Below are 72,089 nucleotides of genomic sequence, written 5' to 3'. Positions count from 1 at the left end.
GCGCATGCTTTGTATGGAAATTTCCAAAATTTTTACACCTCCCATCAATACATTTGGTTGATTTTGCTGCCAAAGATAGCATTAAAAACTTTGGAAGCGATCCATCCAGAAAGTTCCAAAAAATAGAGTTTTGAATGAAAAATATTCTTTGATTCTTGCAGTACAATTCATGTGAACAAAGCACAAACCTAATTTGTATCTTAAAAAATATCGGATATTATAAAAGTGTTTTTTTTAAATTGAGTTTTTTAATTTTAGCTTTTTGACTACTTTTTTAAAGCTGTTTTTCTGTAGGATGCGAATAAATAATCTCAAAAAACTGCTTTGCATAGCCAGGACATCACATGTAATTATTAAAAGTTCTAGTAAGCCAACGCTGCTATTTTTAAATACTTTTCAATGGATTCAGATTTTTTACTCTAACTTTTTACTTTAGATAATTCTTTTCAATGGGTGCATGATTTTTTATTTTGAAATGGTTATAACTTCTTTCATGAAATGCTTAGCTTAGTCATGTTAGCAAAAATTGAAGCTTAACAATAGTGAAAAACCAAAAACCATAGACCAACTTCAGTTCAAGCTTTTTTGAGTTTCTGGGTGATTTGGCTGGTAAACGGTGGATAATGTGCAACACGAGACCCCATAGTGGTCATATCACCTCTTAATCACAACTCCTATCTCTACCTCCCCGCGGTGCCGGCTGGGGTGCGAGTAACCTAAGCGGAGATCGGGTACCCAACCCTGGTGGATGCTTTGGTCGCATGCAGACTGAGAAGGTGGCCGCACGCGTCTGTTCCCCAGGTCAGGGGCGGCGTGCAACAACAACCGAGCGTCTGTTCTCCAGGTCAGGGGCGGCTCAAACAGCCTTTGTCTTGCAGCAAGCGGCTGAATTTATGAAATGCGGCTCCCGCCAGCTAAGTCCAAGATGGCAGCCCCATCGCGGGTTAGGGACTTTAGGCTAACAACCTACTGCTCCCGATTTGAAATTGTTACGGAATCCGAAAGAAATGACCGACCTGGAACTTTGGCGACGACTCTTAGCATGAAAACACGGACACGAATTGGAACTTGGAATGTTTTAACCCTTGCCCAACAAGGCAAACTGGAACAACTTGCTAGAGAGGCTAGCCGCCTCAAGCTTGAAATTCTGGGACTGAGCGAAGTCCGTTGGCCTAACACTGGAGAACACAAGACACAGTCCGGGCAAGTCCTGCTTTACTCTGGCATACGAGGAGAACATGCTACTCGGGAACGAGGAGTTGGTTTCCTGTTAAGCCCGCAGGCCTACGCGGCCCTCATTAGATGGGAACCGATAAACGAAGGAATAATCGTAGCCAGATTTAGAACACGGGTAAGAAACCTTACAATGGTCCAGTGTTATGCGCCAACTGACGTTGCCGATTTGCAGGAGAAGAAGCAGTTTTACAGTCAACTGAACAGCGTGGTAGAGAGAATTCCGAAGGGTGACATTCAAATCCATTTGGGCGACTTCAACGCAAAGATTGGCTCCGACAATCAAGACCTTGAGCGCATCATGGGGCGCCATGGCCTAGGACAGATGAGCGAAAACGGAGAGCTGTTTGTAGAATTTTGTGGCAACAACAACATGGTGATCGGTGGATCGCTCTTCCCCCATCGACCAGCACATAAGGTCACTTGGGTATCCCGAGATGGCCGAACAGAAAATCAAATTGACCACATCTGCATCAGCCGAAAATGGAGCCGAGGAGAAAGTCGGGTCTCGATACGACGTCCGCCGGTTGGAGAATCCAGAGGTGAGAAGGGCATACGTTGAACAGCTAGAATTCCGAGCCTCGGAGCTGCCGACAGACAGGCGAAGAACAGTGGTGTGGAATCAAAAATGCCTTTATCACGACGAGCCATGGTACTCTCGGTAAAGTTTGTGGAAGAAGAAGTGAATGGATGTCGGATGAAACTTGGAGGATGGTCGATGATCGGAGAAAGGCGAAAGTCGGAATTGAGCAGGCATGTACCGGGTCAGCCAGAGCAGCCGCCCGCTTACGATATGCGGAGCTGGAAAAGGCAGTAAAACGAGCTTGTAGACGAGACATGAGAGCCTGGACAAACTCCCTAGCCAAAGAGGGAGAAAGAGCCGCCGCCAATGGAGATATCCGATTACTTTATGACATTTCTCGCCGCCTCAGTGGTGCAAAGACTGATGCAAGAATGCGTTGAAAGACCGAGCAGGTCAGTTATTGACCGATCGAACAGATCAGCTCAAACGATGGACTGAGCACTTCGAACAATTCTTCCGAGTCACGAATAGCGATGGCCAACAGAAACCGCAGCTTGAAGCGCCAACAGTAAGTCGCATAAATGGCGTCAACTCGGAAGCGCCCTCGCTGGCTGAAATAGAAGCGGCAATCAAGGACATGAAATCCAACAAAGTGCCTGGAATCGATTGCATTCCTGCTGAAATGCTCAAAGCCGACTCTGCCCTGTCAGCACAAATGTTGCATCGTATTTTCGCTGACGTCTGGGATGCTGCAACATTCCCGGCCGACTGAATGCAGGGTATCCTCGTAAAGGTCCCGAAGAAAGGAGACCTGACAGAGTGCGGTAACTGGAGAGGCATAACGTTGATCTGTACAACCCTCAAAGTACTCTGCATGGTGATCCTGAACAGGATCCAGGAGAAAATCGACGCTACACTCCGACGGCAACAAGCTAGATTCCGATCCGGACGGTCATGTGTGGACCACATCACAACGCTACGAATCATACTGGAACAAATCAACGAATTCCAGGACTCTCTTCTGCTGGTGTTCATTGATTTCGAAAAAGCATTCGACCGACTTAACCATGAAAACATCTGGGCGGCTCTAAGGCGACGAGGGGTCCCAGAGAAACTAGTCCATCTCATCGAAGCACAATACGAGGCATTTTCGTGCAAGGTCTTGCACGACGGTGTCTTATCCGAACCAATCCCGGTAACTGCTGGAGTGAGACAAGGATGTATTTTATCACCGCTACTTTTTCTAAACGTAATGGATGAGATTCTGACTGGATCGATCGACTGTGCACCGAACCGAGGATTGCCGTGGAATCCTTCAACAATGGAGCATCTGAACGACCTTGACTTGGCTGACGATATTGTTTTGCTCGCCCAAACGCAACCGGATATGCAGAGCAAACTCGGCAGCAGGTCTCAAAGTCAGCAGGTCTCAAAATCAATGTCGGAAAGACCAAGTCGATGGAGATCAACACAGGAAATCCTTCAAGTTTCGAGGTAGCTGGGCAACAAGTTGAGAAAGTGGAGTGCTTCCAGTATCTTGGTAGCCAGACAACGCCTGATGGTGGTACCAGAAAAGAAATCGAAACCCGGATCAGAAAGGCCCGATTTGCGTTTGCGAGTCTCCGAAACATCTGGCGGTCACGACAGATCTCTCTACGGACAAAAATCCGAATCTTCAACTCAAACGTCAAATCCGTATTACTGTACGGATGCGAAACTTGGTGCACATATGCGGTGACGACGCGAAAACTGCAAGTATTTGTAAACCGCTGCCTGCGGAATATCATCCGCGCTTGGTGCCCTGGCAACTGGATCTCGAATGAGGAACTACATCGGCGCGGGATCATTAAGTAAGTAAGTAAGGTGATTTGATGTGCAAAAATTTCTTCTTCCATACAAATTTCCATAAAAAATTGAAACGCGTTTCACTCATTCAGGAATCAACAAAATTATCTCAAACTTTACTCTAATGCTTGGTGACCCAAAAGGCATGGAAAAAATGTTTTGCCTCTTAAAATGCATAATAATGTAAACAAACATGAAGAAAACATATTTTTTTTGGTTTTATACATGACACTTTATCATCCATGTGGAATCCGTGTCTAAGGTTTAACAGTAAAAAGTATGAAAACCTTAAAAATCATTAACAAAAATTTAGCTTCAAAAATCAATAACTAACATTAGATCTGTGCTCTTGAGTTTGGCGCACTCACTTCGTGCAGAAGACGAGATACTCGTATTACAAAAAAGTTGTTCTTAGACAGCCTCTGTTTTGTTATCAAACAACGTAATCTTCATCAAATTTTACATTTTAAGCACTCGCAATAAACTTTTTTCTGCCCTCTCTGACAATTAAACAGTTGAAATTTTTACAACTTTGAGGCATACAGACATAAAAAATATTGAAGAAACCACCTCATGCTATCAAATTTATTTTAATTAAAAACGATTATTTATATTGATTAATATTATTACCTCATTAGCATTCCGAATTTTTCGGTTCATCCAGATTATTGAAAATTTTTACGAAATTCCAAATTTTCAACTTGTATAAGCGAAATATACTACGCATTCATTTTATTGAAATTGTAAGATAAGATTTGAACGTCGTGTACCATGATAAAAATAGTTCAAAACTAAGAATTGTAAATTACAAATTAAAATTTGACAGTTTTTCAAAATCGAATCAACATTGAGAATGAATGAAAATTTCAAATCTGAAAATCTTTTTGAAAACTTTATCACAGGCAAAATACTTGTTATCAATAACGAAATTAACCTTTTTAACCCTAAGCAGTTTTTTTTAATAGTTAAATAAAAACCTAGTCCTATGTAAAAAAAATGTAAGCCTTTGAGACTTCGAACACATTTAAAATTTCAGGTGTGGTGCGTGCAGCCAATAAATATTTGCCAAAAGCACACAAATTTTGAACGAAGAAATAGTAACTGACATATTTTTTTACTTTTGATTAAGAGTTAATCGCCGATGATTTATTTTTTATTATTTTTTGTTTTGAATCTTTAAAAGCATGCTTTGACTGATTTTTCAACCTAGAATGTACTGTTTCTTCAGCATTTGTCACGAATTTACGGTTTATGACCTTCCTTTTGTTTGACCGATATGATGCTCTTTAAATTTTCAATCACCTTTAAAATTTGATAATTTTCAGGTACGAAATGTACCAAAACAAAGTCATAAGGTTTGATTTGATTATAAATATTCGGCTTTTTAAATATGTTTCACTTTAATTTTATTTCACTTTAACATCATGCAAAGTATTGATTTAAGCTTTCTATGGATTTGAAACATTGCCAACGTATTAAAATTTATGTACCATGGTAGAAGAGGCAATGTATGATACTAATGTATGCGGGTTGACGATCCAGAAGAATCCATGTATTTAATGGCAATCAAAAACAGATTTAAAAGATAAATCCAAGAATTAGAAAAAAACTGTTATTGGTTCAAAGTTATTTTCGTAAAACTTATGTTCATTAATCATTCATAAATTTTGATTTTTATCATTAAAAAGAAACACATTAAATCTTTAATGTGGCTCTTTTGAACTCAGACATTTTGAAAAATTTGAGATTTTGGCTCTTCCGACTCAAAAGGTTGCCGACCACTGCCTTAGACAACTTTTACAACATCTAAAGACGGTCATTTCGAAAAAAATAATTTATTGGTGGTTCATAAAGTTTCTGTCATATGAGATATGGAAATTGTTTTCTAACTGTGAGATTGAGACCTATGTTGTTCTACTATATTGCAGAATCTAATGATTTATGAAACTTTGTCGAAGACATCGAACATCAAGCTCCTTAAATAAAAAATTTATGGCAAATTGTTTTCATAAGGTAAGGGTTATATATTAGGGTAGACTGAGCCGACTTGGGGTCATTTTTGAATTTCTCAAACCCTGGGGTCTAAAAAGCTTCGTTTTAGTTCAAAACTCATCCATGATTTTTTGCAGAATTTTTAACCCTCATCCGCACTAGGTTTCGTTACCCTTATCAGACTTAGGAGTGTCAATTTGACATTCCAAACTAAAATCGTTATACTTCTTTTTATATCTTACCGATTACAACGAAACTTATAACACTTTTTTCGTCAGCAAAATATGTTTAGAACGCTATATATAGCTAAAGCTACTAGTTTTCTCGTTATTCAGCATGAAAGAGAAAAAATCCGAAAAAACATGCTTCAAAACTGCTGTAGTTCGTATATTACACGTCCGAAAAATATTTGCCTTGTGCATATGGAAGCTGAAGTTGAAGTTTACATCATGAAACTAAGAATTTTTTTTTAAATTGTTTTTTAATTAAAGGGTCACAAAAAGTGAAAAAAGTGGTCTGAAAAATCTACTTTTCATTCGATTGCTAGTAAAAACTGTTTGAGCGGTGGTAGAGTTTTCAAAAAAAAATATGACTACAAAATTTATTTTAATTCTTATATTTTGTTGTCTTTAGATTTTTGATGTAACAAAAATGGAAATTACGGGAATTTTTCAAAGTTGACTACCTTGCGCGATTTTTTTACATTTTGAACGTTCATCTGTTTTTCTGGTCCATCGTCAGGTTGTACCCGGATTTTCAGTTACAATCTTCGACAAAGTTGTTCAGCGAAAAATTTTCTTGAGAGAATCAATAAGTTGGCACAAAAACTATAAGCAGGCTCGGTTCCACAGAAGAAAATAAAAATGATGTTGATTTTTCAGTACAAAATATTCAATTTTCCCATGCAAACCAAAAAGTTGAAATTTACTCATGTAAACGCTACTTAAAATTTCTGCAAAAAATCATGGATGAGTTTTTAACCTTCCAAAGCCGTTCGCAAAATTTCCGTACAAATCTATTTTAGATAAATTTGACCTGTAGCTTACGTACGTTCTCCTGGCCGCTAATATTGACCGATTTCGAAGTATTTTAATACATTGTATAGGTAATTTATTCTAGTTTCTCAATATCGAAAAAATAAGTCGAAATTTTTTGCGAGATGACCAGAAGCTGATTCCGAATGAAAAAAAAGTCCCGAAAAAGAGCTCTTCTTAGTTTATAATATTTGGAATTGTCAAGATAAATCTATCCATTGATCTATAAGTTTCTGGTAGTCCAAAGGAAGTTTTGGCCGCTATCCCAGAACTTCCAGTAGAAAAAAATCTTACTTCAAAAATGTCACCCAATTTTGGCTTTGCATTGCTGTATCTCGCTTACCAATAGACCGATTCTCTAAATTCAAATTTTAATTTTTTTCGTTAACTTTATTATTATTTTTGTAGAACATAGTCGGTTCCTCAAAAATCTCAATTGTTCAGTATATTGTAATGAAAATCACATCTTTTTTGTCATTTTTCATGTCCGTGGGTTTACGGGATTTTGTTAGCGTGATTTCTCTAAATTTGAACTCAAATTGGTCACTTTTTTATATACATAAAGATTCATTAGAATCTCCTCTTTCGATGGACATACTTTTTGTGTGGTGTTTTGAAAATTTGTAGCAACGTTTTTCGAATTTTCTGAAAGCTGTCAGATTTCAACCAGTTTGGCCCACATTTTCAGCAGGTTGGTGTACAAATCTCGCACCCCTCACGTAGCCGCGGGAGAAACAAATCCTTTAGCTCTCTTTTTGTCGCTCACCAAATCTACCACCCAACCCAGCAGCAGGAGGAACTGCCGTCTCGCCGCGTGGTTTGATGATTGGTTGTGCTGATGCTGATAACGAAATGAATGCTTTATTGTTGTAGGTATTGGGGATTTTTTTTTATTATCTGACAATTTGCGCCGGGGGTCTTCAGATTTTCCCCAAAATTGAAAATTTGGTTCATTTTTGCGACTTAAAAACACATGTATTTTTTCAGATTTCTAACATTTTTATTTTTTGAGTTAGCTTCGGTTAGATTTTTTTGTAAATAAAAAATAACCATTTTTCAAAGCAACATAACTCTGTTGTTTCTCAACGGAAATTATAAAATAGCACATCAAAATGCATTAAAATTTTATCAGCTTTCCAAATAGAATAGTTGAAAAAAATTAAATAATGACCTTCAACATGAAAAGTTGTAAATAAACTTTAAATGGCGTCTAAAAGTACCTGAGATTTTTGAGGAATCACCTATGTTCTACGAAAATAATAATAAAGTTAACGAAAAAAAATTAAAATTTGAATTTAGAGAATCGCTTCATTGGTAAGCGAGATACAGCAATGCAAAGCCGAAATTGGGTGACTTTTTTGAAGTAAGATTTTTTTCTACCGGAAGTTCCGGGATAGCGGCCAAAACTTCCTTTGGACCACCAGAAACTTATACATCAATGGATAGATTTATTCTTGACAATTCCAAATATTATAAAACCAGCGCAATATTTATAATCTGTCACAAGTTATAAGCATTCTAAAAAGAGCTCTTTTTCGGGACTTTTTTCATTCGGAATCAGCTACTGGTCATCTCGCAAAAAATTTCGACTTATTTTTTCGATATTGAGAAACTAGAATAAATTACCTATACAATGAATTAAAATTCATCGAAATCGGTACATATCTGCGGCCAGGGGAACCTACGCAAACTCTCGGGTCATATAGACCCGAACAGCCTAATTACGGATTTTTTTGAGGGAGCACTTCCGGTGGTCACAGGAAGTTGCCTGGTACTGCAGATAGTGTATTTCGTGATTCCCCAGGGAGGTTTTAAAAATCAAATTTTTGCGATTTTTTCTCGAAGAGTTATGATGTTTTGGAAGGTTAACCAAAACAATGCTTTTTAGACCCTAGGGTTTGAGAAATTTAAAAATGACCCCAAATCGACTTAGTCCAACATTAAGTGGTCCTACAAAAAACAGTTTTTACGTTATATCTTTTCAGGGTGATAAAAATCAAAAATATTTCCCAAGCAACATTTTTGATAATCAACATGCGCATCTTTTGTGGAATACTAATTACCAAAAATTGTTTCTTATTTTGAAGTTATTAGGTAATTTGTCTTCAAAATTTATTTAGTAATTATTCCCAGTTAAAATTTCATTTCTGGTTCACTGTGCAATGGGGTTGAAGTGCAAACTTGATCAGTTTCGAGCTCATTAAAACAAATTGTTAGTGTTCAGTTGAAGTGAAATTAAAACACTCTGAATTTTACCTTCACCTGTAGCTCTTAAATAAATACTTATAGAATTTAAAAATATTGAAAACTGAACAACATGGAAAACTTGTAGAGTATTTTCTCTAAATATGCTATTATGTAGTACACCTTGACTCATAGGGTCGCAATTGAAATATTATCCCCAAACACCCTCAAATTAAGAGAAACAGATGAACAAAATACAAGTTTGATTTTCATAGACAATCGACTGATTCTGTTGGTAGGAAAATTGTATCGTCGTGTGAAAACTTAATCAGTCGATATATGTTTGTATGTATGTATGCATATATATTTTATTATTCGACATCTTTTAACCACTGTGCGCGGCCACTACCAACAAGTCGCGACGACTTTGCATCGGGAGGTGGATTGGCGGAGCGGTAAACATAATTTGTGGAATCAAAATCGTAGAAGTATCATGCGGATGGGGTTCGCAGAGGTAGAGGAGAAGATGTTGGAGCCCTTCAAATCAAATTTGCTGTTTTTAGTCTCGTTGAACAGAGCCAAAAGAGTGAAAAAGTGTATGTCTAGAGGAAGACCATTCAAGATGATAAAGTTGAAACGTCTTATAAATTTTATTATGTTTATCACTTTTTTTTTTCGGGGGACCCTCTAATGGCGCACGACTACAGAGCTTGCACTCGCGTCATCGCAGGGCAGAAGAAAGCGAAAGCGAATTTCCGAGCCCTTTATGAACGATAAAATATGCCGGTTTTCGGTGCTGGTTTCCACTAGCTCTTTTTCATTTTTTGCTTTGGCCCTAGACGACATTAGCCAGGGCTCGAGCGACTCACGCATAAACATATTTAGTGATGCGCGCATGTGGCCGCCCGTTGATGATGCGTTGTTGTTAGTTTTTTTTCGGAACCGATACGCGACTGGTTGTTTTGATGTTGACTTTCTTCTTCCGAAATGGCAGCGGGCGGGTGGGCCAAAAAAAAATGCAGGCCTCATCATCAATAACTTCTGCGAACACTTTAAGGGCAGGTAAACTCTGAATGGAGTGCTGATGATAGCTTTTTTACTTTATAGTCAATTTTGTTTTACTAAGGTGAGTTTTCGGGGTTTGATACCCCCATGAAGATTTTTTCCGAATAAAATTCTCAGTTCAAGAAATAAATCTACAGTAGCACTGGAAAATTACTTGATCCCAAGTTATTTCAAAATAAGTGTTAACAAATATGTCAGAACATTGGCTCGCTTCCGGCGAAAGTAGTCCTACATCTCTTTAAACCTAACACATTTCATTTTTCGACACTATATTGAAACTATGAATTGTAAATTTTGAGTTAGAACTCCACCAAACTGATGTTTTGAAATCCAATAACCTATCTCGTCTTTAGAATGGGTTTTCTTCAAGAAATGTAACTAAATAAGATCAGAATTTTAAACTAACCATTTCAACTACAAGTTTCATACATCAAAACACTATTTTAACACATCAACAAGTTGAAAGCCATGTGATAAGCTTTTAAGAAGTGTATTCGAAAAAAAAAAATGCAAAACTTTGTATTGGAAATAACTTATGAACACATGGATAGAAATTGATTAAACTTTCAGCGAAGTTACCTGGTGACGTAATGTTTATATACCGTCAATTGGAGCAACATGCAACACTTTTCAACTTCAATGGCTTCTAAAATCGCTATGCTTACAGATAACCATACCACTTGTACATCAAAAGTTTTAAGGTTGATGGGACACCAAACTGACGAAGTCAGAAAAATTATTGGTTAGTTATTTTTAAATTTACAAAAACATGCGATTTTCACCCTACTTAGAAAAAGGGATGAGTTCCAAAAAACTCCGTCATACTAGGAAAAATTTCTTATGGCACCGAAAAATGTGAAAACTTCTACATCTAAATTGCTCGATTTTTAAATTTTTTATAAGAATCAACAACTTTAAAAAACTCTTTCACGATGTTAAAAACTGATGATGACATAATTTTTTTATCATTCAATGATAACTTTATTAAAGTATATTGAAATAAAAATTTAATGAGTGTTGTGGTTTACAAATGTAGTTTGTTTATTTTCAGCTTGTTTTTTTCAGCTTGTTTAGCTCCAGGATATACAGGAGGGACTTGTGAACGATAAAATTCTGGTTAGAAACCTTCCAGGTGACCGCTCAAGACACATGCAGTCCAAATATTGTGCGCAAGATTTGACCACAGTATTTTGTCTATTTAACCGGTAGGCAGCAATTCAACCTTGTTAAAACGAAGTCAGGCCAATTTATAAACCAGCTAGGCAAACCAGTCAGAAAAATATGACTATTAATCACTTCTTCTATTCATATTTTCGGATTGAGCTTGAAAAACTTCTCACATTCCTCTTAAATTTTAGCTCACTATTGGATTCTCTAGGACTTATTCAACGATTTACTATGTGAACTTTGGTCGAATAGTTGATTTCCCGCTATTTTTGGATCTTCCAAAATACATTTTGGCCACAATTTTATGTTGAAATTCTTGCCCTTCTTAATGCTCAACTTTACATTTAAAAGCGTTTTTATTCACATTTTTTGAGGTGCATGTAATTTATAAGCTTATTAAGATTTATTTGGATGGTAAGTGTTTTTACCATAAGGTTTTGTTTTTGAAATTACTTTTGAAAACAGGTTAAAATTATTAAGAAAATTTAGCACTTTTTTGAAAACACTGCTTAACATTACAAAAATTTGAAAAAAAGTTTATTTAGGCCGGAACAAATTTCAAATCCTTCTTTTATCACTCGTAGTTGGTACATCGCGAGGGGGTACAACAAAAAAAAATGCAAAAAATAAACAAATTGGAATAAATTATACGGAAGCTTGTATGCAACAAATTTACACAAAACCTATCATTTAAACTATATTTATTTCCCCCTTCAGCTTTTTTGGAAATTTCGAAGGGGGGAGGCAAAACAAGAAATTGATATTTGTTCCAGCCTTATTTGAAAATAAAAAAAATACCGAAGCCCGCTTATAAATGTGACTTCTGCGAAAAAAGTTATAAAAGTTTTCTTCTTTTCTCCATTCTGAAAAATTAGAACTTTGTTGAATTTTTCAAACATAATTTGAACCTAATTGCGTTTTAGAAATTCGTTATAGCAAAAACATTCACAAACACAATATAATATAAGCTACTAGCTGGTTTACCCGGCCTTGCTCGGGTTCACATAAAATATTAATCAAAATTGATTTGACTTTTCGAAACTTTGAAAGCTTTTCAATCATCATTTTAACAAATTTGATCATGTTTGGCCATGTAAGCTTTGCAGGTTTTGTTAGCCTTTTAAAAGTTTTGATAGGGATTTTAACAAAGTTTATCGTTTTCATATTATTGAAAAACAATCAGTTTTAAGGTTTGTTGAAACAATTTCCCTTGAATGCCTATTCATCGAATCACGAAAAACATTTTAAATAAGGAATTTTTGACTCAACATTTGAGGGAAATCCGGTCCAGCCGGGTTTCCCGGGCCTCGTTGCAAAAAGCCCAGATTTCATTCACACAGCAAAAATTATTTCCTGTAAAATTACGCAAATGTCCTGTAACAAAAAGGAGCAGGACATTTACCGTAATATTACAGGTCGACAAATAAATTACGTGACATTTAATTTTCAGTGTACATTTTTTTTACAGGACATTTGCTGTAATTATAAATGAATCTTCGTTAACTTTCAAGGAAAACAATTTAAAATTACAGGTTTTGTTAATTACAGGTTGATTTATTTTAAAGGTAGCAGTTTCAGTGACACGTAATTGTCAAAAAAAATTTCTGTGTAGAATAATTCACTTTATTTGTAAAATCTAATATATAAAGATGAGTTGGGCTATATAAGTTTGTATATATATATGCACCTTATACAAATCCACACCGCTTAACCGATCAGCTTGAAATTTTGTACAGTGATGTAATCGGACATGAGGAAGGTCGAGGTAATAGTTTTGGGCCCCTCCCGCCTGAAAAAAGAGACCTTCCCTTACAACATTCGTTTTTTTTTCACGAATCAAAAGTCATGGCACCCATTTGTCAACCGATTTTCGATTCCTTTGGCGGGATTGTTTTCACCATCACCATGGGCCAGGCATTAGAAACGACCATCCAAAGTTCACGTGTACTGGAAATCAAATCAAAGCTTGCTGAGCATAAAAAATTTGAAAGGAGAACTTTTGGCGGGTGTTTTTTCTTGCTACTATTCAAAGCACGTGGTAACGGCGCGAAGCATTTGATTGCAATAATGAGCCGTCATTAAGGATAAAAAAAACTACTCGCTGTTAGAAATATATTGATAAGAACAGTGGTTGAGAATCTACTAGAATATACAGTGTGTAAAGAAAGGATACATTAATTCATGTTCATTATGGATTGACTCCTTCAGTTATATAACTATTTGGACTGAAAGCTAATGTTCCAGCTTTTAGGATCCAACCACTTTCATATTTTTGGAACTCCTCATAGGGGGAAAATAATAAAACTGAGGGTTGTAAGTTCAAGGCTGCGATCTCAACACTTTGTTTGCCGTGTAGGAATTTAAATTAAAATAGGAAATAAACAACTAAATGTTCATTTTATGCAAAAAGTTAAAACCAAATCCAGCGCACGAGACTTTCAGTAATTTAATCTGAAGTTTGCAGTTTTGTACAAATCAATTTCATTTGTCAATTTTCAAACTATAAGTTATTATTGATCATCGATGTGTTCAATTCTATCATTCAATTATAAGAAAACTTAAAAAGCACATTGAAAACATACAGAGGAAGTCTTTTATAAGGTTTCAGCGGATATCTATTTAGAAATTTCTAAGTACAAAATAAAACTTAAAGAGGTATTCCATTCTATGAGGAGATCTTGAATAGAGGTCACTAACATTTGTTTACAAGCTTAATACATTGGGAGTTCACTAGATAACACATGGAAAAGATAAGAAAAGTTATCAAAAAAGGGTAAATCAATTCAAGCTCCCTTAAAAATGGTGGGTGTAAAATAAGGTTGCCAGAATTTATATTCAGGACGTATCGGGACCAGACAAATCCAACCAATTTTATCGAAAAACCTGTCCAAATCCAGTATTTAATTTCAATATGTTCGAACCGATATCCTGGCAATATCCGACAAACTTGGTCAAAACCGTGGAATTATTCAGTAACAATAACGAAAAATATACTTGAAATTTTTTTTTTCAACAAACCACATCAGCAGATTTCAAATTGTTTATAAATCTATTAAACACGATTCATGATTGTTTCTAAAACTTGCCATTTATAATTTTTTTTTAACGTAAAAATGAAAAATTATAATAATTATAAAAGCTTAGTTTATGTTACGTTTAAAAACGATGTGATTAAATCCGGGCAAAATCCGGGCTTTTTGCAACAAAATCCGGGAAACCGTGCAAGACCGGACTTACCTCAAATTTTGATTTAAATGGTCTAGCAAACCCGGATAAATCCGGGACACCTACCAACCTTAGATTGAAATGTTTTTCGTGATAGAATGGATAAGCATTCAAGAGAAATAATTTCAAAACAATATGAAAACGATAAACCAATTGAAACTTTAAGAAGACCAACAAAACTTACAAACCTCACATGGCCAAACATGGTCCAATTTGTTATCATGATAAACAAAAAGCCTTCAAGATTTCAAAAAGTCAAACGACTCATTTTGATTTATATTTTACGTGAACCCGAGCAAGGCCGGGTAAAATCAGCTAGTGTAGCATAAAATTAAAAAGAGTTTTTACAATTTTTCCATTTTAGCGTTCAAAAAGGACATTTTTTATGGCAAGTTTTATCCTGAATTGTTTTGAAAGTCTTAAATACATCCGCTGATGGGTTTGATGAAAAAAATATTTAAAGTGTTTTTCTCCTTGATTTTAACTGTATGATTCCGTGATTTTGATCAAATTTGCTCGGATATTGCCCGGATTTTGGGTTGAGCATTTTGAAATCAACTACACGCATTGTGCCAGAAACTTGTCCAGATTTTTTCGGTCCGGATACGTCCGGAAAAATTCTGACAACCCGTAGTTTTTTTGGGAACCTTGAATAGATTTTGTCTTTTTATATAATCTTCAAATGATAACAATGTATTTTTTATCTTGTCTATGTGTTATCTAATTAAAATCTTATATTTAAAGCATTTAAACATATGTTAACGACCTCTTTTGAAAATTATCCCACTTTTCAAGATTGATGATCTCTCGTATAGGAGTATATTCAAGTTTAATTTGTACTTATGATAAGTATCATTAGTTGTTTTAGATGTTAAAAGTTCCTTCAACATTTTTTTATGTTTAAGTTTCAACTTTTTTAAGTCGGGACCGAAATAACATATTTTAAGAAAATTTATTTGAGTTACATTATTTTTTTTATTCGTTGACACAACTATTGCATAAATTATCATGAAGAGTGATCAATGTAATAATCCTAAGAAATCATTCGTATGAATTTGCACTTCTAAAGGCTCTAGTTTAATCATAACTGATGGTAGAATTGAACATATTGATTAACAACAATAATTCAAATTTATGAAGTGACCGATGAAATTAAATTGTATGAAATAACAACTTCAGATTTATTTTCTAAAAAGTTTTATGCGTTGGATTTGATTTCAACATTTTCCAGATATGCACGTTTAATTGTCTAACCGGCTTTTTCAATAAATTCCTGCACGGCAAACATAGCATTGAGATCGCTCACTCACAACTTCACTCGCAACTCACAATCCTTAATTTAGTTTCTTTTCTTATGAGGAATTCCAAAAATATGAAAATGGTTGGTTCCTAAAAGCTGGAACATTTGTTTTTATTCCAAACAGTTATTCAACTGAAGAAGTCGATTCATAATGAAGATGAATCATTGAATCTATACTTTACACACTGCATATTTTTGTTGACTCTCAACGCACCCCAGCGGCGGTTGGGACCATTTTGAAAACCAATGTTCTAATCAATAAATTCCTAACAGGCGATTTGTTTTAATCCCAAAAGTAGACTTATTATTTCATCCAAGAACCACGTAATTGTGCCCTGTGCTACGAACAGTATACGAAAAAAGCCCGCCAAATATATCGCTATCAAATTTTTATTCATTAGCAGCCTTTGATTTGCTGTCCAGTACACGTGAATTCTGGTTAGCCGTTTCTAATGCCCGGCCCATGGTGGTGGTGAAAATAACCCCGCAAAAGGAATCGAAAATCGGTTGACAAAATGGGTGCCATGACTTCTGGTTCGTGTGAAAAAAAAACCGAAAGCTGTATGGGAGGGTCCCTTTTTTTAGGTGGGAGGGGCTCAAAACTGTTACTAAAACCTCACCATGGTTCAAACACATAACTGTACCAAGTTTCAGACTGATCGGTTGAGCGGTGTGTTTTTTTTTTTTTTTTTTTTTTTGTTTCGATTATAGTCGTTTTACCATCTTTATGGCATTCGCGACTTGGTTGAGCGGTGTGGATTTCTAAAAGGTGCATACAAACAAACAAACAAACAAACAAACAAACATATACATAGGTATAGTCCAACTCATCTTTATATATTAGACTAGCTGACCCGGTGTGCTTTGCTACACCTTTCAAAATCAAAAGATATTTTCAAAAATTACTAAAATTTTTATTGTTTTATTGGCATTATTTTAAATCAAATTATAACATAACCGCAACCGCTATAAAATGAGAGCTGCAGCAGGAGTTTCAAATTGCAACACAAAGATAACTTATATTAATATTCTGAATCTTGCTCTATAAATTTGTGTTAATGATCTGATAAATTTAATCTGTCTGAAGGGTCTTAAATTAATCGTACGCAAACAATCTAACTTATATAATATGGTTTTTTTCTTAATATGTTCTGGATTTGTGCTAAAAACTGATAAGAGAGCTCCCTCCCCTGTCCTTCCGTTCACCTCCTGCTGAATTTTTTCGTTCCCAAAAATCTTCTTATATCAAATATAGTTCCATTGGTTGATAAGCTTTACAACAAAACGTATATGGAGCCCCCTCCTTTCTTCCCCCTCTACTCTGTAAAGCGTAAGGGTCTATAACATTCGTAGAAACATGTCTCGTAGCCAAGTACCTTTTCATGCCATATTTGTTTCCAATTGTTGGCTTCGTTAGCATAAATTCAGACCTTATGCTAACCAAATTGTATTGGGCTCACCTTCCTCCAAATCGTTCTACCGCAAGATAGGAATTGTTTTACTTTACTTCACTACTTTAATACTTTTTGATGCCAAATTCGGTTTCATTTGCTCGATAAATTGTATGGAAGTCCCCCTTTCCCCCTTTATATCTTTCCGCTTAAATAAGGCAGGGCTTCAATTTGTAATAGAAACATTTCTCGTATCCAAATACCCTCACATGGCAAATATGGTTCGATTTGCTTGATCAACTCTCCAGTTATACTGAAAATTGTAAGGGAGACCACTTTTCCCCCTTTTCATCCATCTTTTTGAAGGAGTGAGGTATACCAAATATTCATAGAAGCATTTCTCGTACCCAAATATAGTTCCATGCCAAATTTGGTTCCATTCGCTGTTGTAGTCCTTGAGTTATGCAGTAAACATTGTATGAAACTTCCCTCCCTCTTTCCTTTATCCCCGCCGGAAGAAGGAAGGAGTCTCAAACAATCATTAGAACATGTCACGTTCCCAAATATCCGCCCATGCCTAATTTGGTTCCATTTGATTGATTAGTTTTTGAGTTATGTAAAAAATTAATTAAAGGGCCCCTCCACCTTTATATATCCCTACTGGAAAAAGGGAGGGTTCTCAAATAATCATAGAAATATTTTCCGTATCCAAATACCCTCCCATGCCAAGTTTGGTTCCATTTGCTTTATTAGTTTATGAGTTATGTTAAAAATAGGAAAGAGGCCTCTCCCACTTTCAACTGCAAAGAGGGAGGGGTCTCAAATAATCATTGAAATATTTTTCGTATCAAAATACCTTCCCATGCCAACTTTGGTTCCAAATAGCTTGATTAGTTTTCGAGTTATATGAGAAATTGTAAGGTAGCCCCCCACCCCCTTTCTATCCCCCACTGAGAGGAGGGAGGGGTGCCTAATATTCATTGAAATATAATCCGTTCCCAAATACCACCCCATGCCAAATTTGATACCATTTGCTTGATTGGTTCTCGAGTTATGCAAAAAATTGTCTTTTGTTTGGGAGGCCCCTCTTCCTGTTAGGGAGAGGGGTCCCAAACTATAATAGGAACACAGACAGACAGACAGATAGACAGACAGACAGACAGACAGACAGACAGACAGACAGACAGACAGACAGACAGACAGACAGACAGACAGACAGACAGACAGACAGACAGACAGACAGACAGACAGACAGACAGACAGACAGACAGACAGACAGACAGACAGACAGACAGACAGACAGACAGACAGACAGACAGACAGACAGACAGACAGACAGACAGACAGACAGACAGACAGACAGACAGACAGACAGACAGACAGACAGACAGACAGACAGACAGACAGACAGACAGACAGACAGACAGACAGACAGACAGACAGACAGACAGACAGACAGACAGACAGACAGACAGACAGACAGACAGACAGACAGACAGACAGACAGACAGACAGACAGACAGACAGACAGACAGACAGACAGACAGACAGACAGACAGACAGACAGACAGACAGACAGACAGACAGACAGACAGACAGACAGACAGACAGACAGACAGACAGACAGACAGACAGACAGACAGACAGACAGACAGACAGACAGACAGACAGACAGACAGACAGACAGACAGACAGACAGACAGACAGACAGACAGACAGACAGACAGACAGACAGACAGACAGACAGACAGACAGACAGACAGACAGACAGACAGACAGACAGACAGACAGACAGACAGACAGACAGACAGACAGACAGACAGACAGACAGACAGACAGACAGACAGACAGACAGACAGACAGACAGACAGACAGACAGACAGACAGACAGACAGACAGACAGACAGACAGACAGACAGACAGACAGACAGACAGACAGACAGACAGACAGACAGACAGACAGACAGACAGACAGACAGACAGACAGACAGACAGACAGACAGACAGACAGACAGACAGACAGACAGACAGACAGACAGACAGACAGACAGACAGACAGACAGACAGACAGACAGACAGACAGACAGACAGACAGACAGACAGACAGACAGACAGACAGACAGACAGACAGACAGACAGACAGACAGACAGACAGACAGACAGACAGACAGACAGACAGACAGACAGACAGACAGACAGACAGACAGACAGACAGACAGACAGACAGACAGACAGACAGACAGACAGACAGACAGACAGACAGACAGACAGACAGACAGACAGACAGACAGACAGACAGACAGACAGACAGACAGACAGACAGACAGACAGACAGACAGACAGACAGACAGACAGACAGACAGACAGACAGACAGACAGACAGACAGACAGACAGACAGACAGACAGACAGACAGACAGACAGACAGACAGACAGACAGACAGACAGACAGACAGACAGACAGACAGACAGACAGACAGACAGACAGACAGACAGACAGACAGACAGACAGACAGACAGACAGACAGACAGACAGACAGACAGACAGACAGACAGACAGACAGACAGACAGACAGACAGACAGACAGACAGACAGACAGACAGACAGACAGACAGACAGACAGACAGACAGACAGACAGACAGACAGACAGACAGACAGACAGACAGACAGACAGACAGACAGACAGACAGACAGACAGACAGACAGACAGACAGACAGACAGACAGACAGACAGACAGACAGACAGACAGACAGACAGACAGACAGACAGACAGACAGACAGACAGACAGACAGACAGACAGACAGACAGACAGACAGACAGACAGACAGACAGACAGACAGACAGACAGACAGACAGACAGACAGACAGACAGACAGACAGACAGACAGACAGACAGACAGACAGACAGACAGACAGACAGACAGACAGACAGACAGACAGACAGACAGACAGACAGACAGACAGACAGACAGACAGACAGACAGACAGACAGACAGACAGACAGACAGACAGACAGACAGACAGACAGACAGACAGACAGACAGACAGACAGACAGACAGACAGACAGACAGACAGACAGACAGACAGACAGAAATTCATTTTTATATATATAGATATATACGAGCTCCCATTTACAAAGACGATTAGATATAAATTTTAATAATTTCATGACATAAAAAACTTCATTTTTTGCCAGTTTCGATCATAACCGATTGAAAATCGATCTGCTACATGAAATTGCAAATCCCTCATATTGTGTCAAATACCCATTATGTTATTTTTGTATGGGAGCACCCCCTCTTCCAAGTTGGAATGCTCAGAAACTGGAAACCTTATCCGGCCCTGGAAACGATTATATATGCACCTAATTTCATGTTGTTCGATCCAATAGTTTCTGAGTCTATAGGGAACACACAGAATAATAGATAATATAATACTAGCTGACCCGGCTAACTTTGTTGAGCCTTTGAATTTCGCAAATGAAAAATGTACTTGTGGATAAGCAGAAAGAAGGTATATAGGGTAAAATACCTAGATTTCGACAGTTTTGGCTTGATTTGTCAGAAAAACCATGTAAATAAACTATTTGACTAAAGTTTTTCATTTCAATTGTGATTGGTTTTATGAATCAGATTTTTTTCTTCATTCTCTACCTTTTTCATTGATCAAAAGTTTCAAAACAACGTTTTTATTAGCCTTTTACTAAAACCTCTCGATGATCTAGTTTTCGACATTCAATTTTAGTTTTCGACACAAAAAGTTTTAGTTTTCGACAAGCATATTTCCACCTCCATTGTTAGCTCAGCAATATGAATATTTGCGTAATGGAATTGCTTGTCTACTTCACGGCGTTTTTTACACCATGGAAACAGTATAAACATACAGAAGAAGATGGGTGTCGAAAAATAGATTATTGGGAGAATTTTCAGCGCTAGTTTTCGACAGCTCAAAAAACAGTTGAAATTTCATTAAATGTTAGCAAAAATATTCAATAAATTACCGAAAAGATTGATCTCAGAACCTTAACCTTCCCATTGATTCCTTTTATTTTGCTTTTAATCAAATAAAAAAGGGGTTTTTCGTGATTCAAAATCATTCTTATTTGATAGTTGGAATTGAATTTCATAGGTGATTTAGAATGTTACTTTAAAATTATTTATTCACAACTATTCAATAACTTATTTAGAGGAATTTTTATATTTAAGGTATACTAAAGTGGGAGAGCAAAAATAGAAAAATATGAAGAGAGATAGCTTGAGTCACCAAACAGAAAGATAAGCCTTTCATTAAAATTTTGTCGAAAACTAGCTCCTGTCGAAATCTAGAGTATCTACCCTAATTATTTTTATTCATGAAACTGGATTGACACCGTAAAATGGGGTATTTGAGTGAGACTTTTGGACCATTTTCGAAATATTTCTGTCTGTTAAGTGGGCCTTGACAACATACATCATCTTGATCGTGGATCAGTGCGTTGTTCTTTGCTTCTCACGTATTTTATTGCAACTAAACCCATAAAGGTCAGGTTTCTTCCTATTTTTGTTTTTCGAATTCCACATATTAACTTTTTTCGTGTTAATGGTTGTGCCTAACTCCATGGCACTGTGGTCCAAAAGGGCTAAAAGTGGAACTTTTTTCGCGCCTCTGTCTTTTATCTTATCTCTTACGTGTCTTCAGAACATTTGCTTCTTCAAACATGCTTCATAACTTGAAAGCATCAAAAGTTAGTAAAAGTCTACTATAAAAAATTTTAAAATTCTAACTTTTTTATTTCAATAGATAGAGCTTTATGTTATACTACAAAGTTGTAGAATACGTAAAAATATGAAACTTTGTCGAATACATCAAAACTGTATCTCTTTTCAGAGCAGATTTATAAAGGTTTTTTTTTGAAAGTTATTTAAAATTTAGTTTTTAAACTTAACTACAGTTAGATGAGAATGTACATGAATAAGGTGTTCTGAACATTTGTTGGGGCATTCAAATCACACGTTTTGCACAAGACTTCAACATTCTACGACGTTTCCTAACCAACTTATTGCAACTTTAAGTTTTATTTTTACTCAACTTCACGAGCGTTTATTGCAAAAACGTGCAAGTGAATTTTCAAAACTAATAAACCACATTGAAGCTTGAACTGAGTGCAACAATTTGGTGTTGTTGTCATTTGTCTCCACGCGCTTATATTTGAACACAACAAGCATTTATGTGATGTGTTTTACGTGTTTCCATACAAGAAATATTTTCAACTGCCTTCTGCCTTCGTTTTGCGTAGCATCTGCGTAGCCTGGAAATCAATTTTTCCATTTTTTGTATGGAAACACGTAAAACATATTAAATATATACTTGTTGTGTTCAAATACGAGCGCGTGGAGACAAATGACAACAACTTTCAAAAGAAAACCTTTATAATTCTGCTCTGAAAAGAGATACAGTTTTGATGTTTTCGACAAAGTTCAATATTTTTACGTATTCTACAACTTTGTAGTATAACATAAAGCTCTATCTATTAAAATGAAAAAGTAAGAATTTTAAAATTTTTTATAGTAGACTTTTACTAACTTTTGATGCTTTCAAGTTATGAAGCATGTTAGAAGAAGCAAATGTTCTGAAGACACGTAAGAGATAAGATTAAAGACAGAGGCGCTACGAAAAAAGTTCCACTTTTAGCTCTTTCGGACCACTGTGATGGGCAACACAACAATCATTAAAGAAAATTGTTTTCCAGCGAAAGTTGAAAGCGAACATCTTCTGGAATAAACTTAAAAAATAATTTTCTTCCGTTTTAAATTATTTTCTTCATTTACAGAGTATCCTAGACACTGATATGTTCAACTTCTATTAACCCCAAGATGGATGCACAAAGAATGTTTTGTTGAAATGTATCGTCATTTTAAGCAATTTTAATCAATTGTGTTTCTTTTTTCGTCAAAACCATTTTTGAAGTGTTCTTCATCGTATATTAAATTTCCAGACATGGCATCACAGTGTTTCCACACTTCTCAGTCCACAGTTCACCACAGTGTTTGGTATGAAATTTCACGATTTTTTTATGCTGCAAATATATATATTTTTTAATTTTTTTTTGAGCAGTTTTAAATATTCTCTTCGGTTTTTTGTTATCTATTATGGATTTTATAATGTACTTATGATAAGATAATCTACTCTGTTTATTTTTATCACCTTTTTCATTTTAATTTCAACTTTATCATTGTTATCAAGAAATTAATGCACACACCGGAAAAAAATCAAACATAAAATATATACATCGAATTTTTATTCACAGAAACTTCAAATACCTATCTAACGTTTTTCTTATTTTCGAAATGGTTTTTTACATTGATGAAGTTTTCATGGAATCACAAAAATGATGTCATTCTTTTATCAAACTAACTCAATACATTCCTAAAGTAAAAAAAAAACCAGTGAATCAATGTATGATTGTCTAATACTAAATTAGGGCTAGTCCGAGTAAAACCGGGCAATCTGGCAAGCTTTGGGTAAATCAGGTTAAAAAATCTTAAAGTTGCTTTGACTCTGAAGCAAAATGACTATTTTCGGAAATATGTTCTTTGCCGGCTTATAATATGTAAAAAAAACAGTTTATCCTGCTAAACTCATTTTATCAAGTAATTGGATCAAAAGTCGAGAAAGCTTAATAATATTCATTTAAGTTTAAAAAAAAATCATAGAGATAGAAACAATACACAATCAAATTTTGTTTACACTAGAACCCTGCTCATCCGAGCTCCAGTAATCCTAGCTTCTGCGATCGATGTATATATAAGAATTTTGCTTATACCGCTATCAGTGAGCAAAACTTTAAAAAAAATCTAAATAAACTTTGTATTTTTACAGATGGCGGAATGATTTCAATTAATGGTTGTTTTAGTTTGAATCATTTATCTACGCATAGAAAATTGAATTAAATTTCTTAGAATTGTATTAGGAAAAACTAATAAAAAACTTAAATGGATCTGTGAACGAAAAAATGACCTTCCACAGCCCTTCAACAGTTCATCTGGTTGTTTACATTTCCCCGACCAGAGCGAAGACGGCCTTCTAAAGGAAGCATTTGACTCTGATAGTGCTTGCCCGTTTCCTTCTAGCTCTATGTAGATGATCGCATATTAAACATTCCCGGCAGCGCCAACGATCCCAACATCAGCTCCACACGCACTTTTTCCGCACACCAAATCTACGCTCTACGCCTGACGTCGTCCGCCGATCTCATTTTATGGTGCTGTTTCTTCTGCTGCCAAAATAAAGATATGCAACCACTGACCTACTGCTTAGTAAGAGATGGGAAATGGGAATCGGAATGGGATTGGGTTGGGGCACAACGATCCGGATCAGACAAGACGCGGTCCTCTCGACGAATGGCCGGATGCATCGCTAGGGAAAAAAGGGACCTAAATTCTAAATATAAAACCTATTTATGATCTGCTTTCTTCGCATATCCGTGTCTTCTCGTGTGTTTATGTATCTGTACCTCCCTATCTCTGTATGAATGTGGACATTAATGTCTCGAGCGAGAGTGAAGGGAAGATATGTGAAATGCACTTTTTTCCCACCGCAATCATCCTACTGGTCAGCGGGCGACAGAATCCAAATTACAGTCGAACCTCCTGGGTTCTCAGGTTGGCAGATGACAATACCTACTTTTACATTTGAATGTGGTGATATAACACGTAAAGGTAAAGGGAATCGGAGATAATGAGATGGGAGCCATTTGATCGCACTTTTGAATGAAATTTGAATAATTCGGTATTCAGCCATTCGGTTATTCGAGATTCTACTGCGCGTCCTATGGCCAGACGAAAATTCAACTAGGCAAACCATAACCTGATGAGATGGGCAGATGGTGCGTTTTGATGATTCGGATCGGAAACTTTCATCGGCTTTAATGCATCTGGGTGACGTGTTGCTGTCAGTGGCTGTTTTATGGATTTGAGTGTTGGAAAATTAAAGCGTCATCTACCTACTACTAGGAAGGTAGCGGCACAAATTTGCATATCATTCAACCGATCAACGAATCGGCCCAGAAGAATGTGGCGGGAGGAGGACGCTCCTTCGGAGAATTAAAATTTGGCACAAATTTGACAGCTAGGTATAGGTGATCAGCATAATGTTTGTTTTCATTTCAATTCTAATAGACTTTCTTTGATTAATCGTTGCATGGTGTTTTCATAAATGATAATAAACGGATAAAAATGATTTTTATTTATTACCTACCTACCTAAGGGTCCGGCGCCGATTGACCGACGCATAGGGCTGAGATAAAAGATCTCCACTGCTGGCGATCCGGAGCCAGCGTCTTCACTTGCTGCCAGCCAAGGTTCTCGTCAACTGTGCGGATTTCAGCGGCTAGACTTCGCCGCCACGTGCTTTTGGGCCTGCCACTTCTTCGATGCCCATCTGGATTCCAGTCAAGCGCATCTCTGCAAATCTCGTTTTCATCTTTTCGAAGCGTGTGCCCAATCCATCTCCACTTACGTTCCTGAATCTCGATTTCTAGCGCCTTTTGATGACACCGGCGATGAAGTTCAACGTTTGAGATCCAGTTGCCAGGCCACCAAGCGCGGATCATGTTCCGTAGGCAGCGATTCACAAAAACTTGCAGTTTTCGCGTCGTCACCGCATATGTGCACCAAGTTTCACACCCGTACAGCAATACGGATTTGACGTTTGAGTTGAAGATTCGGATCTTAGTTCGTAGAGAGATCTGATTTTATTGATTCGTGTGAAAAAACGAAGCATCTTTCTAATCGAATAGATCTGCTACAACAATCTTATGTTTGTACAAATCTGCTTGAATATGCATCATTATGCATGAACTAGCTAGAAAAGAGAAAACAAATTGATGCGATGTATACCAACATAAAAGCTGCATTCGACACTATCGACCATGGGATTTTGTTGGCTAAGCTTGATAAGCTTGGTATTCATAACAAAATGATTGTTTGGCTCGAATCCTTTTTAACTAACCTTTTAGCTATTAGAATCAAGCTCGGCGAAAGCGTACTCTTTCCGTTAAAGAATCGATCAGGAGACACATAAGGAAGCAACTTGGGGCCCCTTTTATTCGCTCTTTTCTTTAATGACCTGATTATCAGCTTAGAAGACGGAACCAAATTTGGATATGACGATAATCTTAAAATATTTTTTCCTGTTGTAGACAACGAAGATTGCGTTCGCTTGCAATCACTTTTGAATCACTTTGGCGAATGGTGCACACTGAACAAACTATCAGTTAGTGTGTCAAAATGTTCCGTCATCGCTTTTCATCGAAACAAAACACCGTCCTTCTACGAATATAAAATTGGCAACCATCTTTTAAACCATTATGGAAGTTGATGACCTTGTGACGAGTCATTCTTGATGCACAGCTCCCGTTAAACAGTCAACTTTTTTTTTTCTTTTTTTATATTTTTTTTTTCAATAAGGCAGGGAAATTTTAACAATTTTAAAGTTTAACAATATTTGTTTTCTTCACTTTTCATAATTATAGTTTTTTTTCAGTTTCTGGGTGGTGGTTAGCGGCATGTGGCGGTTGTTGAGGGTGGCGGCGGTGGTGATTGTGGCGGAGGTGGCTGGTGGAGAAAAAAAAACGGTTTGTGGCAATTAGTGACAGTAATCTTTCAAGTGAGGAACTTGACATTTTCTGAGCCTCCAGTGAGATTACTCTCTGTTTAGGAGGCTTTGGAGAATTGATGGATCTGTGGCTGGTTCAGCGATCACGTTGTTTTTATAACTTTACACTAGAAAGTTAATTAAATGAGTCCTCAGGTAGACTGTAACTTGTCGTTTGAAGCTGGCTCTATTTCTTATGAGTTTCAGGTGTTGTGGTAGACTGTTGTACTTCATTTTGCTAAAATACTCAGGAGATCTCTTTATATGCTCGGTGTTCGCCCTTATTTGTATTTGATTTTCTCTCGAACGTGTTGGAAACCTATGATCCGGATACAAAAGTTGTTTGTTGTGGTGGAACAGCGGATTGTGCAGCAGGTTGTGGATCTGTACGACACTCTGAAGTTCTTTTAGTGCGGCTATTAGGATATATTGACAGTTTTACACGAACACCACCTTAGCAGGAGGCCTCAGCCCTAACCTCAAACCATGGAAGAACAGAATCGATTTTTGAGAAGGGCGCACGATAAACGCGATTTTCTGGTACTAATATCGACAAATTCGTTCTGTGCAAAACCGATACACAGATGTTCATGTTTTGATAGTTTGGGTAATCAGGGATGCCAAGTGCATTGATATTTGGAAAATGAGTATATTTTTTTTCATTGCATTGTTATTGAAAAACCTTTTGATAAGTACTGAGAATTTGCAACATAACCGTAGATTTCTATTCGAATGTGGAATTAAACGCAACATTTATCTGAACGAAATAACTGTCTGTATCGCATACTTAAACGATGTAGCGAATTTTATGCATATGTTTTAAATAATCAGAGCATGTAGGCGATTATTTTCAAAGTCAACTTAGACGGGGCTTTCATTAATTTACTTTTTTTTGTAACAGTGAATGATTTCACATTCGTTTAGAAGTTAGAAACAACATTTTTTTTTAATCTACCAAGCACTACATGAAAATATCTTTCAGATGTTTAAATTCACCTTAAAAATTCATTAGAAAAAGATGGCTTACCTTCATCCATTTAGGGACTTCCTTTAATAAATTTAAACGTTTTGTTGTTGATAATTAAAAAATTTAATCAATTCAGAAATATTATAATTTGTTTAAAACAAACAAATACTGATTTTAATAACGCACCTGCATCACTGGTGAGTGGTGAGGCCGCCAGCAAATCAAAGTTTGAGGTTATGGCTGAGGCCAATTTTTCGCCAATACTATCGTCCGTATATACCTTTATAGGTAGAATAGACGGCGATGCATCTTGGAATAAGCTGAGCATGCCGAAAAGTCTGGATTATTTATAAATCGCCTTAAGGCATCTATTTTGCATAGCTTGTAGTAATCTTTTATTGATTTTTCTTGCGGCTCCCCAAATGGAAACTACCCAAGTAACCAAAAGTTCCATAGAATGGTCTCTTAGAAGCTTACTCAGCCCTGATTGAAGGCTTTATAGCGTTCTACTCAGCTGAAATTTTAAGTTCTTATTGATACTTTCAAGTTCCATAAACAAAGCTGAGTAGAAGGCTACTCAGCTTCAAATGAAACTTTGAAAAAAAAAATCTTGCAAAAATAAAGCGTTACTTTTTTACTTTGAATTCGGATCTGCTTTAATCTTTATTACTATTTATATTTGTTTCTATTTTCAACAATTTTAAACTTACTTGAAAAATTTTTCTGCATGGAGATTTGAACCTGAACCTGTGGAATGAAAGCTGAGCACGTTACCTTTGAACCATGGCTGTTTTCTGATTCAATTGTATTTAAAACATCTATTAGAAATAATTTACGAGTTATTCTTTTAAAAGTAGGCGCGATGAAAAATAGTAAACAATCAGCTTTAAAAAGTATAAACAGAAGTTGTGAAACGAGGATTGCCGTACGAAATAAATTATCCATGCCTCAATTTTGCTCACCATGAATAGATAATATCCGTGTAAGTCGTATCCACATTTAAATTTGAACGTATGTGCACGCACTGAATTCTTTTTTGTAACATATGTATCTCATTGTATAATGTTTATTTGCAGTTCAGAAAAGGAATATACCTAAATATGTGGGCCGTGAACAAGCCGCTGCAATTTTTGTTACAAAACAATCCAATTTAAAAAAAACTGCAGAAATAGATTCTACATGAGGAAGTTGTAATTTGTTTCTAGTTTTTTTTATATTTTCCTAAATTAAAACACATTTCATGTACATTTTAGATTGGCTGAAACCAAAGAAAACTAAATTGAAGAAAATTATCAATTTTTACGGCAAATCCTCGCATTGAACGTTGGAATAATGATGAGCTCAATCGACCCACATTTCCTAAGTGTCCATCAATGAACTTCCCGTCGAAATAATCTGCCTTTGATGTTTGTTGGAATTTACTAGGTGCTTAATGTGTCGTTAATGTTGCTGTGAGAGTTACTTTCATTGAAAAGGGAAACAAGAAGAATTGGAATTGTTTGTAAAAACTATGAAATGTAGTCTGATAGTGAATATTCATATGTAATTAACCTAATAATATACAATCGCTGATAAATATGCATTTCCCAAATAATTTTTACTTTATTTATGTATCTTCCTCCACCCATTTTTGTCCAATTCACCATCGAAGTAGGGATAATGCAACTTTTTTGGGAAAACTTATGAGCATGATAGATCGAACTGTTACCAATTAAGAATGTTCCAAAACTAAAGAGTTTGTGTTTGACAACTCTGGTTCAAGGAAAGCTGGTGCCGAAATTTGACTTTTAATTAGTAAAATATTCTCATAATATTATTTTTTTTTCTCATTCCATTTTGTTCCAATAGCCGGCGACGGTAATAAAGCAAACCATTCTTTCTTATTTTTTGTAAATAATCCATTTTTGTTCACAAATTGAGAATGCTTTCGAATTTTTTTTTAAGAGAATGTAAACAAACCATTTGAAAATTTTGACACAACTCAATTCGCATTGAAGTTCCATAGAAGTTCCGCATAGAACCAAAAAGTTCGTAAGAATTCCGCAAGGAACCAAAAAGTTCGTAAGAAGTTCCGCATGGAATCAAATAGTTCGCAAGAAGTTCGTAACGAAGCACGATAAGCCGAGTTGATATCCGAACTTTTTAAGGTACTTAGAACGCACAAATATGTTATATGCTACTTGTTTAGACTTTTTATGTTCGTTCAGAAGTCCAAACGAAGCACTCAAGGAAAACGGTTTTTATTTCTCTCGAGTACCTTTTACTCAGCGAAATGTGAACTTAAAACGTACAAGATTAAGTAGCTATGTGACTTTTGGTTACTTGGGTATGTATTGCAATTTAGATTGCACAAATGCATGATACAGGCAAATAAGATTTTTGGTAGAAACGAATCTCGATATTTTCCACATTATGCTGTGTATAGCACTAAGTTCCTTCCGTAATCGTTCTATATGGACATCCCATTTGATAAGCTCGTCAAAGATCAGCCCGAGGTACTTGAAACTTTTGACCTTTCAATCACCGTTTGGCCAATTTGGAGCTGGCTATGACAGTCGATTGGCCGATTCGTTGATTTGAAGATGATGTATTTAGTTTTTTAAGGCTCAGAGACAATAGGTTGGCGTCGATGTATCCTTGTAGAGTAACGAGATCCTCTGACATCTGAGATATTATTCTGCTAACATCTGTGTTCATACGACAATGAAGTATCGTCAGCAAAAAGTCTAGGTTTACCAATCAACTGAAGTTTGTTTAAGTCGATTACGTACAGGATGAAGAGAAGGGGCCCCAAATTGCTGCCTTGAGGAACTCCAACTGGTAGGTTTCCCAAATCACTTGTCGTGCGGTTGATTTGCACAAACTGTCTCCTATTCGTGAGATAGCTTGCAAAGAGAGAATTCGCTATACTCCTGATTCCATGCTCATCCAGTTTCTTGAGCAGTATCGAATGATCGATCATATCGAACGCCTTCTTCAAATCAAGGAACAACACCCCCATGAATTTTCAATGATCATGGGGGTGCGGTTAGTGTGCTTGAGCAATCCCGGAACCCGTACTGATACACCCAAAATTCAGCCTCTGTGCCAATGGCGTGTAATCAATTACATAGCATCATTGGCACAAGAAGATAACGCGACCGGTGCTGATTCGATTTGCATCCACCGGCATTGACCTCCTAGAGCAATCGAATTACGTATGCCTGAAAGAAACAAATAAAAACGTTTTCACGTCTCTCCCTATCACACCACAAGACGAAGAAGGATGGAAAAAAATACCGGCCAACACCAGACAGCCAGCGAACCGAGCACTGTGCGTGTGAATGTAGCAAAAGCAACAAAAAAACATTGCTTCAATTCAATCCACCGGCTAAGCTGTGCGTATGTATATAGCAGAAGCAACAAAAAAAAACATTTCTTCCACCGGCCAAGCTGCCCGGCTTTGGCAGCTGTGTATATGTAGCGTGTGTATGTAATAGCAGGCAGTAAGCAAAGCACCGTTCTCATTCAATGGATTTCCCGTTTCCTTCACTACCGTTCCCTTTGCCGTTTCCATCGCTTGACAAAAGGATGCCTTGAAAGGAGGCCAAACGCCGGGAATCCTCCGTTGTGCTTTTTTTGTGATTGATCGGTGGCAGAAATTGTATGACAAATATCCCTCGTCCTGCATGAAGCTCAAATAGCACACTGGTTAAGGTGTCGAACTGGCAAGACGATATAGTTGGTGATTAGAGTTTGATTCTCCCTTTGGTGCCGTATTTTTTTTTTAATTTTCTTGATTCTGGGATGAATTATCCAATAGGAAGGAAATGCCATAAAATGTTGTACTTGTTTCGCTTGAATGTAGTGGTCATGCATCATTTTGGTTGGGAGCCGAGTCCTTATGCCAGTTACCAAACATTACGTCTTCGGCACAGTGCACATTTCATGGCATTATTGGCACAGAGATTTGCTAAATAGGCATTGGATTTTTGCAACCTCTTCTATGGGTGTAGCTATACAACAAATGATGCTGTTTCAGGTATTGCGTAACACGAGCTGCTTGAAGTTGTTCCAAGATCTTGCTTAAAGCTGATAAAACCGATATTGGACGGTAGTTACTACAGTTCGTCTTTTTCCCCGCTTTAAAAATCGGAACAACACGTGCAGTTTTCAAAAAATCTGAAAATTCCCCGGTCCGAACACATTCCTTGAACAGGTCTTTCATTAACGGCGCTAGGATAGTGTGATGAGCTTTGACAAACTGCGTGGTGATTCCATCTGGTCCCAGACTTTTTGAGGAATCAAGTTTGTTTATGAGGACAATAAGTTCTTGTTCGGTTGCTGGTCGTAAGTAGATACTGCTGTGGTGGTTGACTGCTGAAGTGTGATTTGTGTGAGCATTTCTACAACCCCAAGCCGCTAGTACAGTTCCAATATTACAGAAAAATTTATTGAACGCATTAGATATGAGTTAAGATTCTGATGTAATAACTCCATTCAATTCTAGTTTAACTGCTGCGCTTTGTGACTCATTTCGCCCAATCAGATCGTTCAAATGTTTCCACATCGTTTTTTGGTTTGATTTGTTGAACATTTTGTGGAAATACTCTTGCTTTTTTTGAGCCGTGCACCAGAAGGTCCTTCAAGCCTTCGTTAGCAGGTAATTTTCTACATCGGGTAAGAGAACAGTCTTTAATTTGCATCAGTTTCCATACATCGAACGATATCCATGGGCAGTATCCTCTAACTTTTGCTTTAAAAGATACTGTACTCGAGTACCTATTTTTCAGAACATTATATAACTCTATCGCTTTGTTAAGTTTTTCTGAGGGATTGAGCGCATGTAATTCATCAAATTTAACTCGGAAAGTGGCATTCAGTTTTTCGTGCTGGGTGATTACATTTTCCAGTTTTCGATGCATTAGAGTTTTTTTACAAATTTATCGTTGCAAGAATCAAACTATGATCACTTATTTCAAGTGAATGTGTTTCATTCAAAATTTGCTCGACAATAGAATCCGAGAAAACAACATGGTGTAGTATGTTGCTACTGGCTGGACGAGTTATGTGCGTGTTGGTCACACAACAACCGTAACATTTCAAAAGTTCTACATACCGCTGAACAACGGGGCAAGTTGTATGATTTATTGGGATATTGATATCTCCAAGCATTAGGAACCTTGAGGTGGGCTTCAGGGATGCAAGCACAGAGTCGAGTTTGTCGAACAATAGCGTGGATATCGATAGGCGAACCTCCAGGTGAAAACCTTCAAAATGCGTATTTTCAACTTCCGAAACTACAAGTGATTCTAACAAGAACAGCGAGACCTCCACTACTAGAATCAGGACGGCAGGAAACGAAACTACGATATTCATTTATACAGGCGAAGTGTTTTCTATCTTCTTTCAACCAGGCTTCTCCTAACACTAAGATATCAAAAGATGCTGGAAATTTTTCAAGGAACATCCTAATGAAATCCAATTTGTTCGGATCATTAAGGCCTCTGATATTTAGTTGTAGTACTCTTAAAAAATGTTGATTATTTTTATTTCGGCTATTATTATTCAAAGAATCCATTGAATCATGCAATATATTTCGATTTTTATTATCCATTATTGTCTTCTTCAGTCATCAATAAAGCGAATCGTCAACTCGGCTTCATCACCAAAGTTGCGTGTGAATTTACAGATCCTTTATGCCTGAAATCCCTGTACTGTGCGCTCGTCCGATCAATAATTGAACATGCTTCAATTGTTTGGGTCCCTTACCAGCTAAGTTGGATTTTGAGGATTCAGCGCGTGCAAAAGCGATTTGTCAGAGTCGCCTTAAGATACACAGCAAAAATTATTTCCTGTAAAATTACGCAAATGTCCTGTAACAAAAAGGAGCAGAACATTTACCGTAATTTTACAGGTCGAAAAAACAAATTACGTGACATTTAATTTTCAGTGTACAACTTTTTTACAGGACATTTGCTGTATTAATAAATGAATCTTCGTTAACTTTCAAGGTAAACAATTTAAAATCATAGGTTTTGTTAATTACAGGTTGATTTATTTTAAAGGTTGCAGTTTCAGTGACACGTAATAGTCAAAAAAAAATCGGTGTACCTTCCCTGACGCCACACCGAAGATCTACTTGCTTATCCTGAGCGATGTCAGCTTTTAGCTTAGTTTAGCTTAGTTGACTACTTATATCCACCTTAAATCATTGAACTTGAAGTGCTTAGATATGATCATTCATTTTAAAATTCATATTACATATTTGATTAGACTTTGTTAAACTTACGCACTTCAAACTCCATGATCGCTGGCGTGGCTAAGCAGAACAAGTTCTACTTCGCCAATGGTTGCTACTCCGTGATTGATCGAGGCCATCAGCTTTGCGCAAGAACCAAAAGAATGGTGCTTGGGACTAGCAGTACATTCATAATGCACAAAACTCATGCTCTTCCTTTGAAAACCATCAACAACGGCGCCGGCCACGTCGTAGTAGTCAATGAGGAATGAAGGAAGGATTGTTAGTAGGATAAGTTAATATCACCAACTATAGAATCCGTCTATACGTCTGTGAATCTGTATTCAAATATCCATGGAAAGGGGTTTGTTAGTAGGGAAAAGGTTATAGTTCAGGATCCATTTTGGTTAATGAAGCGATCGAGTTTTCCTACACCTCCCATGCTCCTACATTTTTCTTAAGGAAACTCCTATTTCTTACTTTGAGGCAGTGAAAAAAAGTTTAAAAGTAAAGTAAAAAAATGTATGAATTTTCTTTAAACGAAGTTGTTTTCCTTATTCATGTTCCGGGTACACTAATGTGTTTTCAAAAACGATCCTTTAGATTGAAGATACTCCTATCAAACTTCGAAGAATATTTAAAAGAAAATGTTTAAATTATTAAAGTTTTGTTTATGGATAAAGTGATTTTCCTTTTTGTTCCTTTTTTTTAATTTGTAATGTAGGTTGTGAAATCTGAATATGATCGTTTTTGGAAACTCATCAGTGCAAATCAACTCTTCGTCTCAGTTTTATTTCGCGATCTCATGGAGAAAAATCTACCAAAAAAGTTAGCCATTCATAGTAAAAAAATTAAAAAACAACCAAAAATTACAAAAAGGGACAAGAATGTCAAAAACGCACAAAAAAGTAAAATCAAAACCACAAATTTGATCAAAATATAAAAAAATTATAACATGCCGAAAACTACAAAATGATCAACAGTACAAAAAATTAAGAAATGGACACAACAAATTTTTTTGATCAAGTAGGTTTAGAAATGACTTAGAAATTTAAAAAAATTAAGGAAGACTTAAATCACAATACAGTTGTAGCTAAGCTGTTAAAATAAGGTCCTTTGATATTCGTCACTCAAGTTCCCTAACGAGATCATTTTAGTCCCTAAGTATTCCACAAGTCAAATGGAGTTTTTTTTGCCAATGCCATCATTCAAACCGAAACCTGAGCGATGTCAGCTTTTGGGTCTAGAAACTCTTGGATGCCGCCAAAAGACTCAGCAGGCAGCATTTATCTCAAATATTTTCAACGGAGAAGTGCAATCGTTAAATTTGATGGAACGATAAACTTCACCGCCCCATCAAGGACCCTTCGATCTAACTCGCTACTCTTCAATCAAAATAATCGAACTTCGTATGGGTTCAATAAGCCACTAAGCGTGATGGTGCGATTGTTCCAGGATGCTGAACACATACACCAGAGAATCTAGTAGTCGCTTTATTCGTCCAATAAGTCAGTCCAGATTATTTAATATTGTTTAACCGTGTTTTTACTATTCGTTTAAACTTCTATGTTCGATGAATTAATAGTTAATAATAATAAATAATACTAATAATAATAATGTAGAGAAGCATCGAATATTCGGTCGGGCGAATATCAGCCAAAATTAAGTGCGGTCTGGAAGTCTGGCTTATCGAAAAAAAATTCTTTCAAGGCAGGTCATATCACCTCTTATTCACAACTCCTTTCTCAACATCTCCACGGTGCCGTCTGGGATGCGAGTGACCTAAGCGGAGAACGGGTACCCGACCCCGGTGGATGCTTTGGTCGCACGCAGACGGAGAAGGTGGCCGCTCGCGTCTGTGTCCCAGGTCAGGGACGGCGTGCAACAACAACCTAGTGTCTGTTCTCCAGGTCAGGGGCGGCTCAAACAGCGTCTGTCTCGCAGCTAGCGGCTGAATTTTTGAAATGCCACTCCCGCCTGTCAAGTCCAAGATGGCAGCCCCATCGCGGGATAGGGACCTTAGGCAAACAACCTACTGCTCCCGATTTATTAAATTGTTACGGAAACTGACAAAAGAAAATAACCGTATTGGACCTTTCCCAACGACTTTTAGCATGAAACCATGGTCTAGAATTGGAACTTGGAATGTTTTGACCCCTGTCCAGCCAAGTACGGTGGCTCAACTTGCTGGAGAAGCTAGTCGCCTTAAGCTAGAGATATTGGGACTGAGCGAAGTTTGTTGGCCTAACAGGCGAGTACTGCTTTACTCTGGCATACGAGGAGAACACGCTACTCGGAAACGAGGAGTTGGATGTCTGTTGAGCCCGCAGGCCCATGCGGCCTTCATAAGGTGGAAACCGATAAACGAAAGAATGATCGTAGCTAGATTTAGAACACGGGTAATGGTCCAATGTTATGCGCCAACTGACGTTGCCGATTTGCAGGAGAAAGAGCAGTTTTACAGTCAATTTAACAGCGTAATAGGAAAAATTTCGAAGAGTGACTGGCGACTTCAACGCAATGATTGGCTCCGATGATCAGGACTTTGAGCGTATCATGGAGTGCCATGGTCTGTAACAAATGAGCGAAAAAGGAGAGCTGTTTGTAGATTTTTGTGGCAACAACAACATGGTGATCGGTGGATCGCTCTTCCCCCATCGACCAGCACATAAGGTCACTTGGGGACCCCGAGATGGCCGAACAGAGAATCAAATTGACCACATCTGCATCAGCCGAAAAGGAACCTTCTTGATGTCCGTAACAAACGAAGCGGAGACATTGCATCTGACTATCACCTCGTCCTTGGCGAGATACGACTGAGAGTTGTGAGTTTCTTACGGCGCAAGGAGAAAGTCTGGTGTCGATACGACGTCCGCCGGTTGGAGAATCGAGAAGTGAAACGGCATACGTTGAACTGCTAGAATTCAGAGCCTTGGAATTTCCGACAGACGCAACAGTCGAAGAACAGTGGTGTGGAATCAAGAATGCCTTTATCACGACGAGCCATAGTACTCTCGGTTAAGATTGTGGAAGAAGAAGTGAATGGATGTCGGATGAAACTTGGAGGATGGTCGATGATCGGAGAAAGGCGAAATTCGGAATTGAGCAGGCATGTACCGGGTCAGCCAGAGCAGCCGCCTGATTACGATATGCGGAGCTGGAAAAGGCAGTTAAACGAACTTGTAGACGAGACAAGAGAGCCTGGACAAACTCCTTAGCCAAAGAGGGAGAAAGAGCCATTGGAGATATCCGATTTCTTTATGACATTTCTCGCCGCCTTAGTGGAGTGCAAGGAATGATTCAAGAATGCCGTGGAAGACCGAGCAGGTCAGCTGTTGACAGATCGAACAGATCAGCTCAAGCGTTGGGCTGAGCATTTTGAACAACTCTTCCGAGTCACAAATAGCGATGGCCAACAAAACCCGAAGCTCGAAGAGCCAACAGTAAGTCGCATAAATGGCGTCAACTCGGAAGCGCCCTCGCTGGCTGAAATGGAAGCGGCAATCAAAAACATGAAATCCAACAAAGCACCTGGGATCGATTGCATCCCTGCTGAAATTCTGAAAGCCGACCCTGCCCAGTCAGCACAAATGTTGCATCGTCTTTTCACTGACATCTGGGATACTGCAACATTCCCGGCCGACTGGATGCAGAGTATCCTCGTAAAAGTCCCGAAGAAAGGAGACCTGACAGAGTGCGGTAACAGGCGAGGCATAACGTTGATCTGTACAACCCTCAAAGTACTCTACAAAGTAATCCTGAACAGAATCCAGGATAAAAACGACGCTACACCCGACCCGACGGAAACAAGCTGGATTCCGATCCAGACGATCATGTGTGGACCACATCACAACGCTACGAATCGTACTGGAACAAATCAACGAATTGCAGTACTTTCTTTTGCTGGTGTTCGTTGATTTCGAAATAGCATTCGAATGACTGAACCACGAAAACATCTGGGCGGCTCTAAGGCGATGGGCAGTTCCAGAGAGACTAGTCCAACTCAACGAAGCACAGTGGAGGCATTTTCGTGCAAGGTTCTGCACGATGGTGTCTTGTCTGATCCAATCCCGGTAACTGCTGGAGTGAGACAAGGATGTATCTTATCACCGCTACCTTTTCTCATCGTAATGGATGAGATTCTGACTGGATCGAACGACTGTAGCCCAAACTGAGGATTGCCGTGGAACCTGATTGCTCGCCCAAAGACAACAATACATGCAGAGCAAATTCGACGACCTCACCGAGAGCTCCAAGGCAGCAGGTCTCAAAATCAATGTCGGAAAGACCAAGTCGATGCAAATCAACACAGTAAATCCTTCCAATTTTGTGGCAGCTGGACAACAGGTTGAAAAAGTGGAGTGCTTTCAGTATCTTGGTACCAAGAAAGACATCGAAAAACGGATCAGAAAAGCCCGCTTTGCATTTGCGAGTCTCCGAAACAGCTGGCGCTCACGCCAGACCTCTCTACGAATTGGAATCCGAATCTTCAACTCAACCGTCAAATCCGTATTGTTGTACGGGTGCGAAACTTGATGCAAATATGCAGTGCGGTGACTAGGCGAAAACTGCAAGTTTTTGTGAGTCGCTACCTGCGGCCTTGGTGGCCAGGCAACTGGATCTCAAACGTGGAACTACATCGCCGGTGTCATCAAATGGCGCTAGAAATCGAGATTCGGGAACGTAAGTGGAGATAGATTGGGCACACGCTGCGAAGAGATGAAAACGAGATTTGCAGAGAGGTGCTTGACTGGAATCCAGATGGGCATCGAAGAAGAGTCAGGCTAGAACAGCGGTCGGGGAACCGGGGTAAATAACCCCAAATGGGGTAAATGTGAAATTCTTGTGAGTGAAAAGTGTATATTTTCATTTTCCCCCTGAGGCATTCAGAGAGCTCGCTTAGTGTTTACGGATATGTTTTTTTTGCTCTTCGTCATGTGGTAATATCAACTTAAATAAAAATGTTTTGGGGTAATGATTCAAAAGGTTCCCCGACCCCTGAGCTAGAAGCTCGTGGCGGCGTAGTCTAGCCGCAGAAATTCGCACAGCTGACGAGAACCTTGGCTGGCAGCAAGTGAATACGCTGTTTCCGGATCGCCAGCAGTGAAGATCTTTTATCTCAGCTCTATGCGTCGGTCAATCGGCGCCGGACCCTGGTGGTAATTTCCATGTTAATCTCTAAAAGAAGTAATCTTGAGGCTACGGAACGGATACGAAGTTTCCTGCAAACATCAGGAGAAAATCGTTTCGATCATACTAGTGAGTAGTGAGTTTGACAGTTGTTTTCTTGAGCAGTTTTTCTGACCTAAAATTGTCCTGTAATGTTCAGCTGTTGAAAATGCTGGACGAAATTGTCCCGATCACACTTTAAATGCATTTCAGGATGTTTGTTTTTTTTGTACTTTTAGGTAGCTTTCTAAAACAACAGTGCATCTTATGTTACACCGGTTTAAGGAACTATTTTTGATAACTACGACGAAAAACCCCAAATAGTTTAATGGGTTTGAATTTCAATCTCTTCAGGTCCTATACATTTCTTTTGAATGATTTGTGTACAATGGGCTGTTCTCTCAAGTACCTTAGGTGTTTATCTCTGCCACGTTTTAACCCAACAATTTGGTAGCTTGTTTCGTACAATTAATAAACGAGCACAATAAAACAGCCCCTTCTTCCCGAAAAGAGTGCATCCCAATAATGCGCAACGTCATCGTTCTTGGCAGCGGTTTTGATAAGATTTTTCTTCTTGTAAAATAAATTTTCCGACGACGGGCTGACTGTACGCTTAGATTGTTTGGCAGCAAAACGGCGGGCCGGTGTTCTTCTGATCAACATCCTAACGTATTTTTAGGTCCCAAGTTCAGAATGCAAAAGAAGGATCGTTCATGAACTTTGTCAAGTTAGAAAAAAAATCTCCTTTGGTGAGGGTTTTTTATGTCTAACTGGGACGCTCTGAAAGCGGTTTTTGTATCGAATTGGCACCGAACCAAACAAGACTTTCGAAGAAAGGATCGGAAATAATGGATGGTCCCATTAAGCTGCTGCCCAGTAGGAACGGTAGAAACCTAGTAAAAATACAGAGAGAAATTTATCACAGTACAAGCCTTCCATGTTTGAGATAGGCTTCTGCTTAGGAACCGTATATGAGTGAATCCTGATATACACTGATGATTATCTTTCGGTATCCATGGGCCATAGATACTAAATGACTATCGTCTGTGTACATCAGGATTCACTGAAATACGATTCCTTATAATAGGTCTATATTAAACATGGTAGGTTTGTATTGTGATAAATTGACTTTGACTCTTGACTTAAACAATGTTGATTGATTTATTGAAGTTGTTATATAAAAATTGAATTTTGATCCATATATTTGAAATATTATTATAGATTTCTATTGGTAGATATTCCCATCAATGTCTAACCATGAAATCCATCGTAGATGAGTTTTTTTTCCTTTTTAAACTAAGCTCACACGCTTCACTTGGCGATTAGATGTGTCTTTCGATGATAATCGCAACGGATACACGCCAAACAAAACTACCGCTGTAAAATGTTTATGTTTGAATGCTTGAAAGAGCAGCAGCGAGACATAAGAGGCGAATCGAAAAAAAAAACATCAAAAATCTATGTGACAATACGCATTCATACACAGATATAACTCTCGGTGTCGCATTTTCGAATGACCGTGCGTCCACTTTCATCAGATGCTAATTTGAATACATACTAGGAAGAGGCAGCGAAATGTGCGTTCGAGTCGTAACTTTCACTTTAACTCACGAAAAAAAAAAAAACTATCGGTTATTTTTTTGACAATGGATGACATTCAAATTATTCCGATGTGGGCATACGCACTTTTTCGTTTGGAAGCATTGTTTTTTTAAACTCCTCATCATTTAAATGCCATACGCATGCTCACATGCCCTTATGTTTCATGCTGGTTTATCAAACTTTGCAAAAACAAATATAAATTTCTGTTAAATGAGAAATTTTAAAATGAAAATCACTTATGAAACTTATCTTACAAAAATTAAATTATAATAAATATTTTGAAGGTAAGGTAAGTCTCGAGCAAGCCCTATAAAAATCCAGAGGATAATGAAATTCTCTTTACCATAAATCATAAACAGCACCAGCATAGCAATGATTTTAAGCATTTATTATATCTAAAATGCTAAAACTATGAGCTTAAACGATTATTCCAATACACATAGACATAATCTCATGCAGAAGCTCAGTTTCCCTTTACAGTTTGTTGTTCAGCTCAAAAATGATCCAAAATCGACTAAAAAAGTCTAAAGCCGATATCTAAAACAAATGATTTCGATCTCCGAAAAAAAGGAAACCACTGAACTATTCTTCATACCTAAAAATAAGCCAGACCATAAAAAAACTCATAAAACAGATACCGTGAGTCTTATCCACGAATTTGCATCACACTGGGAAAGTAATACCTACATTTCTAGTGTCAAGAACCTCCATATAAAATTGCAGAAATGAAACATTTACATTTCAACCTACGCAATCTATTTGCATTAATATCGACAGTTTATACCGAATTTCAATAAACACAAAACTACGCCAATATTTTTCTATTGCAATGCATTATTCAGAAGGTGGAACTTTCGATTTCATATTGTTCGCACTTTCCTTCTGAGTCACATTATAATTTCTGCGACGAGGTTTATCGAAAGAATCAAAGTCCAATGGATGGGTGCGCACTTTTGAGTTCTACTTCCAACTAAAATGCATATCACTATGCGGATGACAAATTGTGAAAAGGGCTTAGGATTTATTTTGGTATGTTTAAAAGGTCATTAATTGGTGATATCAAGACAAAGAAAAAAAATGTCTGAAGCATTGCTTTGAAAATTGGAACGATCAGTTTTACATCTGTTATATAGGTACTAGCAGACCCGGTAAACTTCGTCTTACCATGTTGAACTTAGCAATATATTTTGATTTGTTAATCGTCTTGCAAACTCGTTCACCAGTTTTGCATACGTTTCGAGCTACTGTGGCATTCGCTCTCATCATTGTACACTAAATTCAGCAAGCAAAGTTTATTAACAATGAATTTGACAGTATCTATATTGTTTATTCAGATAGTAAACAGTCAATTCGTTATTTTTCTGTTTTAAAGTGCCGAATTCTTTTTAAAAGTTTTTTTTTCCTTTTTGATAAAAATCACCCAAGCATAAGCATAAGAAAAACAATTTAAATTAAGAGAGACATGAAATAAGTAAGAACAAATTCAACATTTTGGCTACAATATTTGACCTGAGAATGTGCTTAAGCAAGGAGCTGGATAGTTTAGCTGATTTTTTCATTGATATTTTGTCACCAAGTCTAGTAAAAGTATAAAACTGTATGGGTTTACTCTAGGGCTCAAAATTATGGCAAGTGTTCTTCCAACTGTTTGACTGTTTTTATTGACAATTTATCATCTGGTTAATATTGGCTTATTGATTATATTTTTTATATTGTGAAATCTTTATACCGCCACTGCCACACTAGCATTCTACTAAAATACTCGTTCTTACAAAAACAAAAAAAAAACCCGTAAATTTCTTGGGGAATAATTTTTTAAATTTTTTCGCCTACTTGCAGGTTTCAATAATATGGGAGCCATTTCTCTCTTAAGTTTTTTCTATACATTTGAATTGTGTTTAAATCATCTCGTTTTGTTTTAATTTCTAGACGTTCTAGAAATGATGGGAAATACTTTTTATGTTCTATTATTATTTCTTGTTATGTTTAAGTTTCGATTTATTGAGGGTGCTTACTGTAGGAAACACAAAAAAATAAGAAAGAAATGCATAGTAAAAGATTGAAAAATTAGAACGAAAATCAAGGAATATTTATACATGAAAGAAATCGAGGAATTAATTTACAGCAATCCAAATTAATTTGAATTATGATTCAGGAAAAGAATGTACTGCATGTACCGTTTGGATTGAGAACGAGTTTTTTTTTTACAAGATGGAAATTTTACTTCAAACCATAACAGCCGGGTGTTTGCTGCCGTGAGATGGTTCGTCCCACTAAAAACACCTTGGGCTTCGTGTGCCAGATGTGCCCCTTGGTTTCACCCTATGATACTACATCAAGGGGTAGGCTGTGCTCATGCTCTTATACATCTCACCCTTTTCCTCTTTCTCAATTTTTTCTCAATTTCTCCTTGATCATCGTTCTGCTTTATCCTTTTTCTCCTTTTTCCTCCTTCTCCTCTATCGCCAACTTCAGACTGGTACGGAAGACCCCGAAACGTGTACCGGTTAGGTAACGCTTTCATAATAACTCACGCCCGTCACAGCATCCACTATCCCGGGGACCTCGAAACGTGTGCCGGTTAGGTAACGCTTTCAAAGTAACTCGCGCCCGTCACAGCAACCACTTCCGCAGGATTTCTAACCACCAAGGCATGGCCGATTGAGAAACTACCAAGCTAGAATCCCGACACGACCACCCCGAATGGTATCTCCGCTTCCTTTTGCTGCAGGAAAGATCGTAGCTGAGTACGTGAGACCTTTTAAGTCCCACCACACGTATGAGTCCAGATTAGGGTTATACCGCGCCCTAAGATCGCGTTGCTTTTGAATTGAAGTGTCATACGAGGCCCAAGACCTTCCATTAGCTTGTCAAATTTGGTTGACTATCTCGCTCTCTCCGTTCATCATCTTTCCTGATTCTTATCAGATCGCGCATGATTTGCGAGATTTCGTCGACGATAGCACGCCACGACTGTTCGTCGCGACACATTTCACTCACTATGTTTTCAGCGTTCAAATTTTGAAGTTGTTGACGCCTTGAATTGAACCTGGGGCAGACAAAGATAGCATGTTCTGCCGATTCCTCCGTCTCTACGCATTCCGGGCAATAAGGCGAGCTAATAAGCTTAAACCGATGAAGGTATTGCTTAAAGCACCCATGACCCGAAAGGAACTGCGTCAGGTAGAAGTTGACCTCTCCATACTTCCGATTTACCCAGTCTGAAAGTCGCGGGATTAGCCTATGCGTCCATCTTGCGTTGTTCGATGCGTCCCAATGCTCCTGCCACTTGAGCATTGACGCTGCTCGTTGAATTTTACGCACTCCTCTAACAGTTCTTGCTTTGTAACATTCCATATCCTCCGCCAGAGTTATGTCGATGGGAATCATGCCCGCGATGACAAAAGCTGCATCTGCTGATATGGTCCTGTACGCACAGGAAACTCGCATGGCTATCAACCGATCAACTCGATGTCGTGGGAACCCGCGTCGTACGGGGTAAGTGGCCACTGCGTCGGGCCATGCTGCGGGAAAAGATGTGCAACGATCTTTTTCAGTTTTTCATGATACTTTTCAGTCGGCGACCTTGGGCCACCGAATCTCGCCAGTGCAACTTTATAGGCTTGGCCCCATGGGTTATCATCAACGCTGGCATAACGCTCTGTAGCAGTTCTCTTTGCTTGCTTTAATCGCTCGCTTAAGTGCCACCCTGGCTGCTCGGTAAACGGCACCTCTCGTTTCTCTGTCGGCTTCATTTCTCGCCCGTTGAGCTCGTCGTCTAGCTTTTAGACAGCTAGTACGAAGCTCAGCTATTTCTGAAGTCCACCAGTAAGCCGGTCGTCGATACCACTTCGGTGTATTTCTTCTGGGCATGGTCATGTCGCACACCGCTACCATCATTTTCGTCAGCTGCTCAGCATTATGGACCTGGGATGAGTCCTGCATGTATACAGCTTCGGTGCACACTTTCTTGTCGAAAACTTTAGTCTTCCATCTCCGCTCGTGCACTGGCAGTTGCCTTACTGCCACCGGATTTCGGTTTCCTACGCTATAGCGTATCGCCTGGTGATCGCTGTGTTTATAATCGTCACACACTCTCCAATTCATATCAGTTTTTAATGATGGACTCGCAAAGGTGATATCGATCGCTGACGTTCTGTCTGGTATTCCATGCTTGCGATAGGTGCTGACGGATCCAGTGTTGCACAGCTCAACTTCCAGTCTTGCGAAGGACTCTAGTAGACTGTGGCCCCTAGAGTTGTTGCACCTACTACCCCAGTTTACCGCCCAGGCGTTGAAGTCTCCTCCTATTACAACAGGGGCCTTTCCTGTCAGTTCGTGAGTGAGTTCATCCAACATTGTGTTGAACTCCACGATCGTCCATCTTGGTGGAGCGTAGCAGCTACAAAAAAAGATGCCGTTAATTTTGGCAATTACGAATCCGTCCCGAGAATCTACCACTATCTCCTGGATAGGAAATCGTCCCGTGGCGTAGACAGTAGCTGAGCCAGACCTGTCCGCTGCCCAATTACCGTTTCCAGACGGGATTCTGTATGGTTCTGATAAAAGCCCCAAATCACACTTCTTTTCGCCTACCGTTTGCTCCAGCAGAAGCTGTGCAATCTCGCTATGGTTGAGGTTTAGCTGGGTTATTTCCAGTTTTACTGGCTTGCCTTTGCCTTTATATATACCGGACAGTCCAAGCCACCAGTTTCATGGACATTTCCATCCTCCTGCTTGCATAGCATACATTTCGGCTGTTTTTTGCATTCTCGAGAGAAGTGTCCCTCTTCACCGCATCTTCGACAGCATCGTGACCGGTCGGGTCCATTGCAGCTTCGGGATAGATGACCAAAATCCCAGCAGTTGAAGGAGCGTTGCATCTGCTTCGGTATCCTGGGTGCGGTTCTAAAATGCCCTATTGACCACCCTACTCTTACACTTCCTACCGTCAGTAGCGTGTTGGCCGCTGTTGGTGAGAGGCGAATCGTTGCAATCTGCATTCCACCGTACGCCTTTCTTATTTTTATAGCTACCGATTCGTTGCTCATGCCAGGTATGCTGGAGAGAGCTTTCTCGAGCTCCTCTGCAGTGGTGAACTCATCAAGGTCCTTACACACAATGGACGCGATCTGTGATAGCGCTCGGACAGTCGCTTCATCGCCTAGGGTGTTTTCGACAAGCTCCTTGAAGTCGGCTCTTTTTACCGCCGGGTCTTTTTTTTTAGCTCGAAGAGCAGTTCGCCTTTTTGGGTGCGTCTTGTTTTGGTGACGCTCTCACCAAGAGCAGATAACTTTGGCTCTGCGCGTAACTTCCGGAACAAGTCCGCATACGTTGTGCCTTCTTTCGCTTCCACGATAAGCGCATCACCCCTGGACATCACCCGTTGAGGTTTGGGTTTTGGGGGTGGTTCTGGTTTCATAACGACCTTTCTTTTTACGTTCTCCTTCCTATTGCGAACCATTCGCCAGCCTCCAGCACTGCTTTCACCGTCGGCATCCTCATAATCCGTGCCCCTCCTTTTTTGGAGGAATCGTTCACGACGGGGGAGTCGCGATCTCTTTTTGCGGTTTTTCTTGGCTTGGACTCCTTCGAAAGTCCTTGAGAAGCAACAAATTTTGCTTCCTCCAGGTCCTTCTCTGCAGCCTCGGCCTTCCGCACCAACTCCGTTCGTTCCTTGACGGCACTCTGCAGGAGCACCATCAATTTCGGCACCCAGGTCTTGATGTGCGTGTGCACGTTGTTGGTGCTTCGCACAAACTCCTGCATCTTGTCGACCATGTCGGCTGCCTCCAAAAGGCCACATTTTTTTATGCCCCTTGGTGCACCTCTTCCTGCGATTGGGACCTGCTCCTCTTGCTGGGAACTGCTGAGGTTTTCAGTGGACCCATCAGCGATCGGGCTTCTTCCCGCTTCCTTGGCAACCTCCCTGCCAATCTCCTTGCCTAGCTCCTTTACTACTTTGCTCAGTAGAGGAGACCTAAGGAGTCCTCTCTTGGCAAAGACCTCCGTCTGAGTTCTTCTGCTTTCTCCTCTTTCGTCCGAGCTAACATCAGTTGTCTCGACGTTCTTTCTGTTTTTAGTGTTGTTGTTTATGTTCATGTTTAGTCCCACGAGTAGCTAGGGAATTGAGAATGAGTATGAATATAAAGAAGTAAAAAGCTAACAATTATTCATGTCGTTACTTGCTGACCCCAAGTAACACACAAAAATCGGAACGGTTTTATAATTTTTATAAGTTATTTTATAAAGGTTTTGTAATATCTGATTTGATATAAAACGAATTTATTTTAAATATTTTCAAAACAAGCCGTCTAACTAGACAGCTTATAGTGTATTTTGAAACTAACTGATAAAACAGTAATAAACTCGGTAATTTTTAGCACCTTTTAAAACTTTAAAGAACTTTCCATTCGTTCAGACTAGGAGAGGGCTCAAAACTACTTCAAATAAATCGATTGAAGTTTATAAAAGCCCTTTCAAGAAATTATTCAGTGTTTTTGTTATTATATGGGCGGTGCAAGTCGTTTTGGTTTTTTAAAAGCAGATGAATTGATTTTTGTTCAGTAGACATCAGGTCTTCATTACAAAATGTCTTCCAAATGGTCAAAAATTAAATGTAGTGGATATTTTAAGAGAAATGTTCGACAAAACTATCTCCGAATAATACAGGGGCGTGTTGAAAAATCTCATTCTTCACAGGAGACAATCAAACATATTTTAGAAGATGTAAATATTCCTGATGTTCCTGTAGCAACCTCCGATGCAGTTATTTCCGAATCTCAAGCGTTCAAAGTTCGACACAACAAACGGCAAACAACGAATATTTACCGCCTACATTATCCGATTGCGAAAAAGTTGAAATTTTCACGGACAAACTAAGAACATGGGCAATAACATGCAATTTAAGTCATCAGGCGGTTAAGGATTTATTGTTGATTTTAAATACAACGTTGAATATTCGAGTTCCTAGGGATCCAAGAACTTTACTGAAAACGAGCAGAAATGTTGTTCTGGATAGAATGGGAGATGGTCAATACTGACATTATGGCTTCCAGAAATGTATTGAAGATATTTCTCAAATTATCGAAAATTCCATGACAATTTCCGTAAACTTCAACATCGACGGACTTCCGATTTACCGAAACTCTTCGGAAAATTTTTGGCCTATACTATTCAAAATTAAGGAGTTCCTTCAACTTAAACCTATGGTAATGGCTATATATTCCGGAAAACGAAAACCTCCCAGCATAAGTATTTTCCTTCAAAAGTTCACGAAAGAAATGGATTCGGTTACCAAGAATGGTTTCATGATAAATGGCCACGATATTAAAGTTAAAATTCTAGGCTTCATTTGCGACTCTCCAGCTCGGGCGTTTATCAAAGGTTTGCTTGAAAGAATACGGTAGCATATGCCTCTTCATTAATATTTTTTTTATTTTTTTTATTTTGTTTCCCTCAAATAAACGCATCCAAACGCACCGATGATGGCTTTCGCGCGAATCGATACGGCACACATCACAGAGTGCATTCACCGTTATTGAAACTACCATTAGATATGATAGCTGATTTACGTGTCGCAGATTCCCTACATTTGATCGACTTAGGAATAATGAAAAAATTCTTGATAGGAAGGCGAGATGGGAAATTGGCAGCTACCGAGCAAAGTGGTCTGGTCAAAACATATCGGATATTTCGAAATTATTATTAGAATACAAGTTACCAAATGAGATGCACAGGGCTATAAGGGGAATAGATTGTGTTGGATTCTGAAAAGGTATTTCGCTTTTTAAATTGTTTCAATTTTCAAAGAATTTATTTAAATTTTCCATTAAAAAATCATCAACCTTATTTATTTCCCTCCAACGGTATTTTATGAAAAATCGAAGGGGGGAGTGACAAAAGACGTATTGAATTATATAACCCATTACAAGCACACCTGAACTCAAGCTCCGATTTTTATTTTTTGTTATTTCGAAATTATGCCCACTATTTAAAATTTTGTTCTTCAAGCATCTATCTTCTATCTTCTAATAAAACATTTTCAGTTACCATTTTGAGAATTGAGTATGTGTCTTCAAATTTAACCTTCGTGAACCCACATAACTTTTTTGGCTGTATTTTTAAATTAACTGAATCGATATTCATAAATTATAAAATTTTGGAATCTTCTACATGTTCACTATCTATTTGTGGAGAAAAAAAAGAAATTTAAGATTTGTTGTTAGTGTCTGAAAATTGAGCCAAAGTGATCAAAAAAGATGGCGTATTTGAACAAACATCGTGGCCATCCCGCTTGAAATAATGAAATTTTACTATGTCAGCCTAAATTTGGCTGGTCTAAAGATTCATATTAAGGAAAAAAAAGCTTTTTGGTTACCAATGACATATGTCATGAATGGAAATATAAGAAAAATTTAAAGATCAATATTATCTTCTTAAAACCATTATTTTTTGACTGAATATTTAATTATCTTAATTTTTTAAACTTTGCGGATAAATAATTAAACCTGTAAAACTATGGAAACCAATGGAAACAAAAAAAAAAAAATTTTTTTTCGGTGATATTTTTATCACAATAAGAACCACAAAAACATACAACGAGAGTATTAAATGTATTATTTCAGAATAGTTGTACTCATGGTAGCAAAAAGCGTAAAGTTAAAGTCGACATACTTCAAAGCTGGTCCTCAATATGCTGATAATCAAAAATTTAATTTATATCGGTCACCCTATCAGTCTATTCATTACCAATTCACAACTTTCGGTTGGAATTGAAAGTTATTGAACAGAATCGGAATTTTTTTCATCAAAAATAAAAAGATCCTCATCATAAAATATAGTTTGAAAATCATTGAAAAACATTGTTTAATAAACTATACTAGAGATGTACCGAATAGTGGTATTCGGCGAACGGCCGAATCCCGAATAGTGACATTTTCAACAATTCGGCCAATCGAACATTCGGCCGAATATTCTGTTGAGATTTTAACAGAAATTCAAGAGCGACAATTTCATTTTTCTTCAACTTCTTCCATCTTAATACTCCTTATGTTTTTGATTCGATAGTATCAGATCTTCTCAAAGTAGAGATCTCTTTGATTTTCAAAATATGACCAATAGTTAAAAGGACATCAGATGAATTGTCGCTTCTAGGACGTTTATCACCAAAGAAATTGGATTCCAGATTCCAAAAATAGCTTATTTTATATTGAATCAGATGAATGTCGAATTTTACCAAGATGTCTTCAAAATAGTTGCCAAAAAACGATTATATTTAACATTAAGAATACCATATTTTCTACCAAACGAATCCACACGGCTGGGTCTGGACAATTGTTCGAAAAATTTGTTAAAAAAAGAGCATATCTTAACAAAATCCAGGCTTTATTCTCAAAAATACAGGAGGAAAAAGAAAGTAAATTACTTAAAATTTATTGTTTTCATCGAATCAACGCAGCAGTGTTAAAAGCTTATCAAAGAATTGAAGAAAAATTTAAGTTTATTTTTAAATTTACTCTAACCAATCGATTTTGAACGCAAAATCTAAAAAATTCAGAGAGAAATTTGAGTATTTGTTTGACTTAGCAAATTATCTGATTAAACCCTGGTGAAATCCTCAAAATTTCAAATAATATCTGGCTATCCTGGCAGATTTGACTTTTCTTGAATTCTTTATGGGATTTATGGACAAGCTTGGATATATGAAAAAAAATCTGGAATAAACGATAATCAAAGTATAAAGCTATCTACAGTGAAATATACACGGTTACACCTATGATCTTTTACTAAAACCATAAGTTTTTGATGATCTTATGGCTTTTTTAACATAACTTCTGGATATGTTATAAATTATCCATAATTAGTTGAAAAATTTTACAAGTATGTTGATGTAAAAAATTTGAAAAATAAGTATTCGGCCTATTCGGCCGAATACTTTGCTCAACTATTCGATGAGCCGAATATTCGGCTTAACGTTTTTTGGCGGTATTCGGCGCCGAATATTCGGTTAATCTTTAAACTATACAAATAACCAGCTGTGGTCTGTAAAATCAAGCATTTATATTATTTTCATATAAGCTCTTAATCTATCTTTATTTATATTAATAAAAAAAATTTCAAAGCAACTTCAACAAAATGAGTTATTTTTTAAGCTTAACACCCATTTATAGGAACTTTTTGGCTGTAAAGTTGTTTTCTGAAGAGCATAAAAATCAAAATTCAAAACTTTAAATAGCATCTCAAAGCAGACACTTGGATGTTCAGAGGGGTGCAAGTGCCAAAATGACTTTTTCGAGAAAACGAGCCTCAAATTTTTTTTTTCTAAATCAAAATTATCGAATCACTTTTTCTAGTCAATATACGACGGAGTGTGTCTCAAGAGGTCTAAAATGAATAATTCTGAAAGAAAAACCAAAGTTTGTGTGATATTTATATTGAAACGGTGAACTAACTTTCTTGATATTTTTCACTTGCACCATTCTGATTGTTTTTTGTTGACACATTTAATTTTCTGCGTTTTCGGGCTACAAATTTCCATGCAACTCATGATGAAAACTGCTGTAATGTTGATAAAATACAATAACAAACAAACAAAAAAAATATAAAGTACTCAAAAAGGTTAAATACTCAAAAAGGTTAAACATGATGAAAATATCATAAAATATGAAAAAACGGATGAAAGACTAAAACTACCAAAAAATAAGTAAAAATTATATAGAATGACAAAAATACAAAACATGACAAGAAAAACCAAACATTATTTTTAAAACCAAAAAATGTGCTAAATGCATAAAAAAAACTATATAAAAAAATAAAAAATGACTTAAAATGGTAAGAAATGGTAAAAAAAATTGCTAATAATAATGTTAGTGATGATAATTATAGTTCTTTATTTGTAGGAAGTGATAAAGAGGATGAAAAAAAAACTCGTTCGATTTTGGCAACACAAAATTTTCGGGCGGGTTGCTAAAATCAAAAGGGGTCTGTTTTATCAAAAACATAATATTGGAGATTTGTCATTAACTCCTTTCTAAGATAAGTTAACCACCATTTTTTTCATAATCCACAATAAGTAGCAGTTTGGTAGAAGCAAATAATTTATCAGAAGGAGTAGAAGCGTTTCTCAATGCAGTGGAAAAGTGATTCAAATATATGATTTTTTCGAATTGGTTTGTGAGTGTTGAGGCATTCCTCATTCTGGTAAGCGATTGTGATGAGTGATATAGGATTTCATAAAAGTTTCCGAAAAAAAAATCTGAGTTCTTCCTTTACCCCATAGTTATTCCTATATTTTACTAAAAAAAACCTGTGCATGTTTTTTTTATACTATTCTCTCAAATTTCTTCGAAAAATCATCGAACATCGTTAAATTGAGTCATTTTACATTAACAATGTTTATTAGTTTTCATCAATCAGCATTCAAAATCCTTTTTCGGGAGTTTCTTTATTTTATTTGTACTTTGAAATCTGATTTTTTTTTAAATTATTAGAAGAAATTTGCTTAAAAATTTGTGAAATTAAAGTTTTTGCAGAAATTTTGGCAACCTTGCAAAGCAACTTAATGTTTTGAAACAGGACTTTAAGTCAAAGCATATTTTAACTGATAGAAAAATAACCAGGGCATCGAAGACAAATTTAGTTTTTTTTAGGAAGCGGGTCAAACGATTTTATTATTCTTGACAATTCCTTGGAAAATATCCGTTTTTAAGAAAAAATGCCTAGTAAATAGTGTCCATAAACGGAAAACCGACTGGATTCGAAAAAGTTGAAATTTATTTAACAAATTAAATTTTTCAACAATAATCAATTCCAAATGATATTTGTCGACTTACGTGAGAAAACGGAATTTTTTGAAATAATTACTTTAATTTTTCGGGTTAATTTTTTTACCACATATAAATTTGTCCAAGCTTTAAAAAAATGCATATATTTCTAAGTTTTACTATTAAAATTTTGTTTATCATAAAACTCTTCAGAATTTTAAAAAGTGTTTTTTTTTAAGTACGGCCCGATGAAAGGTATGAATTTTAAATGGTTCAAATGGTTGCTTACCCCTGGTCTAGAGCGATCTAATTTTTATCATTTTTCTAGCACCAAGAATTGAACTGGCCGAAAATTTCTAATAATTTCGTCTAAAAAAATACATTTTGTTGAAGAATTCCAATCCTTTACATTGTTTTTTTTTTTGCAACGAGGAGATTACCAGCCTTGAGATTCCAAACGTAAAACAAGAAGCAGGAACTTCAAGTCCACTAATCCCACTATAAAAAATCTCTAGAAATAAGATTTCATTTCCACAGTCACCTAATCCATCTTATCACCTCACACTTCCGCCTCTGATTCATCCTGGAGATTTCTTGTAGAAAGGGACATTCTCAACTTTTTTCCACAACACTCGGAAACACTGGTATTTTTTATCCATTTTTCACAAAAAAATAAAGATTTTTGTAACACATTTTATTTGCATTGGTTGCTCTCTTTCTCGCAATGATTTTTCTATACACATACTTTTGGGTCTTTGGTTCAACGATCATCATTCATCACCATACTTATCATACTGTCGCACGCGCAAGTCTCGAAACCAAAAAGGTGTAAACTTGTTTTGTTGTAAATAATAATAATTATTATAATTTTTAATAGAACGGAAAAAAACTTTTCTTCCACAGCATTGGTAAAACAGAACAGAAAAGAACAGGAGAAATATTACATTTTAAATGTTAAAGTTTGGTAACAGTTTTTCTTCTTTCCTTTAGTTTTTTTTTTCTCGCGTCTCGTCTCAGTGCAAAAACATTAAACTGGCTCTCAACCGCAAGCCGTCGCGATTCTTCTTCGTCTTCTTCTAACGTATTGTTACATATTTACATACAAATTTCACTAAATAATGCGTTTTTTGTGTTTGTGTGTGTGTTTTATGTCTGTGTGTTTTGTGTTTGTAGATGTTTGTGCGTGGGTGGTTGTCGCGTTGAGTCGCGTTTTGTTTAATTTACTACAAGCTACAAGATATAGGTAGAGTGAATCACTTCGCACAGGAAGTTCCCCCGCTTTTTTGTTTGCTTACGAAGTACAGTACGGATTAGGGTTTCAGTGGTAAAAGTGGTTTCTTTTTTTCTGAGGAGTTTTTCTTCTAGGGGTGGATAGGGGACAGAGAATAGCCTACATGTGATCACCCATGTTTGAAAGATTCAAAGCGCTGCGGCAGATCTGGTTGATCTCGGGATTACTGTGATTCATCAGGTGCATGTAGAGTTGCTTGTAGAGCTGGATCTCGTTGTTCTTTTCCTCGATTTTCCTTATGAGGACATCCTTTTCCTTGAGAAGTGTTTTGACCTTTTCTTCGACCTCCCGGGAGCGAACTTTGGCCTTCTCGCGGGACTTTCGGACGGCGATGTTGTTCCTTTCGCGACGTCTCCTGTATTCGTCAGTTCCCTTATCGACCATTTTGGCCTGAGACTTCCGGGACATGTGTGGTAACATTTTGTTGTGTTTGGTGAGATTGGCCAAGTGGGCAGCTCCGGCCAGATGTGGCAGGGCTTGGTGGTGTAGAACCGAGGCAGAAGTAAGGTTCGAGAAGGTATTGCCGTTGCCATTGGTGAGGAAGTTTGTGCCAACTCCGCCACCGCCAGCTCCTCCACCCGGTAGTTGATAGCCATTGTTACCCATGAACTGAGCGCCTCCATTCTGCAACTGACGACGGTATTCGTTGGGTTCGATTGGTTCTTCCTTGATGTTTGCACTGTCGGAGGAACCGACGCTGCTGTTCTCATCGCTCGATGTGTTGGCGTAGGTTGCTCCGGTATGAACCGGTTGTGGCATGTAGGCCAGAGATCGTTGATAGTTGTTGTTTCCATTGGTATGTTGTGAGAGTCGAGCTTGCTGAAGCTGGAGAGCTTTGGCTGCAGCCGTTTGAACCAATGGGTTTGTGACGCTTCCATTGGTACTGCCGACGGTAACCATTTCGGTGAAGATTCCGAGCGCCTCCGGATCGCGGAACTGATCATCGATCAAGTGCTGCAGATCCAAGGATATTTCCTGAGACGTGAGCTCGTCCAGCTCGCTCTGGGAGTACTGAATTTGCTGGAGCATTTGTTTCGAAAGAAGATTTCCGTTGGTTAGAACATTCCCATTTGATTGGGAGTGCTGATTGAGTTGAGCCTGCTGCTGTTTTAGCGCGAGCGTATTCTGATTAACCGCTGTCGGCGAATTGTTATTGTTATTCACTGTCGCTGCACTATTGTTATTGGTAACATTGGTGTTTGCTGCCATTGTTAATTTTTTGATATCACTGCGCACTTGAATTTGATTGGTATCGTACATTTGAGGCGATTCCATATTTTTCACTCACTTGATTTCCAATTCCCTCTAGCGTAACTTGAGCCTTTTTTCGGGAAACAAAACCCTTAAACTATTATGATAGAACACAATCTTTTCTGGTTTCGATTAATTGCACCCGCATTCAGTTGTTTCTATTGCACTACTTCACTGTCAGTCCATTCAGGTCCATCCACTTTTCATTAAGCTGAAAATGTTCAACAGTCCATTTCATACACCGTTTTCCATGTCACCAGCAATTAACCCAATTAATCACATTTCACTTCATTCTCTTCTGTTGTAGATCCAAAAGTAGAAATAATCCATTGTAATCCTCGTGGGGGAATTGCCGGGATGATTCAGCTTCCTTTCTGTAAACCACTGCTCGTATCCCGGAAAATCCTTGAGTACACACACCGCAAAACAAGGATTGCCAAATTTCAAAAATAAACTCGCTCGCCAATTGCGCGCCACTTCGCGGGGTTTGCTGCTTGTGCTCGCGCGCGTCGTCGAGATTGTTTTGGTCCCGTCGATACCTTTTTTGCGAAAGATGTTTATTGGCGGTTCACTTTCTTAAGACTGAAGTCTTAAGACTATGATGCAACTTGTTATATATTAACAACTTCTTCTTCACGAACCACACTGGGGCTGACTGTCCCATTCGCACACTCTCCCGGTCCCACGTGCGATCTCTTTCTGACCGCACTCGGCCGATTGCAGCGCAGCAGCAGGGCGATGGGTTTGCACTTTCTCACTAGGCCAGAGCTCCCCCCTTTCGACAGACGACACGAGCAATTCACAAAAATCCCTCGGATAGGGTTGTTCTTGTTCACTCTCACTTGGCGCTTTGCGGCACTTCTACCACCACCCAACAACCACCGACCGAACGCTCGAACTCTCAAACCCCAAACGTCTGAATCGGACGTCACACCCAACTAACCCCGAAGAGAAAGAATTGCCAGCAGCTTTCCAGTGCGGGGAGCATCGATGCGCTTTCCCAAACCGAAAAGAAAAAAAAACCTCCGCCAGAGAGCAAATCCACGCGTGATTTTCCTTCAATAATCGTTAAAACTACGCGTGAGTTGTTGACAGTCGAGTGGCCTAGACTTAAGTGAGGCCAAATGGTATTAAGCAACCGGGGGTATCGAATGTACAAAACCACCAAAAAACCAAAACACGGACTTTGCGCTCACTCTCTTTCAACCATAATAGAGCGATGGAAAATTGGGGAGCACAACGAGCGCCTCGCGGAAAATTCTCCCAGGTCGCTCAACAAAAGCGCATCATCCAACCGCGTGGTCGTGATATTAGGTAGGTCGGTAGAACGCTCGCTCAATTGCGCGCGGTTACCCTGCTACGTCATCGGTCATAACGGTGTTTTGACGCGCGTAACCGAGTGAGACGAGAGACCCGGAGCCGGTCGGTCAGTCGGTCGGTGACAGTATGGCTTTGAGAGTGAGAGTTTCCTCATTCCACAACGTCGTCGGTCGTGATCGATCGCTACTGCTACTATGCTGACTGACTGGCCTAGCTGTTAGCGTCATCGTTTGGTTCGTCGTGAGGCTTGTCGCCTCACCAACCAACCAGCACAGCATAACACAACTCTCACTCTCGTTGCGAAGTTGTTGGCTGGCCAGTCGATCGTTGGCTGGTAAGTTCGAACAGCTGGTTCGGTCCGGGCGATCCGATGGTGGTTTCGGAATGGGGTTAGCTGATTGGTGTAGAACTTCAGTTGAAGTTTAGGTGTAGGCAGCTTTAGTGAATGGTTCTATTGCAGTTTTAGGAGCAGGATGGATATTATTTTCTAACAACTTTTTAGTTTTGGTATTTTGCTTTCAAAATTTTCTTTTTTTTTTCTTGGATGGAATAATTGTTTAATTACACTAGTTTACAGCATTTTTGAACTCAGTAAACTGAAGGTCATTTCCAATGTAAAATCGGGCGCTGAATCCGAAAATGAAGTTAAAAAAAATCTCAGTAGAACCGTTTTTGAGTTATGCCTCAAATATGAAATTTCGAAAAAATTAAAAAAGTTCTTGTACTTAGATTGAAATATCTCGGACGGCATAACAGTAATTTGAAATCCCTCTTTTGCATATTGAAGGTAAATAAGTTTTCTATCGATCATCTGAACACTGTTTTTGCGTTTGACCAACAGTATTGTTGATATTAGTGACTTTATGAGAAAAAAATTATAAAAAACGCATTTTTTAAGAGAAAATTTTGTTTCAACGAAAGTTTTAGACTCAATGGTAGCATTTAAAAAATCTGATTTTCTTTTGCGCTTGAATGTCAATTTAAAACAAAGATTTCAAGTGGTTATTTATCAAAATCGGTTGAAAATTGAAGAAGTTATGGCTACTTTACCATAACTGAAATTTTTGGAGTTTTTAATAATTTAACGAACCGCAGTACACTTGTCATAGTATAGGAAGAGTGAAACATGATAAATCTCACTCGCTCCAAGTCAAAATTATTTATTAGCTTACCAGAAGGTAATATGTCAAGTTTCAGGAAGATCTGACCATAGGGAGGGGTTTCTTAAGTCTCAAACGTGAATAAAATTTTGAGGTATTTTGCCCGGAAGGAACGAAAAATACTGGTTTTTCATCAAAAATTTTTTTCATCACTAGCTGATTGTTTTTTATGGTTGATTTTCTTAAAGCCTAAATTGAGACAAATATTTCACCCGAAGACTGTAACTCGATTGGATTTGAAACAGAAAAGTTATTGCGGTTCGAAGATTGTATTTTGGTCGAAAATTGTCGTATAAAACGCAATGCGTAAAAAGTACTCATTGCGTGTTGGACAAAATTTGCGGCCTTCGAACCGCAATAACTTTTCTGTTTCAAATCCAATCGAGTTACAGTCTTCGGGTGAAATATTTGTCTCAATTTAGGCTTTAAGAAAATCAACCATAAAAAACAATCAGCTAGTGATGAAAAAAGTTATTGATGAAAAACCAGTATTTTTCGTTCTTTCCGGGCAAAATACCTCAAAATTTTATTCACGTTTGAGACTTAAGAAACCCCTTCCTATGGTCAGATCTTCCTGAAACTTGGCATGTGACCTTCTGGTGAGCTAATAAATAATTTTGATTTGGAGCGAGTTAGATTTATCATGTTTCACTCTTCCTATACTATGATAAGTGTACTGCGGTTCGTTAAATTATTGAAAACTCCAAAAATTTCAGTTATTGTAAAGTAGCCATAACTTTTTCAATTTTCAACCGATTTTGATAAATAACCACTTGAAATCTTTGTTTTAAATTGACATTCAAGCGCAAAAGAAAATCAGATTTTTTAAATGCTATCATTGAGTCTAAAACTTTCGTTGAAACAAAATTTTCTCTAAAAAAATGCGTTTTTTATAATTTTTTTTCTCATAAAGTCACTAATATCAGCAATACTGTTGGTTAATCGCAAAAACAGTGTTCAGATGATTGATAGAAAACTTATTCATCTTCAATATGCGAAAGAGGGATTTCAAATAACTGTGATGCCGTCCGAGATATATTAATCTAAGTACAATAACTTTTTTATTTTTTTCGAAATTTCATATTTGGGGCATAACTCCAAAACGGTTCTACTGAGATTTTTTTGAATTTCATTTTCGGATTCAGCACCCGATTTTACATTAAAAATGTTGGTCAGTTAATCAAGTTCACGATTTTTTCAAAATTTTGTAAACTAGTGTTATTGTTCTAATGTGCATAACAATCGTTCATTAAGCTGATGCTTAGAGTTCAGAATACGGACCCATATTAGAAATTCTTTTTAATCAAAAGACAATTTATTAGAAATAATTTGTCTTGTTTCAATTATATACATATATGTTTCTTATCAGATGGAAAAAATTAGGAAAAAAAATCTATTCCATCAAAGTTCACACAACCCTGAAATTTCAAGTACTAGATTGTATCAACAAATGTTTTTGTTGAGCAAAATAAGAGATATCATAGCAAGATTCATTTATTTTCCGCCTAAAACTGCAGATCACATAAAAAATTCATAAAGCTTTGCCATATTATTCTAAAACTAACTTTATCGTTTTCTGTCTTGATTTTTTTCTCACATTTTACCCAATAAACATCATGAAAAAGTTTTTTTTGAAGCGTTCAAAAAATTTCTTCCTCGCAATCAAAAGTAAATCCCGAAAGAAGGTGTTGAATTTTTGTCCAGGAGCACTGTCCTTGACCCACAGTGATCTACAAATATGAAATTTGAGTCTTCTATGCAACTAGATTGCTAGTCTTGTTGGTTTTCTTCACAAGCTCATTTCCTGATAAAACAACTTCATATGATTAACATTTTTATTCAATACGATATTCGAACCTTTTTTTTATTAGTATGTTCTCGCTGGTGGAAATATTAACGATTTTGAGTATCTTATTTACATTTAAAATAAACCGTTAGAAGTAAGGGGGGATGATCTTTCCATTAACAAAGTACGTTGCGGCTCCATCAAATCGGTTCTTTTGGTGTAATCTCCTGGTCTTGTTACCAAGGAAGGATTTATTTGTTACTATTGTAACAAGAATTGTGTTTTATTTGTTTTAGGAGGCTTCATTACTTTTTATCTTCTGTATTACCCATTCCACTGTTGCGTCACTTCATTTAAAAAAAAAAATCATTTTTCAATGATTAGTATAATAACTTTAGGAGTTTAAATTTTATTAGACAAACCATCCATCGCCGTGCTTTGCTTAAGTTAACCTTTTATTAGTTAACAAACCAAATTGCGCTTGTTGAACATTTGATTCGTGAATAAACGAACTATCATTGAAATGAAATTCTCATCGAAATTTTAAAACCATCTTTTTTAATCATAAAGCAGGAAGTTATTTGTGATTTGAATAAAACAATTGAAAAAAGATCAAGTTCTTCATGCATCAAATATATTATGAGAAAAGCTGCTAATTGCTTCTACTACGTGCTGACATAAGGCAAGCAAAATAAGTACCATTGAAATAAATGCAATGTTTTAACATGGCATATTTTATAGTAAACCTTTTCTTATCAAACAAATTTACAAATCTTTCTACTATTTTTTAAATTAAAATTTTTTTAAAAAATTGTTGAAATTTTCACCTCAAAGTATTTAACTAGAAAATCCAAATCAATCCCCGTATTCACATTAAATTCCACAACTTCACGGTTTCAAAATAAACAAAAAATAAAAAAAATAATACAAATTAAAATACAGACCCCATTCGTTTTTGTAAACACGGCCGAACATTTTTTGATGCAAAGATCGAATGTTGTTAAAATTTACCTTTCTTTACTTTTTCCTCTAATAACTACAAACCATGAGGGATTATCATCATCAATTGGAATATTGTTTATCGCCGCGCTTTAATGTAATTTGAATCATCGACGTTTTTCGGCGGATTTTAGAATCAAAAACGTTATTACCAGTTGTCCAGACGTTTCGAGCTATTATGGCTTTCGCTCCTCTTCAGTGGACACTAAAATTATATTTTAAACAATGAATTTTTGTCTAAATTTATAATATTTAAAATCTTACAAACTACTGACCTTCGTCTAATTAGAGGTGACAACAATGTAGTCAATAGGCAGATAGACTCCTGTAATTTTAAGACAGCTTACGACTCTGTTATCAAAAAATTGTCACAAACACTAACATACAAATGTAAACGAAAATCAAAACAAAATGTCCCGAATCAAACTAGTATAGACGAAGGCCAGTAGTTTGTAAGATTTTAAATATTGTAAATTTAGACAAAAATTCATTGTTTCAAATATAATTTTAGTGTCCACTGAAGAGGAGCGAAAGCCATAGTAGCTCGAAACGTCTGGACAACTGGTAATAACGTTTTTGATTCTAAAATCCGCCGAAATACGTCGATGATTCAAATTATATCATCATCAATGTAATTTTAAGTCAATTTCCGATCATTTTGAGCCATTTTTTTTAATTATTTTTTAATCATGTTTCTGGTGCATTTAGAATTTTTCTTGTATTGTTTATAGTTTTCGGGTTTTATTTGCTACTAGCTGACCTGGTGTGCTTTGCTATACCATTAAACAAATTATATTTTCAGAAATTATTCAAATTGTTATTGTTTTGTTGGCAATGTTTCAAATCAAATTAAAATATTATTTATAAGCAACCGCTTGAAAATGAGAGCTGCAGCTGGAGTTTCGAATTGTAACACAAAGATGTCCTAAAATTATTTTCTGAATCTTGATCTATAAATTTGTGTAGAAGAGCTGATAATTTTAATCTGTTTCTTTAAGCTTCGCCCTGAAAAGAAGGGACTCAAATTAATCGTACGCAAACAATCTAACTTATAAAATAAGGTGGTTTTTGCTTAATATGTTCTGGATTTATGCTAAAAAACTGAAAAGAGCCCCCTGTTCTTCCCTTTACCCCCTGCTGAATGGGGGGCCCATATTAGAGATTATTTTAAATCAAAAGGCAATTTATTAGAAATAATTTGTCTTGTTTCAATTATATACATATATGTATGTTTCTTATCAGATGGAAAAAATTAGGAAAAAAATCTATTCCATCAAAGTTCACACAACCCTGAAATTTCAAGTACTAGATTGTATCAACAAATGTTTTTGTTGAGCAAAAAAAGAGATATCATAGCAAGATTCATTTATTTTCCGCCAAAAACTGCAGATCACATAAAAAATTCATAAAGCTTTGCCATATTATCTAAAGCTAACTTTATCATTTTCTGTCTTGATTTTTTTTCTCACACTTTACCCAATAATCATTATTTAAAAGTTTTTTCAGAAGCTTTCTTAAATTTTCTTCCACGCAATCAAAAGTAAATAAAAAGGAGTTGCATTTTTGTCCCGGTGCACTGTCCTGGACCCGCAGTGATCTACAAAAATTAAATTTGAGTCTAATATACAACTAGATTGCAAGTCTTGTTGGTTTTCTTCACTAGCTCATTTCCTGATAAAACAATTTCATATGATTGGCGTTTCTTTTATTCTATACGATATTCGAACATTTTTTTACGTCAGTTTGTTCTCGCTGAGGGTAATATTAGCGGTTTTGAGTATCTTAAATAAATTTGAGCTGATCTTATTTACATTTAAAATAAACCGTTAGAAGTAAGGGGGGATGAACTTTTTATTAACAAAGTACGTGGCGGCTCCATCAAATCGGTTCTATTGGTGTAATCAGCTGGGTTGGTTACCAAGGAAGGATTTGTTCGCTACTATTGTAACAAGAGTTGTTTGAGGGAGGTTTCATGACTTTTCATCTTATGTATGACCCATACCAACGTTGCGTCACATCATTTGGAAAAACTTGTTTAATTATTAGTGTATTTAATAACTTGTAGGAGTTTAAATTTTAGCAGACAAGCCATCTATCGCCGTGCTTTGCTCAAGTTAACCTTTAATTAGTTAACAAAAAATGCGCTTGTTGAACATTTGAATCGTGAATAGAGAACTTATCATTGGAATGCACAGTGGTGTAGAACATCAATCTAGTTGTACGAAATTAATAGCGCCCAGGGATGAAGAGATTGACATTTGATGTCTTCAGCAGCATTGTTCAGTTTTACATGGAGCATATTCTTTTATCAAAATTTTTACCGAGATAAAAATGCCTACTTTTTTGTTTTTCAAATAAGGGCTTTGATGTCTTCGACAAAATTGTTTATCTGATCAAAATACATAAGTTTGTTGAATATGTTAAAGTTCCATCACATCATCCTCAGGAGTTACAGTCAAAGTAAAAAAATCTCTTGAATAAACAGTTTTTTGAAACTGAGACGTTGTAGATTGGATAAAATGGGTCGCTGTCTTTGAAACAAAGTTGTAACAAGCCACGATCTACAATTGTCTCATACATTATGATGGGTATAGAAGTTGCTAAAGCCCTATAGAAAGCATTTTGTGTATTTTATTGGCAATTTTGGAAGGCTCGTTCATCGAAAAGTGCATATTTTCGCAACACCCCCTCTTTTGTGATTATTTTTGATGATAAGCGGAACCATTTCCATTTGAAATTAGTGGGAGAACCGGTGGAACTAGAAAAGATTGAATGATTGAAAATACACTTTTTAGATATAAATTACCTTTTTTACATACAAAAAAAAACGTTGAAAACATTTAATTTATTTATAAAGTGTTGAAAATTGTAACCCTTTATAAATAAATTAAGTATTTTCAGCGTTTTTTTCTGTAAGTAAAATAGGTTAATTTTGATCTAAGAAGTGTATTTTCAATCATTCAAATCTCTACTTGTTCCACCGGTTTCCCCGCTAGTTTCAAATGGAAATGGTTCCGCTTATCATCAAAAATAATCACAAAAATGGGGGTGTTGAGAAAATCTGCACTTTTCGATGGAAGAGCCTTCCAAAATTGCCAATAAAATACACTAAATGCTTTCTATTGGGCTTCGGCAACTTATATACCCATCATAATGTATGAGACAATTGTGGAACGTAGCTTGTTACAACTTTGTTTCAAAGACAGCGAACCATTTTATCCAATCTACAACGTGTCAGGTTCAAAAAAGAGATTTTTTTTACTTTGACTGTAACTTCTGAGGATGATATCGGTGGATCCCTCGGTAAAAATTTTGATAAAAGAATATGCTCCATGTAAAACTGAACAATGTGGCTGTAGACATCACTAGACTATTAATTTCGTACCGCTAGATTGATGTTCTGCACCACTGTGGAATGAAATTCTCATTGATATTTTAAAACAGTCTTTGTGAATCATAAAGCAGGTAGTTACAACTGTCTCAATTAACCTTTCAGATGAAAATAGTATTATAAACAATAGTACATAGAATTATGAGCAATTTAACAAACTCTTTTCCACAATTGGAAAGAACCTGGCTTAAGAGATTCCAATAGATACTGAAAATGATCATTTGTCTGAAATATAACTGGTAGAAAATACAATTTTCTTACGGCCAGATAGTGTAAACGAGGATCGACTAGTGAGTTTTTCACTTAAGAATAAAAAGGGTCATGCACCAGATGGTTCCCTATTAATGTTCTGAAAAAATAACCATGAACCATTCTTGTACATACTTACACAATATTTTAATCAAATTTTGGAGTCAGGAGTTTTCCGAACTGTCTGAAATTTCCAAAATCGACTGTAAATTCGGTGCTGCAACGTTACCGGGAGACCAAATATATTTTATTAATATATTTAAGGAGACCCTTACGGTAGATCGAGTAAAACAAACCAGACGTAAAAGTGGAACATACGACCGGAAGCTGCGAGCGAAGGTAATTCGATCAGTTCACAATAATCCTGGAATCTCCTTGCGTGATTTGGCGAAAAAGTTCAAGACGAACCACAGTACAGCTCGACGAATTTGTTTGCGAGAAGGCTTGCGGTCGTATCATGCAAGCAAACACTCGAACAGGACGCTGAAACAAAACCTGGTTGCCAAAATCAGGGCAAAGAAGTTGTACGAGAAAGTGTTGACCAAGTACAATGGATGCATTTTGATGGACAACGAAACTTTCGTCAAAATGGATTATGGACAAATACCCGGTAACAAATTTTATCTTGCAAAGCGTGAAGGGAGTATTGCGGGTAGATTCAAGTTTGTTTTTTTTTGCAGATAAATTTGCTCGTAAGTTGATGATTTGGCAAAGGATCTGTAGTTGTGGGAAGAAGACTAAGATTTTCATCACTTGGGATACAATGAATGGAAATGTTTACAAAAAAGAATGTCTCCAGAAGAGGGTTTTGCTATTCATTCGGTCCCACAAAAGTCCGGTGAAGTTCTGGCCGGACCTGGCAAGTTGCCACTACAGCCGGGATGTCGTTAAGTGGTATAAGGAGAACAAGATCGATTTTGTTGAAAAAAGCATCAATCCACCAAACTGTTCGGATTTTCGTCCCAACGAGAAATATTGGGCAATAGTTAAGGGCAAACTGAAGAAATGTGGCAGAACCATAAAAACCCGCTCAAATGGAAAAGTGGAGGAACAAGATGGCGAATGAGGTTACCAGCAGTACTGTGCAGAAAATGATGGGTGGTATCACAAAAAAGTTCTAAAATTCATCCGAAAAGCTGACAAATGATTTTTATGTATTTTTTTCCTTAAAGTGCAATAAAAACTCTACAAAATGACATTTTTACTTTTATTGTACGTTATTTCTTTGCGAAGAAATGATCTATTTTATCCAACCAGATTCTATGTGAAACAGACTTTATGTCTATGACAATCTACACTTAATTGAAAGTATTCAAAACCTCCATTTTACTACGGAGTTGCAAACTCATAAAACTCGCCAGTCTGATTTCTTGCAACAAAGCCGATCCACAGCATCATTATTGCAGAAAAGAATTTCGATTCTTGGACCTTACTAAATACAACATCTCACCAACTGAAATTAAAAACATAACCAATCGTCCCATGTTAAAAACCAAAGTGATACAGTTTTGGAAAGAAAAATTGAACCATTATAACAGTCGATCATCAACCAGTCTTTGTTTTGTTTATATTTTGTAGATTTGTAGCATTAATATCTTATATTATTATTCTTAAAAGTTTTGTAGTTTGTATTTTATCTTATTAAATTATTGAATATAACCTCAAAAAATAAAGAGTTTAGTGGAGAGCGGGGTATTGTGGGCCACTCTAAATATCTCAGCTATATGTTGAGATAAAAATCTCAATCCAACTGTCATCGTCGTCGCATTGCGTAAGCATGTTTTTCTATATGTTGTTGACTTACAATGTACGCATCGTATGCTTCTTTTTTTAACTAGCCTAGAAAAATGTACTTACATATTTAAAAAAGGTACATCTTTGTGGGGTATTTTGGACCACCTTTATGTTGGTGTTTTTCTACACACTCAGAACTTAAAATGCGTTATTTATATATGCAAAGTTTTCTTATGTCAAATTAAGAGTTATGAAAAGTGATTTTTCCATAATTCCTCAATTTTTTATCCAATAAAAGTGCCATATTTTAAAATGCTCAGAACTTGGTGAAACATGTACATATGTTATACGTTAGAAACGTATAAAACCATATCATTTGTCATCTTCATTTTTATATATTACTAGCTGACCCGGTGTGCTTTGCTACACCTTCAAAATTTAATCGAAGTTTACAATAAAAATCCACTTTTTCTTAAACTTTGTTTTCTGATTTCAAAACACTTCCTTGAATTTGTTTTCTAATCATTATTGAGTATCTAAAATAAAGACTCATTGTTTCTTCATCCATAAGTTCCTAAATTCTGCCACAATAAATGGTTTACTTGTATAAAAGCCAAATGTGGTTCCACTTGCTTGATCACTTTCCATGTCATGAAAAATATAATTTTGAGAGTCCCTCTGTTTGATACTCAAGAAACCATTTCTCGTATCCCAATCCCTCCTAGGGTGAGTGCTCCTATTTTGGACCTAGAGCCTACTTTAGTCCTAAAATGCCGAAAATTGTAAATAATTCATTTTACTGGCATAGAATAAAGATATTCCTATGCACACAATGAGCCCTTATTCTTCCTGAATCCTATCGTATCATTTTTGTTATTAAAAGTCTTTCTGATAAATTTTTCAACGATTTCAAAAATGTACCTTCTCATCAGTGGTAAATCAGACAGCTCAATTAGTGGGGCGCGTATTAAGAAATTGGAGTGTTAAGGAAAAATCACGATTTTTTACTGTTCAAGCCAAAGTTTGAAGTAAAATTGCTTTCACTGTGAAGAATATCAACCATTCTACCTATTTTTCCTAAAATAAATGAAATTTAATGGAAAACTCGGAAAATTTGGAAAGGGTCCAAATATAGGAAACTTTCGATTTTGATGTTCCATGTTTCGACCTGACATCACCAATACTTTGTATCAATACCAACAAATCAACGAAGATGCGAATTTACCATTGGTGCATAATTCAGGACCAATATTGAATATTTCTAACATTTCTTGTCAGCTTTTAAAAAAACTACAAGTAAGTAAACACAAACAAGTTTCAGCTATTGTTCTGCTGATAGAGCTGACGAAGAATAAACATGTTTGTGATATTCGTAACAGAAATTTTAGTTTTTTTTTAATGTTAAAAAGCTCTTATACTTTTGTATGATAATAATTGATTGAAGATTGTATTTTCAATGAATTTGTTTATTTATTTTCGAAAAATCATACTTTTTATAGGAATTTTTGTTCTAGCTCCAATGAAAGGAACCGGTCCAGTACCAAAATAGGAACAATAGGTTCATAGTTGGAAATGTTGATCATCCATATCTTTGCAAATCTCTCAATAACGGCAAAACCTAAGTTGAAAATTTTCATTGAAGCTTGCAGATAAGATCATGACTTATGAATGAATTTCCCGAAAGATGTAAATTTCCCGTCCATTTATGAGAAAAACATGATTATTTTAAAACCATCGCTTAAAGGGTACAAAGTAGGGCAACTAACCCTATATAAAATTTACTCAATCATTTCTCGAGTTATTAAAACAAAGTATGGGTGCACCTCTCTCCATTTTCAAGCTCCCACTAAAAAGGAAGGAGAAGTACTGAATCAAAGCAATCGAAAGAATCCCTTCAACTCAACCACGGTATGAGAAAAGTTCATATACCGGAATATCGATAGCACCTTACACGCTCACTGATGAAGATAGTAAGTTGCTATCGAAGTACCACTATCTGCACTTTTCTTATACCGTGGTTGTATTAAAGGGAATCTATTGATTGCTTTGAAGTTTAATGTCTTCTTTCAGACATAATCAATGCGATTCCGCTGGGAGGACTGTGCCAGTTATTAGAACTCCTGTTAATGTCGTTCCGGCATAGAATCTAATATCGATAATTCCAGCTCCAAAGAAGTTCATCTTTGGAGTAGAGTCTGATTTGTGAGTGTACATTAGTTTTTTTTTTGCCATACAACGATCCTCGCCTGTTTTCTTGTGGAGCCAGACGCTGTGCTGTAGGCTTCTACCGCATGGTGACAACTTCTTGATCAGATCATTGGTTTTTGGGTGACAGTGCGTTACAAACTTTAGGTTGCACTTTGTCAAATGACTTTTTTTTTCTCAGAACATCTGGTTTGAAATAGATGTCTTAGATCTTGAAATTTAATAAGCTTTTAACAATCCTACATAAATACATCCTTTCATGAAGAACATTATCAGTCAGACTTCAAGTTTGTTCTCCACATTGACAACAAGTTGTAAATGTTTCTACGCGGTGCTCGCGAGACAGGTATTAATGTCATTTCGCGTGCAGCCAACAGACAGAAGGAGCCGAAAAAAAAGATTACGTATAAGATGACGTGAGGTGAGAGTGAAATTCGCGACCAACAAAACTAACAAAAGAACAAGGTGGAAAGAGAAATTTAAAGCAAAAATTTTGTTTGATTAACCTTGAATCGATTCCGCTTACCAGCAGTAGGCACAGTGCTGCTGCAGACAGAACGAGACGACGACGCGACAGTGGTGATGATGTGAATCCGCTGGAATGAACTTGCACTTTAATTTTTGAGTACAAATATTTTCTACTCCTCAATTCACACACCTTTTAGCGAGATGAATTGGAGCGTGATGGTGGAATGTTAAAAAAGTTTCAATCTTTGTTTTTTTTTCATATCTGCTCTATGGAAGTATTCCGGTCCCAAAAAAAACTATAAGAATATTAAAAATGAGATCATGAAATGTAGTTTTTAGTATGATTTCTGATTAATAAATTAAACTACATATATTTAGGAGATTATTGAGCCGCAATCATTTTATCCTAATATGAATTGGTAAAAGACAAAAAATAGGTCAGGGTGTTTTTAAACCCTTTTAACAAAAAAATCAGTGTAATAGTTATAGGACACACTGTATCAAAGTAGAATGCGCAATCTGGTTTTCGGATTAACAAGGATGATCTAACATAAGTTTTGAACGGTCTTGACGAGACGAAAAAGTTCATATGAAATCAAGAAAATCTACTGTGGCAAAAAACAGGGGATTTTCTAAGAAAACTGCTCCTTGATAAAGGAGCCGTGCGTAATGAATAGTTACTTTGCCATTTTCAAGGACCATTATTAAAAGGAGCTGGAAATGATTTATTTGGTACACAGAAATCACAAAAGCTGACACAAGAAACTTTTTGAAGAATTTGATGAAATAAATATTAAGATTTCAATACCACAAACTTAATTGATGACTTCAAATGTTTTGGATTTCAGTGTTTTATCATTTCTGGTCACTGACCAAGGATGAAGCGCCTTTACTCGCTTTTGAAAATAAAAAAAAAAGAGAAACGAAAAATATTAGTAGACCTTTTAAACCTTCTCATATAATAGGAATTAACTCATAAGATAATTTCAACATTTCAACCTAATCGCGATTGTGCAAAGCACCCTTTCAAATTAAGGAATTTGAAATCAAATCAGTTGGATCGTAAAAAACAAAAAAAAAATTAAAAAAATGTCCGATATTACGTAATCCATTCAAAAACTTCTCATATATTTCAATATTTCAATATTTTGAATAGCCATTTAAAAAACGGAACACAAACACATATTGGATCTCACTGAAACTACAATGAGAGTGCATATTTAAATAACAAAGCTGTTCAACTACAAAAGGTAATCCTGTTTTGAAAAAAAACTTTAAATTAAATTAAAATAATAAATTGATTTTTATTATTTGCATTTAGAAAACTTATCGTTAGTCGGTTTTTTTTTTCTTTGGGATGCTTCTTAGGTAACCTTACAGCAAATTAAAGTCTGCTTCATTTAATATTGGAACACAAACAATTGCGTGTAGTTCAGTCATTTATTAACGAATTCATAATTTGTTTTTCATACAAATGTAGCATTTTCTTTACTCTTTCATAAAAAAAAATAAAAAAAATTATTCATTGCTGTTTTGAAGAAATTTTCGTACTTTTCCCGTAATACGGCACATTAGGCGGCGCACACCCTTTTCGTCCACCGTTTTGGCGATTTGATTCCACCAGTTCTTCATTTGAGTCATGTTCCTAACAAGTTTTCCCTTTGCCTTAAGCCTCCGCTTCGTGATTGCCCAGTATTTCTCTATCGGCCGGAACTGGGGGCAGTTTGGGGGGTTGAGGTCCTTCGGTATTACGCTGACCCCGTTCGTTGCGTACCATTCCATAACCGTTTTGCTGTAATGGAAGCTTACGAGGTCCGGCCAAAACATTACTGGACGGTCGTGGGCACGAATAAACGGCAGAATCCGTTTCTGTAGGCACTCTTTTTTGTAGACTTCTGATGTCATTGTCTTGTCAGTGAGAAAGACTTTGGTTTTCTGTCCACAACTGCATATCCCCTGCCAAATCATGTACTTGCGGGCGAATTTATTCGCAAACACGAACTTAAATTTTGCAGGTACATCCCCCCGAGCCGTCGCCAAATAAAATTTTTGACCTGGGATTTGCCCAAAGTCCGCCTTCACGTAGGTCTCATCGTCCATCAGAATACATCCGTCGAACTTGGTCAGCACTTGGTCGTAGCACTTGGTTACTGCTTGTACTGCTTGATAACACGCCATACGGTATTTCTGGGCATTTTAAGCTGTTTAGCTAGCTTCGATGCCGACAACAATGGATTTTCAAGAAAACTGTGCACAATTTGATCTCTCCGTTCGGCTTCCATGGCGGTTGTTTACAAAATGCTATCGTTTGGTGTTATGACATAAATACATGGTGTAATGAATTTCCCGACACGTGAGTGAAAAAAGTTTCCAAATCCGTCCACTAAGAGCGCCACAATGAGCAAAAGAATTTGTTCCAATATTAAATGAAGCAGACTTTAGAAGGCAAGGCATGCGCACTTTCTCACAAAACCCTTTCTTCTTATGGACGCCAAACTTTTACATCAGCACGTTGGTCCCAAGAGGACTCTTTCTTCCGTTCCCAACGACTACAACTAAATCCCGAAATACGCCATATCAAATGTGGCTTCTGTCAGATTCTTAGATTTTACCAGCACATTTCTGGGCAAATTTGAACTTGAAACATCCCCATTTCTATTGTGGCAACCCAGCAAACATTTAAGAGGGTATATCGCAGGAACAACAGAATTATTTAAACAAATATACCAGATGAAAAGTTTATATTAAACTTTAAAAATAGCATATAGCTTCAAAAGTGGAGGCGATTTGTCTACATTTACAAGATTTTGACGATTCGATTTCCCCCACAAAAAGCAAAATAAAGGACTTTAAGTAATTTGAGTAAAACGAAAAAAAATTCCTCGACCGAGATTTGGACTCCAAGTCCACCGAGTTAGTTGTCCGGTATCTTACCACAATGATAGTTGATCAGTTGATAAGATGCGCGCTATAGCTCTATATCTAAGATTATTTGTACATGAACCGGTCAAAGGAAGATAGAAAGATCGCCCATTTATCGTAAATCAGTTCACTCAAATCATAAATGTCGAGTTAGCATATTATCATTTATTTGGAGACGTATTAACAAATTGACTAAACTGCTATCCGATTCAACTTTTTTTGGGCAAAGCTTATCGTAAATGAATGATAGAAAACCACTCAATACCAACTTGTTTACGATGGTTATTGAAAATGTCTGAATATTCGATTTGGATTATCATCTTTATTACGATTTCATGTTAGCTGGAAAATCACCGTTCTAAACTCTTTTGATTACAAGTTTTTTAATCAGTTTTCTTCGAGGGACTATATATACTTTCATGTAAAAATTTCTGGACAGCCTTTACGTTAAACACACCGTTAAGAACCCAAATTTTACCAAGAAAATTCATCACTTCATCACACACATCAGCACACATTCAAATTAATTTCACAGGAAAATCACAGAACATCCTATAAACACCTTAAAACTTTATCCCACCCATCATATTTGGGCTCTTTTTGGCAGTTATATATCTTGATCACGTTTATTGGTTATTTATTTATTTGAAAATTGAAAAAAAGGTTATAACACTAATATTTGTATTTTGAATAATTCATCGAGCCGCTGTGTACTAATCATAGTATGGGAAGAATCAAACATGATTATTCTCACTCTCTCCAAGCTAAAATTGATCATTAGCTAACCTTAGGATTCCAGATTGCCCGTTTTTATCGGGGTTTGCTCTAATATTGATGTAAAATTTTGGATCAGTCTGGCCCATCCCGGTTTCCCGGATTCATTGAAAATGCCTGTACTTGGTCCGAATTTATTCAATTTATTTGCAAATCAATTTCATGATTTTTGTTGAGTAATTTTAAGGTTTTGACAAAATTTTCCCGGATATTGCCCGGA

General features: G+C 37.0%; 1 protein-coding gene across 1 annotated transcript; it reads right to left on the bottom strand.

Annotated features, from left to right (window-relative positions):
* Nucleotides 1-52,989: 52,989 nt before the first annotated feature.
* Nucleotides 52,990-55,960, bottom strand: LOC129745965 (CCAAT/enhancer-binding protein). The gene has a single exon (XM_055739369.1). The coding sequence runs from the start codon at nt 54,883-54,885 to the stop codon at nt 53,710-53,712; it is 1,176 nt and encodes a 391-aa protein (XP_055595344.1). The 5' UTR covers nt 54,886-55,960; the 3' UTR covers nt 52,990-53,709.
* Nucleotides 55,961-72,089: the final 16,129 nt, after the last annotated feature.

The sequence above is a fragment of the Uranotaenia lowii genome, chromosome 2 (genome assembly GCF_029784155.1).
Source record: "Uranotaenia lowii strain MFRU-FL chromosome 2, ASM2978415v1, whole genome shotgun sequence".
Classification (NCBI taxonomy): domain Eukaryota; kingdom Metazoa; phylum Arthropoda; class Insecta; order Diptera; family Culicidae; genus Uranotaenia; species Uranotaenia lowii.
The sequence above is the reverse complement of the archived record's forward strand: the minus strand, read 5'-3'. Positions and strand labels throughout refer to the sequence as shown.

Bases quoted from the DNA above. Each gene is read 5' to 3' on its own strand.
- LOC129745965 (XM_055739369.1), bottom strand. From the start codon at position 54,885: ATGGAATCGCCTCAAATGTACGATACCAATCAAATTCAAGTGCGCAGT.